Genomic DNA, 61,564 nt, shown 5'->3' with positions numbered 1-61,564 from the left:
CCTGTGACCCCAGTCAAGCAGGACTGCATCTGGAAGTATTCCACAGTTCCATGGGACAACTTCCTTAGTCCTCTATCTCCCAACAATCTGCAATCCACTCTATTGAAACGCTTGCCAAATGACAGCAGCTCAGGTCCGCGTTAACCTCTTCTGTTCCAATCGCTGATCTGCAAGCACGCTTACAACAGAGCCTCCTGTGTTTGCAATGGCAAGCAAACTGATCAAGCCTTTTGCAAAGTGAGCTGTTTCCTGGTATTTTGCAGGGTGGGCAGTAAAGTTTTCCCACTGCACCATAAGCTAGAGAAGACACATTGGTGGGCAGGGGGCAGCACTGAGAGGGACTCCGGGTTATGGTTACTTTGACTCAGGTCTGTGCACTATAGTGTGGACACCAGAGCCCGAGGTTTGAACATGGGTCAGAAAATTCTTTACCTAAAGTTACAATAGAGTGTAGATGCTGAAGCCCAGGGTTCCCTAACATGGGTCAGCTAGCTGACTTGAGTCCCACTAACCCTGGACTTATGTTGAAGTGTAGACATACCCTTAAGGACAAGCTAGGAAAGGTTGTGGCTTCACAGGTACCAAGGAAGTGAAACCTGTGAGGAAAGCGATTTTGTAGTGAAATTGTTTCAAAGCTTTGGAGGTTGGTTTTGTTTGTTAAGGAGTTAAACAGCTGAGATAAGAGCTCAAAGGTTTAATGCTCCCCTCCCCATCAAGTGCTGAGAGAGCCTCCCCCCCTTCCCCCACCCCCTCCTTCCCATTTCTCTAGTCCTCCAAGGAAACCTTTAACCAAAACTGGGAAGGTCAGCCTGGCAGCTGTGATATTTCTAAGATGAAAAATGAGCAGAAAACCAAAGAAAAGCTTTCACACCTGTATATATGTTACAAAGAAGCAAGAAGGACAAAAACATTTTTGCCACCCATAAAGGTGGGGAATCATGAGTGCGTCTCTAAATCCAAATAATAATGTCCTTTTGCTAAGTTAATTATTTCCCTGCTCATCTTAACCAGACTTATCCCACTAATGAGCTGGTTCAGTCTGGCTTGGACAGTTGTTCTGAACCTATCCTCTACCCATCACTATGATATTCATGGGTCTTCAGTGATTGACAGAGCCGTTTCTCTTGTCTGTAGATGAAATATTTGAGTATTAAGGCAGTGAGATGATTGGGGTGAAAGATCATTCTCTTACAGGCGGAAAGTGGAGAGAATCAGAACCAATTACTGGATAGGTCTATCAGTGCGGTGTTGCATCAAGTAAAATGGAAGTTCCATGGTGAGGAAGGTGGTTAAGCTTTGAATATACAAAAAATAGAATGGCCTTTGAGTTATTTGGATAATCTAGGATGTGCTATTGTCTTTTTTTTAACAATTATGAAAAGATGTTTACAGGGCCGTTCACTCAAGTGTTGCACAATGCTGTAAGGTTTCTATGAAATTTGATCCAGCAGCAAAGATTGTTCAGTTAATAGTGTTTTTGAACAGCTGACCTTGTGTATTTTGCCTTCCAAGTGGTATGGAGCAGCTTTTGGCTGAATCCCTGCTGGTTTTCATCTGGAGGGATGAGGAAAAGGCAGCTCCAAGAGGAACTTTGCCCCAGTCTGTAGAAGGCTTTGAAGAGCAGGACCAAGATTTTGAATTCAATCCAGAATTCTCTAGGAAGTTTGTCCAGTACCAGCATGCTGCATTTGCATCATCTGGTTATATAGCAGGTAGGCTGCCCTGTTCTGTACCATCACAACCTTAAGTGGTTTTGTTCATTTCTAAGTAAATGTCAGTAAGTGAGGCCGGAGACAGCATGGCCAGGCTTGGAGTCCAATAGCCAAAATAAATGGAAGAGGATTTAATTTCAGAAGACCACCAAGTTTATACCATGAAACAACTACAGACAAATTGAGCAGTTTTGGTTAATCTTAATTGGTTAATTAGACCATGTCTATTGAAAATCAGATTTGACATTGTTACTTCATAGTTAAGGAGTACTTGTGGCACCTTAGAGACTAACCAATTTATTTGAGCATAAGCTTTCATGAGCTACAGCTCACTTCATCGGATGCATACCGTGGAAAGTGTAGAAGATCTTTTTATACATACAAAGCATGAAAAAATACCTCCCCCCACCCCACTCTCCTGCTGGTAATCACTTATCTAAAGTGATCACTCTCCTTACAATGTGTATGATAATCAAGGTGGGCCATTTCCAGCACAAATCCAGGGTTTAACAAGAACGTCTGGGGCGGGGGGTAGGAAAAAACAAGGGAAAATAGGCTACCTTGCATAATGACTTAGCCACTCCCAGTCTCTATTTAAGCCTAAATTAATAGTATCCAATTTGCAAATGAATTCCAATTCAGCAGTTTCTCGCTGGAGTCTGGATTTGAAGTTTTTTTTGTTTTAAGATAGCGACCTTCATGTCTGTGATTGCGTGACCAGAGAGATTGAAGTGTTCTCCGACTGGTTTATGAATGTTATAATTCTTGACATCTGATTTGTGTCCATTTATTCTTTTACGTAGAGACTGTCCAGTTTGACCAATGTACATGGCAGAGGGGCATTGCTGGCACATGATGGCATATATCACATTGGTGGATGTGCAGGTGAACGAGCCTCTGATAGTGTGGCTGATGTTATTAGGCCCTGTGATGGTGTCCCCTGAATAGATATGTGGGCACAGTTGGCATCGGACTTTGTTGCAAGGATAGGTTCCTGGGTTAGTGGTTCTGTTGTATGGTATGTGGTTGCTGGTGAGTATTTGCTTCAGGTTGGGGGGCTGTCTGTAGGCAAGGACTGGCCTGTCTCCCAAGATTTGTGAGAGTGATGGGTCATCCTTCAGGATAGGTTGTAGATCCTTAATAATGCGTTTGGAGGGGTTTTAGTTGGGGGCTGAAGGTGACGGCTAGTGGCGTTCTGTTATTTTCTTTGTTAGGCCTGTCCTGTAGTAGGTGACTTCTGGGAACTCTTCTGGCTCTCTCAATCTGTTTCTTCACTTCCGCAGGTGGGTATTGTACCCTTCTATGATCACTGTAGCGGTAAGAAAATAGATTTTTTTTCTCATTCATGTTGTGCATCTGACAGCACTTTGTGCAGTTAGTTTCATTATTTCCCCATAGTTAATGTTTATAAGGGTCTTCACAAGAAAAATTAACAGGGGAACAGAATTTGTATTTTTAAAAACAATTGGGATATACTATTGAAAGGATTCTCTCTCAGAAAATGGATTTTTTTAAAAATTATTCAACTTAATGTATTCTACTAACTGCTGGCAACATGCAGCATTATCTGTTTATCTACAAGTTTCACAGCCTTGAATGTGAGACATTGACAGAGTGGGAGTGTCATCCAGTGCACCAGTTCTATTGCCTATTTCCTCCTGAAAGCATCCTGGCAGTATGTTAATGGAATTGCAGCTCCGGCCTTTATTAAAACTTGGGGAGAGTTAGAATGCATTCCATTTTTGAACAGGAGCCAACCCTCTCGTGTCTCCTCTGTACAAGAGGAATTTCAAGTGGCAGTTGACATTATCTGCTAATTAAAATACTGATTAGAATTCTGGGACCCACTTGGCAGAACTAGTAGGAAAGATTCATTTGAAAATGATTACACCCAACTTTGTGACACTTCTTCTGTTCAATTTGTTTACTGTAGTGAACTAGTACTAAATAAGCACATGTAAAAGGTAATTAAAGTTACTTAAACTGCTTCTTAATGATGGCTGAAACTGTGCTCCTAAGAAAAAGGGGCATCTTGAGACTTGTATCTTATGGGAAATCATGCCAAAAGCAAGCTACTTGGTGTTCTGTTTAAAATGTTATTTTGAAAAATATCTATTTTGATATTCCTTCTTATCCTGCTAGGGCATGCTGCTTGCCTTGGGGCTGCAAAAAACTTGCTCCCATAATATGTGCCTGTCATCGCCAGTGTTGCTAAGGGCTAGTCTGCACCAGAAGTGCTACATCAGGGCAGCTCTCCTGGCAGCATAATAAATCCACCTCCCAGGGAAGAAGTAGCTATGGTGCCAGCAGAAGCTATACCAAAGTAAGTGGCAGTGGAGACCTAACCTCACCTTGGTGATTTTACTGAGTCTTGTGTGTTTTTTTTTCCCTGAAGCCTGAGCTCCTGGAGTCGTGGGATTAGGTGACTATCTGATTTCCCTCCCCCCAACCCACCCCAGAAAGTATGAGCAGCACCTTCCTTATTCTTATCCGGGCGATGGGTGTAGGAGGGGAAGAGCTGACTCAGGAGCGTGGAAAGGCTGGGCTCAGCGACCCTAGCTCCGCGGGACCCCTCGGCAGCCCTGGGGCCACCCGCTCCCTGGTCGTGGTCTTTGCCTGGGGGTTGGCGCAGCAGCGGGGGACCCTGCGTGGGCCCGGGGGGCAGGAAAGGGGGGGGGGAAGGGTGGCGCTGGGGGCCCGGCCCCGCACGTGACCCTCTCCCCGAGCTCCGGCTCCCCGGGTCCGCGCGCTGTAGCGACACGCACGCGCGCGCGCGCTCCCTCCCCGCCCGGGTCGGGCGTCTCGCGCCGCGCAGCCCCAGCCTCGCGCTCTCATTGGCTCCGCTTCCCCGGCGGCCGCATTGGCTCCGGGCTGGCGCTTGGCGGAAGGGAGTGTTGCCGAGGCGACGGGAGGGCGGGGCGTGGGTAACGGACTCTATGGGGCGGCCTCGCCAGCCCCAGCGAGCGCGGCGGCCCTCGGCAGCCAGGTATGGGGCGGGGGGGGTGGACTGCGCGGCGCCCGCGGCGGGAGGGGCTGATACCCCGGGCCTGGGCCTCCCCCAGGACTGATAGCAGCGGGAGCGTCTCTAACCGGGCGGCAGCCAGTCTGGTTCGTGCAGCGCCGAGCCCACGCCGAGCCCGGGCTCGGCTGGGTGCCCCCGGCCCGCACAGCTCGGAGAGACCCCAGCCCAGCGAGCCCGGGCTCGGCCCCTGCCCCGCACAACCCCGGGACCCCCAGCCCAGCGAGCCCGGGCTCGGCCCCTGCCCCGCACAACCCCGGGACCCCCAGCCCAGCGAGCCCGGGCTCGGCCCCTGCCCCGCACAACCCCGGGACCCCCAGCCCAGCGAGCCCGGGCTCGGCCCCTGCCCCGCACAACCCCGGGACCCCCAGCCCAGCGAGCCCGGGCTCGGCCCCTGCCCCGCACAACCCCGGGACCCCCAGCCCAGCGAGCCCGGGCTCGGCCCCTGCCCCGCACAACCCCGGGACCCCCAGCCCAGCGAGCCCGGGCTCGGCCCCTGCCCCGCACAACCCCGGGACCCCCAGCCCAGCGAGCCCGGGCTCGGCTGGGTCCCCCCTGCGCTTGCCAGGCCCGCCAGGGACAGGAATTGGGTTTGAAAAGACCTCGTCCATTCAGCACCCAGGTATGGCCTGGGGTAGGGCTCGCTGTGTGCTTTGGGGTTCACCAGGCCTGGGGCATCTGCCCAGACCTCAACGCCCTGGATGTATTGAACAGTAAACACGTAAAAACAAGGAGCGTTCCTTATGGCACCTTAGAGACTAACAGACTTATTTGGGCCTGAGCTTTCGTGGGCTAAAAACCCACTTCTTCAGATGCATGGAAAATACAGGAGCAGGTATAAATACATGAAAAGATCGGCGTTGCCTTACCAAGTGGGGGTCAGTGCTAACGAGACAATTCAATTAAAGGGGGCTATTCTCGCTGTCCCCCCCACCCCCAACTTGGTAAGGCAACGCCTATCTTTTCATGTATTTATACCTGCTCCTATATTTTCTATTCCATGCATCTGATGAAGTGGATTTTAGCCCATGAAAGCTAATGCCAAAACAAATATGTTCGTTTCTAAGGTGCCCCAAGGACTCCTCGTTGTTTTTGCTGATACAGCCTAACACGGATACCACTCTGAAACCTGTCAGAATACATGTAGGTACTATCACGGGCTTCTGCTGATATTGTGAGACTTGGCCCTCGGCTGATCTCTGGTGGAATCTACATGAGAACATTGAAATTTCCCGACTGGATCATACCGAAGATCCATCGAGTTCCCATATCCTGGCTTTGACAGTGGCCAGTGGTATATGCTTTGGGTGGAGGTGCCAGGTATCAACTGAAACCATTTTCCTGGGTTAAGCAAATTTCTGTAGGCCTGTTCTCCTATGGTCAGCGAAGGTTACTACAGGATTCAGAGTATTAGAGGAGAAGCAGAGAAGTCAGTAGTCGTGGAAGAATGCCTAAATGAGATCACAAAATCCTACAAGATGCAGGTCTTGTATTTAATGATTGTCTTATGGCTAACTAGTCAATGTTCATAGACAACTTTGAAGATTTACGCTGTATATGTGCTAAAAGTAATCTATTGTTTAAAAAATAAACACATTGCTGATATAGGAAACATTTTAATTCTTATCTAAAAGTTTGTTTGGTGCAACAGGTGATGCAGAAATGATGGAGACTTTAGAAGAGGAAAACTTTGGTGTGTCTATGTAAGTATAATCCAGATTACACATCAGCATTTGAATAACATTTTTACTAGTTAAAAATAGCTCCACTGTAGCCTCTTTTTGGAAAAAGAATAACAGCCCAACTTTAGAGGAATGGTTCAAAAAAATATGGGAGGTTGTGGTTATCAAAAAATTAACATGCCAATTATATGCCTGGCAAAATAGACAGAAGACAGATACATGCTTATATATTTGGTTACCTTTTATTCAAAATTCAAAGTGTATTCACCTGCAAAAAAACCTCAGCATACCTGTTCAGTTTTTTTAATATTCAAATTTGATGGACCAGCCTGGTGTGTACATAAAGATTTCATTCAGTTTAATAAAATCATTAGAAATGACAGAGCGGTTGTAAAGATTCTCACTTTGTAATCTTGTATCACCTTATTAAATAGAAAGATCTGATGACTAAATTCCTGTATAAAGTTTCTTGAAACAAAAGCTAACTGTTTAATGATTGTTTTGTTTCTGATATTTACATGGTAAGGATTTGTAAACTTGTTAAATCTTCCTAAATAAATTAAATAAAAATAGAAAAGGGGGAAAAAACCAAAATGATGTTAGATGATATTGATGAGAAGATAGAGACTCATGTAAGAACAATATGGACTTCAGAACAATACGATGTACTAGAGAGGGAAGAACAACAGGTGAGAGTTTAAGCAATATTGAACTCAAAATTGCTTGAACCTTCCCTTGATACCCAGAAAGCTAACCCCTCCTTGATCATGCTGTTCTCCCAGACATTCCCCTCACTGAAGGACCAAAATAAGCATTGTGGCCCAGATCCACAAAGGCATTTAGGTACCTAACTCCCCATGGATTTCAATGGAAGTTAGAAGCCTAATAACTTTGAGGATCCCTTTAATTGTAGGGATGTCTGTATCTTCAAAATTTCTCTTCCTGACCTTCCCACCATATGTCTCACTTTCTCTACTACCCAGTTTACCGTTGTTAGAAGTTGTATTTGAATGTGTTCCTTGAAAAGCGTGATGTATGTAGAGATGTATTCTTACACAGCACTTCGGGCCCTGGTATTATTAATTGTTGTGTGCTGTGGGTGGAATGAGTAGAAAATACAGATATTATTTTTCTGGACAAAATATTAGAATTCCCCTACTCACTACCACACCAAATCTAAAACTAATGTTTAAACTGTTAGTTTAAATTCAACAATGTTAGAACAAGCTATAAAAAAAAGACAAAGATGTTTCTTCTTTCATCAGTGTAGCCATCACTCGCGTTAAAGAAAAGAATGGGAGTTAGGTCTGAACTGCTCCTGCTTTTGTGCATAAGTGAGAAACAATTACCCCATTGTCTTGAACCATAAATATGATGCTAATGCTTTAGCTACTCTTGTTGTGGCACTCTGCCCTCTGGTGTTGTATCATGTATTCTGCCATTCATTTGTGTTATCTTTGTCTGGGCTGCAAAGGCATAATAATGGCCACTTTTGATCAGTAAATGAGGATGGTAGTATTCTAAATTTTCCTAAAAGAAGATGAATCCCAATGCCCAAATAGTGGAATTACTGGTGGATAAAGTTACTGAACTGTTGCTAAGAGCAATATCATTTTAAAGGCTTTTTTGTAAATAGACAGTCTAAAGCAGAGGTGGGCAAACTACAGCCCACGGGCCACATCCGGCCCACGGGACTGTCCTGCCCAGCCCTTGAGCTCCTGGCCGGGGAGGCTAGCCCCCGGTCCTTCCCCTGCTGTCCCCCCTGTCCCGCAGCTATGCTGCCGTGCGGGCAGCAGGGCTGCAAGCTCCTGCTGCTCTGAGCAGTATGGTAAGAGGGGATGGGGGGTGTTGGATAAGGGGCAGAGGGTCCCGGGGGGCAGTCAGGGAGCAGGGTGGTTGGATGGGGTGGAGGTTTGCGGGGGGGCAGTCAGGGAGCATTGGGGGTTGGATAGGGGGTGGGGTCCCGGGGGGGGGGCGGTTTGGAGCAGGGGATCCTGGGAGAGGGCGGTCAGGGGACAAGGAGCGGGGGGCTTGGATGGGTTGGAGGTTCTGAGGGGAACAGTCAGGGAGTGGGAAGTGGGAGGGGGCAAATAGGGGGCAGAGGCTAAGCTGTTTGGGGAGGCATAGCCTTCCCTATCCAGCCCTCCATACAGTTTCACACCCCAGTGTGGCCCTGGGGCCAAAAAGTTTGCCCACCCCTGGTCTAAAGCAATATCCTTCTTCACATGAGACACACAGAGGGGAATTTGTATATTAATTAAGTGGGGCCTTCATTGAATGGGTGAAGATAAATATGTTGAAGAAAAATGTGCAGCAAGGCTTGCATTCCTGATATTGGAGAAAAGCCTGTTGGGCACTTAATACCCTAGAGAATTTATTTAAGAAAAGTTCATCCCTAAAATGCCAAGGTCAGGGAGACTTCGGTATCTATGAACAAATTGTACAATATAACATTGCCAGAGGGACCCAGATTTTGAAGTGCTACTAATGTGCTTCTCCATTTAAAGGAGTCCATTTGAAAGAGAGCATATGTTTTTGTTATAAAACAGAAGCACCATGTTTTTTAGATTAAGGGATTACAAAATTTAGTTCTAAACCCCCAGTGTGGTACACTGCATTAGAGAAATATTTAACAATTCCTATAAATTACATCATTTACCTTTGCTACACTATATACTCAGCAGGGCCGGTGCAACCACTAGGTGAACTAGGCGCTCGCCTAGGGTGCCAAGTGGTTGGGGGCGGTCAAACGTGCGCTCCGGGGAGGCGGAGGTGAGCTGGGGCAGAGGGGCGCAGGGAGGGCCACCTGCAGCAAGTAACGGGGGTGGGGAGGGTCACACAGGGGAACCACTCCCCGCCCCAGCTCATCTCTGCTCCGCCGCCGCCTCCTCTGAGCGAGCTGCCCTGCTCTGCTTCTTTCCCTCCCAGGCTTGCAGCGCTAAATAGCTGATTGGCGCCGCAAGCCTGGGAGGCGGGGGTGGCATGCTTGGGGAGGAGGCGGAGCAGAGGTGAGCTGGGCCGAGGGGAGCTGCTGCACGGCTCCCCGGGCCGAGGGGAGCTGCTGCACGGCTCCCCGGGCCGAGGGGAGCTGCTGCACGGCTCCCCGGGCCGAGGGGAGCTGCTGCACGGCTCCCCGGGCCGAGGGGGGGTGCAAGGTGGAAGTTTCGCCTAGGGCGCAAAACATCCTTGCAGTGCCCTGATACTCAGTCTGGTAATATATGACTGGGTACTCCAAATGGTCCTCTACAGATGGGTCTTGAACAGTTCCAGTAGAGTTACAACCACCTTTTATGGCTAGATGAGAGGTGGGTACTGAAACTTCGTTGTGACATCGGGTCACGGTATGGAAAAGGTGGAGAACCGTCGCTCTGAACAAACCTTTTAAACATCTTCTGCACCAAGAGGTTAATTACACTATCAAAGATACCCAATAAAACAGTTCTTTCCAATAAGTAACTACCCCCTTTAGTATACAGTGGAGACCGAGTGAGATTAATGTCTGTTACAGGAATAAACTTTTTATTATTAAGTAAAGTTTTCTGTGTGATGACCTTTTTTTTATAATGTGAAGTTGGAAGATAATTCCCTTCTCTGATGTGCAGGCTGGGTTATTGTGCTCATTTGTCTTTCGGCTTTCATTAAAAAATTAATCTTTCCTTTCTTTGTTATCAGCTCCTCTCCTTCAGATGCAGAATTTGATGCGGTTGTTGGGTATTTAGAAGATATTATAATGGGTAAGCTCCTGAATTTAGATGTGCCTATAAATGAGCAGTAAAAATATTGATAGGCAAAATAAGGATTGAACGTCACTGACAGAAGTGTGTGGAGAAACCAGTGCTTCTGCCTTCTCCGTGTGTCCTATGAGTTGGAATTTTTAATTCCTTGCTTTCATTAGTACAAAACTTGCATTACAGTATAAAATCTCCAGCAAACCCTTTTGGTTTCTGTTCTCCCAACAGTGTATTCATGGGTTCGAAACATGTGTCTTTTCCCCTGTGCACTACTGGGAGACTAGAAACCCTCTCTTCATTGATAAAGTTGTGGTAAATAAAGATCCTGATAAATTCTCTCGTGAAAACCAAGGTTTTCCATCCTCTCTGCTGTCTGTCCCTCCATGTCATATGACATCCCACTTATCCTCTGGGTAAACGAATTGGTTTTCCTTTTTGTTGCAAGTAACTTACACACATACACCTAAGGTGACAGGATCTATTGGAAGAAAGAATGCCACAAGCAGTCAACCATTTTTCCCTGTGGGCTTGGGAGGATAAAAGATTCCAAATCGTCAAGTGAGAAATTTGAAGTAAGAGGTCAGGGTTGAATAAAGAGGATTTACAAGATGCCAAGAGAAAGAGAACTCATTGTGTTAACTTGAAGAGGTTGATGACTGGTTAACATCTTCCTCCTTATTCACACACCTTTCTAAGGGATCATAAAGTTTTTTATTCTTTTCACTCTCAGCTGCTCACCTTGTGATATGTATAGCTGAATCTGGAGAAATGGTCACAAGTTCACCAGTTTTCAGTGGGTTAATTAATAAAAGATTAGATTTGTGCAGATTTATTTTAACACTGTCAGTGTGTAATTTATATTTGTACCTGTTATGATACGTTAAGTTCCACTTCCTGCCCTTTTGCCTTCCTCCAATTTCACTCATTGATGACTCAAAAATTGTCCTTTAAGGGTTATAGCTTTCTGCACTCATTTTCAGAGATAAGAAAAATCCATTGTCTTTTAACTAATGGAGGGAAGAAAAATATACTTCTAAAAAAAAAAAAAAAAGTTCACTGATAACTCACATACCTGAACAAAAAACCCGATTGTTTGAAAACTAACAGCCTCTTTATTAAAAGTTAATTTTAAAGAACTGCCTTAATATTGAGAACATGTGAAAATCTTTACTTGAAAATAGAAAAGTAGATTGTTTGAGTATGTGCCCTAGCAGTTTTGCTGCCTTTTGCAAATTCTGTCCTTTTCCATCATTAAATGTACAGCACTCGCAACATAGATCAACATGCTGCTATCCTGGTAATCCCAGCTGACTTGGCTGAAGCAGAATTTGAATCTGTAGCACTCTTTGCTTCACCACCACCTACTCTGCTAGCAGCCTCCATATATTCTCATAGATTGGTCAGAAATTAAAGCTAGCCCAACGAACAGCTTTGCTGTTATTGTGACCAAGTGTGTGTGTGCGGGGTTCCATGCTCCAGCAGTAGGAGCTATTAGAACAGGCCATTAGTGAATGTGATTACTGTCTTGCAATGAGTGGATAAATTGAATGTAACTGTATGCAATTTACTTATTGTGGCTCAGATGACGATTTCCAGTTAATACAAAGAAGCTTTATGGATAAACACTACCAGGAATTTGAAGATACAGAAGAAAACAAGCTCATCTACACTTCTATTTTTAATGAATATGTAAGATTTTTTTTTGGTGGTTTTTCTCATAGAGTGCTTAGCTTTTCTTTTAAGGTCATTGTTAGGTTTTTTCTCCCCTCTGTTTTTAAAATACAAGTTTGATCAGAATCAAATACATGTAAAATATTATCTATGGTGTCTTTGAAGTATAGCAATAGCCTGCAAGCAACCAAAAATATTCTGGAGTTCCAAAATACTTTTTTCTGTTTCGCCAAGGAATCTTCTACAAGTGTCTGAGAACAGTTTAAGCCTTTTGGATGGAAGGTTGGTTTAGGCAGCCACTGTGTGGGATATAGTTGTATTTAGATTAGTACAATAGGAACATAGGAATTGTCGTAATGGATTCAACATCTAGTCCTGTCTCATGTCTCTGGCAGTGCCAAGCCATAGATGCTTCAGAGGAAGGTGCAAGAAGCCCACCAGTAGGCAGATTTGGGAATATCTGTCCCCCATGAAGGTCTCCTCCTAATCTCTATTAGTGACTCTGAAGCATGATACTTTATATCCCCCTCATTTGGGGTCTGGTTGTAGTTTGACTGATACGTTAGCTAGCAATTAAGGGAAAAATTATTTGATACATTCTGCATTCTTCCCTAGTGAATTGGTAGAAGTTCCATTGCATAGAGGTCAGTAAAGGAAGTGGGACAAAACACTATGAAAATTAAGACTTGTGTAGTATTTGTTTCTGCTACTATACAGTATAATCCGAACCAATCATCATTAAAGGGATGCTGTCAAGTTGAAAATCACTTCAGTCTATAATTTTTTGTACCCACTATTGTAAATAACACACAAGATTACTATAACTGAGCTTAAAGGAAAATAATAGCTTCTGGGTTTTTTTTTTCTGTTTGTTTGCTTAATGTATTTGACAGCACCATGTAAAATCAGTTTCACGATTTCCTCTGTATAGTTAGTTTTCTTTGTTGTATGGTTTCTGTACAAACTGGAGAAACAAAATATCTTTAAAAGGGTCAGAAAAAAGTGGTTGAAGGCCACAAATGGGATTTGTGATGCATTTTACCGAATGAAGACAAGCCTATGGAGAATAATATGTAGGAATGTGAGAACACCACACTCCTTTATCAAGTCAGCATGTGGAATTTATGATGATGTCCTCTCTTTTAGATCTGCTTAGTAGAGAAATACATAGAAGAAAAACTACTTGACAGGATTCCTGGTTTTAGTATGGCTGCTTTCACCATGTCATTACAGTAAGTCTTTGGTTTGGGGTATTTTTCTTGTGCTTTTCTCTGTATTAACCATTTTGTACCTGGGACCAAACTAGGATTTGATTTTTTTTATTATTTTTTTCCCCTTTGTGGAAGGGATTCTTGTTTAAAAAAGGAAATGTGAGTTTGTCTATACAATTCTGCTAATTCACCTCCATCCTCACCTCCACCATCCCCTGCTATTCTAGGCCTCTGACTTGAAATGTTGTGCCAAAATGTATGGAAGGTTTGTGATATGCAGAAATGGGGACCAGAACGAGACCATTAAACTTGATTTCTCTTATTCCCCAATTCAGGACTCGAAGCCAGTTCCCTGGGGGTTAAAAGGCCACTTGCATTAAGCCCACTAGGTTTTCTGTACTTAGGCTTTCAGAAACAGCCTCAGTAAATGGCTTTACCCCAATCCCTATTTTATAAAAGAATGCAAAGAGTAATTCAGTTTTGGTGAAAAGTTTCTGTTGACATTGTTGGAGGGTTACTCTCAATTTAAAGTAATTGCTGCTGTTCAGCTTTAGCTTAATTATGTGGAGAATGAAGTTGTTAAAGGAACGTATTTTCTTCTGCTGAATAAGAAAATCAAATGCTATTAGAAATGGACTCCTAAAAAGGACTAAAACTGCTTCAAATATTTGAATAAAGCATCAAGAAATTTGCATGAAAGTACAGTAGTATGGTTAGACCATCCATCAAAGTAAGGAACAGGGCTTTTCAATAATATTAGGAGAATCTTAATTGCTTAGAATAAGTCCTATGAAAGTGGATGTGTACTGACAATCTACTTAAAGTTCAGTTAAAGTGAATAACTCCTTTGTTACTTGCAATGCCTGAAATAATTAAAAGGACTAAAACTCTAAGATTTTTCACTTGTTTTTTTTTTTTTTTAGCATTTCTCTTATTTCAGGCAATGAAAATGACGAATCAAAAACTTGACGAATCAAGTTTTACTCCTTTTAAATTACCAATCTTTCACTGTCTGGTTTCTTTCGACTGGTGCAATACTCAGGTCTCTCTGGATTTAGGGGATAAACTTAACTGTATGAAAACCTTAGGTAGATAAAACGTTGCGATGTTTGTATTGCAGACACTACAGGGGATTGGTTTTGTTTAATAAAGCTGTTTTACATTAGAATTTTAAATACCTTCCTATTGGTCTTGTTTAAATCTTGATTTTGCACTACTTACATTGTGTACTAAATTTGACCTCCAAGTGCCTTTAAAATCTGATGTCATGTCTCACAACTATGTTAAACCTACAAATCTCCCACTTTACAGACAGCACAAAGACGAGATGGCAGGTGATATATTTGACATGCTTCTCACATTTACTGATTTTCTGGCATTCAAAGAAATGTTCTTGGATTACAGAGCTGTAAGTATTTTGGGTTGTTCTATTTTAACTAGCACAGTGGTAACTGCTTTTGTATGGCTCCTGCATTACAGCATTAAAGGCAGTGTTAGCTCGTCGGGTGACCACATGCGTTCAAGAGATAAAGGATCAAAAGGCAAATGGCCCTCATGGTGTAGCTGTTTAATAGGCTTGAAAAGCCGATCTGATAACTCTTGCAGAAAACCTGCATGAAGCGGCTATCTGGTGAAATTCCTCTGATGTACATTTCTGCATTGTTGAATACAGAATCTTTCTAGTACCCTTTCATTGTTTGGGGTTTTTAAAGTCCCATCCATTGGCTCTTGCAGTGGTTGTACTGCAGTTTCCCTTTTTCTCCGTGCTGGTTGCGTCTGGGGGTTTTCTACCCACCTTCCCACCCCCAAAGTGGTAAGTAGGAGAGAGAAGGCATCCTGACTGGGTTTCTTTCCTAGGCCAGACCAGCAGAGAGCACACTGATTTTAGCTGTGCCAAGTCTACCCACAGCTGGGAAAACATCAGCCAAGGTACTTACACAGCAGCAGCCCCCATATTCCCTTGTTAGTTTCTGGATTCATCCACAAATAAGAGTGGGAGAAAAGGGAGGCTCAGCTGTAGATTTTACAGATCCCAGAAGCCAGTTATGTGCACTTGTGGAATTATGCCGCAAGGTGCGGTACTATATTTGGTATGGTAAGCAGAATGCTAATAATACCAATTATAATGTGCCTGCTTAATCTGTTAAGATTGAAAGCCTGCTTGTTTTGAAACTTTACTGAGCTGAGGGTTGTTTTTCCCCCCACTTTTTAGGAAAAAGAAGGTCGAGGTCTGGATTTAAGCAGCGGGTTTGTGGTAACATCTTTAAGCAAGTCCTCAATGTCGTCTTCTCAGAACAGTTTACGACACTAGTTCACAGCTGCAGATGAGGGCTGCTTCTTTCATTTGGACATTCCAAACACTACAGGCAGTGAAGGATTACAGTGGTAATGGAAGCTGATTGCCTCACTACATTTCACTAGGCCTGATCCTCTAAACTGCTCTTGTGAATTACTGTTAGTATTGAAACCTGTTAGTATTGAGTGATCATAAAAGAAAATAACTCCAGCCATTCCAGAATAATGGATTTCAATACACCGATAATATATACACATCGACCAATTTGGATTCTGTACCAAGGAGTTCAGTAAATGGGACTGTATATGTGTTTCCTATTGGTTAAAATTACAACCCAGATATGTCACTCTCCAGAAATGTGAACTTAAAGAGAAAACCCACAAGGCTGTAATAACATGGATGATCATTTAACTTTCTTTTGGGTAGGATGGTTACAGCTCCACCACCTCTGATTTCCCACGCTCACAATACCTTTCATTTTTTGAAAAATAACTTTTCAGTATGCTTGGAAGGTCGTCTATAGGGAAGAATAAGTTGTGACATATGCAGAATATATTTTGCACACATTTTAGCTTGAATTTCTCGGTTCTGTGGTAATTGTTGGGGGGGCAAGGAGAGGATCAACCAATGGGCAGATACCCAGTCTCACTCTGATGAACTTGCAGAGCTCTGATGTTCAGCTTGGCATGTAGGCGCCAACTAAATTAGAGAACTAACCAGGTTAAATATGTCTGTAAAACATAAGCTTTGCCTACATTAGGAACTTTCTTACCTTGTTTTTCCACAGCGGTGCAGCATGGGTGCTACCAAGGTACAAGGTGTCTTGTAGATCAAGCACAGGAATTTTTACTACCACATCATATAACTCCCCAGATGACATGCTGGTTAAAGTGCTTGTGCCCAGTCATACTGGAGCTTTCACCACTGGTAGCAGCTGAGTAGCTGCTCTGACAACTGAAAAACACATTAGAAATTTGCTAGTAGAGATGTACTCGTTAACTGTCTACAATAGACTTCTTTACGAAACCTCCCACTGTTGCACCACTGTGGATGCTGCCACGCTAGCCAGTAGTGTCAAAGGGAGCGCTAATGTAGACAGAGCTCAGGTCCTGATGTTCTTAGCACCATGTCATCTATCTTCTGTGAGCAGTAGGAGAAATCCCATCGTTGGTACCAGTGCAGCCATACCACTAGGAGGCTTCTAAGAAGAGCCTAGTAGACAGACCAAAGCTATGGCAGATCAATGTTGTTATAATGTGCTGGTGTTTCGGCTGTGCCGATGGAAAACTTGTTAATCTCTTTATGTGTTAAATCCTGGCTGTATTACAGTGAATGGGAGTTTTGCCATTAATTACAAAAGGGCTGGGATTTCACCCTGAAGTTAAAACACAGTTTTCTGACATGGTTACAAAAAAATGCCTATCCACACAGGCAAGCATAAACCATGTTTATATGATAATGTGGTCTGGCCACAAACCTTTTCAAACTCCTCTACTTTTGTAGAGTAGACACTTTCAGTACTATGGAACCACTGTAGTGTCTTAGCCTGTTCAAACTCTAAAAATACAGTAGTAAATAACTTCATTGAGCTTAAATTTCCAGTGTGGTGTTATAAGACTGCAGTTCAGCTGTTGGAGGTTGTCCTAGTATTTCTGTTAAAAACCTCCCACACATTCACTTTTTAAAAGCCTTCCCCTTCAGGGTTTTGTAACTCTTCCAATAAACTATTTACTGATCTCAGATTTGATTTGGAAAATCCGCACCCTGAAGCAATCTTAAAATCACAAAAGGAATCCTTTGTTGTTTTCACAGTAGTTTTTACGTAGAAATCTCTGTGATTGTGCCGTAGAGAAGGAACTGCATTAGCCCAAATGCTTCTTTTGAATGCTTTTTTGATTAAAAGTAATTGTATTCGCTTTCTACTTTATTGAACATCAAACAAGCTAAACTTAATTCTCTTTGCAATGAAAGGCTAAATTGAATCACTTTTTAATACTATGCTAGTGTAATGTGTGGACATTTGTTAAAGATATTAGTTGCAGTATAATAGTTTTAAAGATAAATTCCTAATCCTGCAGACAGAGCCCTGTGGTGAAGCTCAATATAATGAAGTCAGTGGGACTGCGTGTAGGCTTGGTGTTTGCCCACGTAGATCCAATTGCAGGATCAAAGTAAAGATGTGAAGGCAGAGCATCATCTGGTGTAAATTGTCATAGCTCCATTGATAACAATGACAGCTTACACCAGCCTACGCTCTGCCTTCAAAAGATGTCTGCGTTTCCCATTTTGTTACAAGGTGTTGCCTTGTACCATCTCTGCCATAAAGATCAGTGTTTTCCCAGCAGTACATAATCCACCACTGAAGACCACACAGGTACTTTGGGAAGAGATGAGAGAGGTTCTTTTAGGTTAAATGTTTGGTCCAGGCTGAATGCAGTTCTCCCAGCTATCCTAAAAATCTATTGGACCAACTGCTGGGAAAGCTTGTTCAGTCTCTAAAGAAAATACTTATCGTCTAAAGACAGTGCTTGTAGAAGATTTGAATCGGACTATTCATTTCAGTGTATGGGCTAGAATTCTTTTGTCACTATCCTCTTTTTACACATGTATTATATTGAAATTGTTTTTGTCCTGGGAGTAGATTTTGTCAAATTTTAAAAGAATCATACTGAAACATTTTTAACAATTCATTGTTCAGTGTTGAATTGAAATAATTGATTAAAGTTACAAATGTGAATGCTCTTGAAGTTGAACTTGGGATGAGGGGGAAAGTATTTATTCCTTTATTGTTACCACTGCTCAGATTATTCGTCATTTGCAATGATGGAAATGAGCATCTCAAAACAATTCTCCAAATATAGTGATTTTATAGCTCGGTAACTTGTAATGTCAGAGTCTATAAGTTACAGCTTAAGGTAGTTATCTGGATATGGAATTTTATAGTGTTCACTGTATGCCAGAGTAGCTAAATTCATTGTCTGTAACGCAACTTGTGTGGGCTTCCTTTCCCTCCTCCTTTCTGGTATATCTGTATTGTGAACTTTACACTCGAATCTCACCCAATCCATTTTTTAGCTAGCCTTTATAATTAGTGCATTGGGTAAAAGGGCAATAGAAAACTAACTAGTGTTTATATCTGCAGTTTTGCTGGTTTAGTTGTATGCAGAGAACTATGGTTGTAGTCATGAGCGCTGATTAGTCTATATGTATTGTGTGCGTATTAGTCTATACGTATTACTTCTGTTGATTTAAACAGTCTTCATGTGGTACTTATATATAAATGCTGAGCTAAACCTATGTTAAAGTTTAGCATGTTTGTGATCCAAGCCTTTTTTATAGTTTTAGCTGTTAAATTCCCAATCCTGTTGTCACATTTTTTAAGGAGAAAACCCCACAGACTTCAGTGGGGGCACCACTGGGATCTAATACTTCTTATTTTTACTCCCTGTTCCCATGAGTACAATTTCTGCCCAGTGTGTTTGCCTGTTTCTGCCCTGCATGTTTCCTACACTCTAGCATCTTCATTATTGTCCATCTCTACAACATGCATGTAACTAGACTTTCTGATTTTATCTCGCATGCAGAGCTTTTTAAAAACAAATTAAATTTTTACATACAAATGCAATATCTCTATGCAAGCCTGATTTACTTTTCAGAGTTTAGAATTTCTTTCCTCAAACAAATGCATAGTTATTTGTCTCTAAAGAGTTTTTATCTTTTTTGAGGGGTTATTTGGTATTTTTATCCTGAAACTTGGAATTAGTTTAGAGCCGGAGTCAACTGCATAAAGAAGAACGACAAGAGCGATTGGTCCAAACAAGTAGGAAAAGAACGTTTAGCTATTTTCCCTGTAAGTGAGAAAGTAGCCCAAACTATATTTAGGCTTTGAACAAGCAAAGTATATCAAAGGAAAGCCAGGATGATGTTTCTATCTGATTGGGTACCAATGCCATTTTCTGGATTTTCTTCTCCCCACCTCCACAAGTCCCTTAAAGATCATAAATTGGACTTGACTGGCCACATCCCCTGCTGGTGTGAATTTTAGCATCAGATCACCCACAATGTTATCTTTTTGGAGATCTCCTGCAGCTGGGGGGGGGACTTAATGATTTGACTCTTCTCCCCCGTTCCGTGGGACCAGGATTTCACCCAAAATATTGAAATCAATGGCAAAACTCCCACTGACTTCATTGGGGCCAGGATTTCATCATCTCTGTCTAAGGTAGGAAGGATGATAAACCTGTGACTTAACTCTAAATATTAAAGCAGCATTGGGCAAACCCAATACATTTGATAGCTATACCTGTGGGACCAGATTCTGTGCGGGTGCGGGGTGGTCTTAGTGGCCTGTCACATACAGGAGGTCAACAAGCTGATCTAGGGGGCCCCTCTGGACTTAAACTCTATGATGTCATTACTCCTGGTGAGTACTACTTTACTGTGCAAGTGAATCTCTGCTTTCTATATGGCATGAAGTTTTACCTTACAATGGCTTTTTCAGGAGGGAAGAAAGTTTCTACTAAAAACTTCCTTGATCAACTGTTGGATTTAGAAAGATTTTTATTTATAACATACAACTTGTACTTCAGATTTTAGAAATCAATAAAATAATGGTTGCAATCTCGTACCATCGCCTAGCTTCCATTCCCACAACTCCGCCATTGCTTCAACCAAAGAGTTAATTTTTCATTATTTACATTAGAGCTGCAAGTGGCTGTGGGAGGAGTCTTGGTTTGATTTTAGTGAATTTAGTGCCAGTGAAATGTGCTGGATTGACCAGTCCTGGTGACTGAAGTCTTGCGCCATAGGCAGGGCACGGATACATTTCCCCTAAGCCAGTGGTTCTCAGCCAGGGGTCTGGAGCCCCATGGGGGGGCTGCGAGCGGATTTCAGGTGGTCTGCCAAGCAGGACTAATGTTACTCACTGGGGTCCAGGGCAGAAAACCAAAGCCCTGCTGTGCAGGGCTGAAGCCCGGGGCCCACCTGGGGCTGAAGCCAAAGCCTGAGCAGCTTAGGGGCCCTGGGCAACTGCCTGGCGTGGGGACCTTGGCAATTGCTGTTTGCTGCCTTCTAATGCCGGCCTGGGCTTTTATATGCAGAAAAACAGTTATTGGGGCACTGGTGGGCCGTGACATTGGTGAGAACCCCTGCCCTAAGCTACTGTGACATGAAGACACCAATTCCAGAGACTTCAGTCTCCCAAGTCAGTCTTTCACCATACAAGGATGCCAGTTGTGGTGGGTTTTGTGCTGTGGACACTTATCCACTGTAAGCTGCATTAAAAGACCACGTGTCAGCCCTCACGTAGGCCACCAAACAGCTATTGGCCAGTAATGATTTTCAGCCACTACTGATTTGAATGAGAGGCTCCCTTGCTCAATGCAAATCCAGCAAGCCCTCCCGCCCCTACCCCGTCAACGGTAAACTGCCTTCAAGAGACCCAGCGCGGCGGGAGGGGGGGTTAGTTAGTCACTTGACTGGTTGCTGCATTGCTGCCAAATCCTTTCCATTCCTGGAAGCTGAAGAAAGTGCTGGCCCCATAGGCTATCATCACAATGCAGGCGAAGAACTGAAAGAGAGAGCAACACAGCAAAGCTCGGTTAGTTTCTCTGCAGCAGAGTGTTGTTAACACTGATGCTAATGCTGCCCAGCACGGTGCTTAGAATCCGTGGCACTCAGTCAGCTAGCAGAGCAGCAGCTGCCCTACTAAATGCCTGGTCTGACGGATGCCTGATTTAGTGCATCTTGCCTCGGCACAAAAGGCAAGGCTGGGCTCTATCAATGGGTCCTATTCCTGCCTCTGCCACTGACTCACTGTAGGAGCCCAGGCAAGTTACTTAACGCTGTGCCAACTCCCCCCTCCCTTCCCCCTCCGCTGTGAAAGGGGGGATCGTGTGTGTCAAATGTCACCTAAAGGAGTCGGTGAGGCTCCATCCATTCCTGTCTGTAAAGTGCAGGGATGCCGTCCAGTTTAAACATGCAAAGAATTTTTAAAAGTCAATCTTATGATGCAAGATCCTTTTAAAGAGCAGGAACCTGTGTCCCTCTACCTGACTTCATCTAGTGGCACCGCCTACGTGCATGGCACAAGTAAGAAACAGGAGCCACTGAGCGTGACTGAAAGCTGCTTATTTTGATACTGGATCCACATGGGGCCCGTCAATGAGAATTAGGCACCTAAATACCTTTGTTGTTCTGGGCCAAAGTTCTCAAACACAAGTGAGACCCCCTTGAGAAATGGCCATTCCTGGAGCTGAGATTTCTAGATGGGTGGGGCTAAAAAGCCCTTCTGAAGAGTGCCTCAGGATGCCCATCTAACCGGCTATAACAGCATGGTTTAAAGCCTTTCATAATATCATGCATGATGGCCAAGCAGGGTCTACCAGCGTTTTGGCTGGCCATGGCAATGAGACCTATCAGTTAGGAGCAGGATGGTCTTTCCCAAGGTGGGGACCTAAACTAGACAGTAGTGTTGCCTAGGCTCTTAACTAGGCTAAAGCCTGATTTTCGATCATGTTTTGGCCCCCTGCATGCTGAGTAACCCCATTTTTTCCTCAAGAGTAAAACGGGGAAGGAGAAAGAGTGGCAGCTGTGGGAGAAGCAGGAGGTCATGAGGCTGAGCCTGGTACAGGAGGACCCAGAGGAGTGACGGGCCAGTTGTGCTGCCTGGCTGCAGCTGGGTGACCCAGTCAAAGAGGTGAGGGCCTGGCAGGCGGGCCTCATTGTTATTATGTAGCAGTAAGTGCCTGCCTGGTGAGCTAGGCATGGTCCAAACACGAGACAACCTGGTCACTGCCCTGAAGAGCTTAGTCTTTAAGACAACAGATGAAGGGTGGGGGAAAGGAAAACCCATAGCAGCATGATGGGGAAGGTGTGTGTTGGGGGGGCTTTGTTTGGATTTATTTTATCATATTTTTTGCATGAACTCTTCCCCAGCTGCTCTCCTAGTGAACCAACATTAGCTGACTAATTTCTTGTAGGTATCACAGCAGAAGTTGGGCTTGAGCAGGAATTTGCAGGAGAGGCTGGCGACCTGGTGTATCAGCCCAAGGAGATGGGCAGCAGAATGCAGGAGAGCCCAGAGACAGCCATGGGAGAATCGGACAAACAGGGCACGAAGGCTGGCATTTTGCAGGGGAGTGGGTGGGGAACAGCATTGTATGAGGAAGCTGTGTTTTCCTAGCAGAGTAGAGGATTGACCAGCAGGAGGAGATGCTGCAGAGCTGGGGTAGAGGGTCATCTCTGTGCTCGGGGGAAACTGAGAGCCTTTGTTCTTTGAGCTGATTCTGAGACCCCACTAAAATGGAACAAAAGGTTTCACCTGGTTCATTAACTCATTGGTGACACCAGCAGCATGGGTGGGGCCTCACGTCCCCACCTGCACCGCACAGATCCTGTGTTGATACTAAAATCGCTCTGAGGAAGCATGTCTTGCTAGAAAAGTGCTAACAGTTTCCCTGGCTTGCCTAGAGGGGATTTTACATGGACTGCTCTCCTTTGCCTTGGCTCTGTACCTTGAAAACAGAGCCTCTCAGTGGGAGAGCCAAGCGTGCTGGCAACAGACTGTGGAGGGAACACACCAGCCAGGTAACACATCACTGAACCGACAGTCCTGTCCACCTGGGTCACTTTCACTCATCTTCCTAAAAGCCTCGCTCCTTTTTCCTGCTTGGTTTGGATCTCGGGTAGGTACAAGTCATTTAGTCTCAAGGGCCAGGTCGACACTCCAGAGTTAGGCCTATGTAAGGCAGCCTACGTCCACCTAACTCTGTGTCTACATTAGGAGTGTTGTTCCTGTCAATGTCAGTCGCACACTACACCGACCTAATAACTCCACCTTCATGAGAGGCGTACATAAGAACGACCCTACTGGGTCAGACCAAGGGTCCATCTAGCCCAGTGTCCTGTCCTCTGCCAGTGCCAGGTGCCCCAGAGGGAATGAACAGAACAGGGAATTATCAAGTGATCCATCCCCTGTCTCCCATTCCCAGCTTCTGGCAAACAGAGGCTAGGGACACCTATCGCTTAGGTCAATGTAGTTAGGGCAACACGGTGTCCCCAGCACCGGGCAGTCGGGCTCCCAGGTGGGAGCTCCCCCCTAATGCCCCTCTTCAGTCGGTGTGAGTGCTCCGGGTGAGGACGCACTCCAGCGGCAGAAGAAAGGCAGTGTGGACATGAGAAAACACAGTAATTACTGCGGTGGCTGCAAGTTGACCTAATGTAGGACGACTTAACTGTGTAGCGCAGACAAGGCCTAGGTGAACACAGCACAGTCCAGAAGGGTCCCATAGCAGAGAGAAATAGGAAAAGCAAGGGCCGCATTTGATACTTACTGATGCAGCTGCTCTTTTATTGTAGTCCCCGGGTAGCCGGATGTGATCCTGAACGGCAGCGGAGCACGTAATAAACGCAGTCACGTACAGGACAGTCGCAGCCGTGTTGAATATCACTAACTAGGGAAAGAAAAGGATGTTTTCTGTCAAAGGGACCACTCTGTTTCCTTTTCTTCCTGTTACTTGTTGATCTATCACGCTGATTTGCCCAGACCTGTCTGAAAACCAGGCCCCTTTCAGATGTCTTAAATGGGGCACCCACCATGACTGGTCACTTCTGAAAATGTAAAACACACACACACAAAAAAAATATATTAATTCACCTGGCTCCACCCCAGCAGTATCCCTTGGCCGAGAGGAGTTTAGCAAAGATCTCTGGTTGGAAAAACCCGCTCTCATGAAGAGGGGCAAGGCCAGGTTTCCCCACCTCTCGCCCCTGTGAATTTGCAAATGGTATCAGAAAACCCATGTCTAGCGCAAGGAGCACTGCGTTATAGCACAGGTAAGTGAGCACTGCTAACGGCTTCACTTCTGATTGCCATACCAGAAACATCCTGTGCATGCTTGAAAGGTGAGGAAGAAGCATTACGTTTTGAATAGGCCCATAGAATAGGCATTAGATAAGTATATCTCCATATTATTATATATTTATTATCTCATAGAACTGTGAGGGACCTTGAAAGGTCAGCGAGTCCAGTCCCCTACCTTCACAGCAGGACCAAGTACTGTCCCTTATTTTTGCCCCAGATCCCTAAATGGCCCCCTCAAGGATTGAACTCACAACCCTGGGTGTAGCAGGCCAATGCACATAAACATCTGAAGTGTGCTGTTTTCTTTGAACAGTAGGTGTCAGGTTGGCTGTATGCACGTGTCAGGTTGGCTGTATGCAACTGCATCCAGCACTTGTGTTCACCCTGCTGATTTGCAACAGCAAATAAAGCATGCACTAAGTCCGCCGTTCTCAACCAGGGGTCCGAGGCCCCCTGGGGGCAGGCCGCCAAGCAGGGCCGGCATTAGACTCACTGGGGCCTAGGGCAGCAAGCCCAAGCCCTGCCCAGCCCGAGCGCCGTCACCTGGAGCTGAAGCCAAAGCCTGAGCAACTTAGCTTCATGGGGGCCCCTGTGGCACGTAGCCCCGGGCAATTGCACTGCTTGCTACCCCCAATACAGGCCCTGACTTTTATATGCAGAAAAACAAGGTGTGGCCCAGGTGGGCCGTGGAGTTTCTGTAGCACGTTGGAGGGGGCTCAGAAAGAAGAAGGTTGAGAACCCCGGCACTAAATCATGCCGAAAGTGTTTGAAAAATCTGCTTGGAGGGTTAAAGTAATATTTACAATCGCGGCTGGACTTTCGCAGTGTGATCTGTGGAATCCCGTAGACATATTGCAGCTTCGGGGGAGTTCTGAAAAGCCCCGTGGCTCAGTGACCCAGACAGAGGAAAACTAAACAGCTAGTGAAGAGAGAAGGTGTGCAGTGACGAATATGCTGCCTTGCTGGTACTAACAGCACCCCTTTGGAGTAAGTAGCGACTATGCAGGTAGTTAACAGGACAGCGTATCTTTCCCACTTCGCTTAGGGACTGGGTGCACTAAAATGGGGGGTTTGTTAAAGAGCAGGAATTGCACTGGACATAAAACCCCCTAGCATTGCCCAGGGAACCAACCTGGCATTCTGAAGAGAGGAGCACTCACTCCATGCAGCCTTATATGGGCCAGTCCAATTCGCTCCCGGGCCTTGAGCCAAAGGGCTCTGCAGCCCTTTGTTTTACTATTGCAAGGCCTTGTTGTTTTGCCTTTGTTATTTCTGGGGCCCAATCCTGCATTCCTTGCAGCATCAAACCTCCCACTCCAACTCAAGGGCGATTTCATTACGCCAGGAATGTAGACGCAAACTGTTAGTGGGTTACTTCCTTTAAAAAGCCTGTCCACATGGACTAAATGCTGTGGAGTCAGGCCCTTCCTGTGTCAGGGCACCACCACCTGTGCCTCCACGCTGGGGTCTAGTTCCCTGGTATACCTGCCTTCAACTCCTGCAACCATAGGCGCCAACTTAGCTCCTTCCATGAGGCCCTGCCTCTTCCAACCCCTTCCCCAAATCCCTGCCCCAACTCCGCCCCCTCCCTGCCCCTATTCCAACTCCTTCCCCAAATCCCTGTGCCGGCCCCGCTTCTTCCCCACCTCCTCCCCTGAGCGCGCCACATTCCCACTCCTCCCCTGACCCTTCCAGAGTGTGCTAATGCTGCCAAACAGCTGTTTGGCGGCAGCCAGGCAGGAAGTGCTGGGAGGTAGGCGGAGGGCGGGGGGTGAGGGGAGCGTGGGTGCAGAGTACCCACTAATTTTTCCCCTCCAGCCCCAGAGCACCCACAGAGTCGGCACCTATGCCTACAACTAAGAGGGCTGCAACACTGAAACAGTCAGGTCCCCTGCTCTCGCCTAGATTCTATAGGTACTGCGACTAGGGGTGCTGGCTTGAAGTGGTTTCCATCATATACAGGGTTTACAGTTTGGGTCAGTGACTCTCAGCCCCCCCCCACTGTACAAATACTTCCAGTACGCCGACTAGATTGAAAGCTGGATGCAGTGTTGGTTGAAGGTTAATCCCTAATATTGCTCTGAGGCCTAAATAAGTACCTATTTAGGCCAAAATTCAAAGAACTGCGGTAACGCTGGTGTAAACCCAGAATCGTCCCCTTAAAACCAGCTGAGTTATTTAATGTTCATTGAAGCATCACCCATCACATCGTGCCCTTTACTTTCAACCGTCAAAGGCTTTTTAGAAGCATAGAGAAATGTGTCTATTCCCTGCAAAATGTTATCCTTTCCTAGGCCTGGTTTACATCTAGAAAATTTGCACTGGTGTAACTGAATTTTCTATAGTTTCACCAGCACAAACCATTAAAGATGCATTTATGTGAGTTGAGCTTAAGCTAAACTGCTACACGTGTGACTTAAACCTCTTTAAGTGCAGCTCCATTTGCGGGTGGAGTGGGGTGACTAAATTGATTTAATTGCACTTGTGTAAGTTTTCTAATATACCCAAGCCCCTGTTTGATAACTTGGTGCCAGATCCCCCTCCGTGGTATAAAGGGATATAAAGCAGGTGTGACTTCAGCACAGTTGCCCCTGATTTCTATTAATGGCATTACACAAGTGTGAAACTGGCATATGAGAGGACAGGGAAGCCTATTGTGTTTTGAAGGAAGCTGAATGTTGCGTTCATTTCAATGCAAGTTAGAGTGCACAGAGGCCAGGTTTATACTCAAAATTTAAGTCAACCCAGCAGTGTCGCTCAGGGGTGTGAAAAATCCACATGGTGAGCGATGTAGTTAAGCTGACCCTCGGTGTAGGCAGCCACAAGTGGACGGGACAATTCTTCCATCAACCTAGCTACCAACTTTTCGGGAGGTGGATTATTGATTACACAGATGGGAGAACTCCTCTCATCTCTGCAGTGAATGGCTAGAGTGGCACTTTTCAGATGGCTTTTTAAAAACAATGTCTCGGTAACTGATGGGTCGAGTTAAAATCAAATAACAGGACAAGATACAGGTATGTTGGATGCAGATGACGTTCTGTCGGAATCAATCTTAGGGTACATCTAATCATCAGCCCCATAAAACCATTTAACGTGGAATGATTTCCCCTGTAAAATACACCATTTATCTGCAGCTCCAGAGGCTTACCACAACAGGCCAGGGGATCATGTAGAGCTTCATCTGAAGCTGCAGTAGATACATCGCAAACAGAATGATTGTTACCAGCCAGAAAAAGATGGCTACAAACATCACCCAGCCGTATGCTGGAATGGGTTGGTAAAACGTACTGGCAATGAGAGCCCACACCAGCAAGCCGAGCACCTGTGGAATGGAAAGGAAAAAGTGGTTAAAAGGAAGGAATCAAATAAATCTTTACAATTCTTCTTTCGGGGAGATTTGCCATTGATGTCAATGGGAGCAGGATCCAGCTCTCAGTTAGTGAGCTCTGTCATTCATTGTTTGCAAGTGCTTCCTGCTTAAGTTTTGTAGATATATATATCTGGAATGTCAAGCCTCCACTTTCCCTGGCTTTGCTGGAAAACTCTTTCGAGACCTCAGATGTGGCTTGTGAGCTTTCTTAAGGCTTATTTGATAGGGTGGGGATGTTGACTCTTTAACAAAGAGATCTTTTCTCCCAACTGTTTAAGCATTTGAGTTAAATGACATGTTAACAAAAAACAAACTAGACCAATGGCTTTCAGCAGTCTGAATGTAAATCCCTTCTTTTCTCAATTAATCAGGTTTAATTGCCTGGTAACTGTGATATCATAATCCTACAAGTTGTCCATAGAGTTTTTCAGGAAGACCTCAATTTCTAATGTAAAAATCAAGCACGAAAGAAAACCATTTGAGCCCTTATTCAAATATCACAATGAAGCTAAAATGGCACAAAACTCACAATTTATCCCCCTTTCCAGGTTACTGTTAACATTTCTTTCAGGGGGATGGAATCTGTTGTTAGTCCTGTGGCTTGTTTTAGAGAGGATGAAATCTCCGGTGACATGCATTGGGTTGATCTGACCCCAGGGAAGGTAGGTGGCACGATCAGGGTGTGAAATCAAGCCCTGTAATCGGCATGGCACTTTCCCATACGGTCTTCCCCACTTGGGTTTCTCATAACTATTTATAAACAGTGACCGTGATTACTTTAAACCTGTGGGCGTTGGCTGGTTCTTTAATGAAACGAGTTCCCTCCACCCCTGTAGGGCTGGCCTCTCTGGTTTTTTTTCTGTCAATGACCTTGAGATTCCCTGGTGTGTGTTACTGATCACTGTTAATCAGCAGAATAATGACTAGGTCAATATCAGCCCTTATGATTAACACTTCATAGCCAGTGATCTCAACCTACCCTCACCAAGCTGGTCCCACGTAATCATGCCTTACCTGCTCTCATTTTCCCCTCTCAATCCCTCTGCTCTTCCCAATCCTGTCCTGGCTCTTTCCCCCAGTCTCAGCTTCACGTTGTCCCATGAGGCCTAGAACAGTCCCTCTCCCCCCTCCTCCAAATTCCTCCTTAACACCAGCTTCTCCTCCATATCCTTCTTTTGTCTCATCATGAGGAATCCCCACCTCCTCCCTCTCCTTGTCCGGCTGTCTTGTAGCTTGTCTGACTTGGCTTGGAAGCTCCTTGGGGCAGGGGGTGTATCTTACACTATCGCACCATGTAAACACAGGACGCATCGGCACTGGGGCGGGGAAGGGTGAGCCAAAGGCACTGTAGGAATCCCCTCTGAAGTGCCAGGAGGCAGGCCGGATCTTGTCTGAGAGCCTTGCACAGTAAACGGTGTGGACGTCGTTAAATGGGGGAAAGGGCTCGGAAGACTATGAAAACGCTGGCTGTATAAGGAAAGGGCCCTGAGGTGGGGTGAGCTCCTCCCACTAGCCCTGCAAGGGCTGGGTGGGGCCAAACAGCTAAATAGGCCGCAAACAGGGGAGCGTTAGACCAGAGGCAGCTGGTTGGAGAGAGGCTCACCTGTGCAGGAAGAGGCCGGACCTATAAAGCCAAGGAATAGGCCCCAGCCAGGGCTGCTGAGAAAGGGCAGTTGCTCCCTGGGAAGAGGGAGGATGTTTGAATGCTGCAAGGCGCTAGTCTACAGTTCCTCCTAGGAGGAGGATTTGGAGCTGGAGTATCCAGACAGAGCAGGGGAACCAGAGTGTAGGACACAGTCCAGAGAAGGGGCCCGTGAAGGCAGAGAGAGGAAAGCTCAGAACTGCTGAGCTGAGGGTCTCTGGACTGGAACCCGGAAAAGGGGGCAGACCCGGTTTCCCCTACCAGCTACCGAGGAGGTGGCATAGCCTGGAGGCAGCGAATGGCAAGACTGCCTAGGACTGCTGATGGACTGTACCCTGGAAGGGGGCACGCTGAGTGACCTGGCTGGAGGGCTACGTCATGGAGGAGACGCTGAGGGTCCTGGAGTCAGAGAGGCGCTGCAGACCAGAGGATGAGACAGAGGGATGGCGTGCAAATCGCAGAAGGGGGTGTCTACCTTGAGAGCTACCCCCCCGAGTGACCAGGAGGAGGCGCCAGACCAGCAGTGAGCGGAGCACCCCGTGACAGGCCCTCAAACAAATCACTCTTTACATGGGCCTTCCCCACATCCTGCCTCCCCACAGTAAGAGAGCAGGCCAGGATCCTGCCCCTGGGAGCGGAGAGGGATGAGACCGTACCTGTGTGAGGCAGTAATTTACTGGCTGAATCTGCATTGTTTATAAGCAAAGGCTGAACTGGCTTAAACGCGTCTCTGGCCGGGGGCTACACCTGTCCAACTAGAGCTGATGTTGAAGTCAATTTTAGTTAAAATTGGTGCAAATTTTTCTGAGACTGGCTCTGCTGGGGAAGTGGCCTCATACGAGGAAGGGGGCGGGAGATCTCCGCTCAGCCTTTATGCCCAGAGTGATGTCTCCTGCCTCCTCGCCGCAGTGAAAGGCGTGTTAGAAATGCAGAAGGGAAGGAATCGTGGGTCTTTGGCAGAAAGCTGGGGGTTGGGTGAGGGGCTGAGGGGGACGCTGGCTGAGAAAACACCCCCGGCTGCAGTTTCCCACATCTTGGGAGAAACCGACTCTTTCCTTACCTAGCGATGCTGCAGCCCGTGGCAGGAGCCATTGGCACAGCATCGCTGTGTTCAGCCAGCGGGGCCCTAGGGGTTTCCATCACACTACCGGGAACGTTGTATTTGTCATTTTGTCTGTGCCTGCAGCCGTCGCTTATTGCAGCCCGGTTCCCTTCTAGATCTTTTCTCTCCTCATGGCTGCTGCTTTCCCTTGGCCGGGGCCCCGTGCCCCACGGTCCCTGCAGACCCTTTGCCACCCTTTGGTTGTGGCGGGTGGGGGGTGTGGGGGAGGAGCTGGAAAGATGTACCAAAATCAGGTTACAGACACATTTAGAAGGGGGATGAAAGGATGAATCTGCCGGGCCTTTGCAAACGCATCTCTCAACCCCAAAGGTGCAACCCCATGGGGAAGGTTGGGGAGAGGGGTCAGGGGAGGGACCACAGACAAAAATGCATCTGTCCTGTAGCTGGGCTGGTGGAAAGATCAACAAGAGGGTAAAATGCACGGGTGGGGGGGAGGCAGGGGGGATGTTCTCTTAACCCCCAAATGCCTGGTGATTAGTTACCATTAATAGTCACTCCAGGCCCCAGTGAAACCGTAGGAAGGGGCAGCCAAAATTTTGTGTCGCTGGGCACTAAGCGATCGATTTGCCAGAAGCCTGAGGGCCTCCCCTCTCTTACTGACTTCAGCAAGACACGGGGTTGGCCCAGTGTGCAGCTAAGATGACACCGGTTTAGCCCAAATAACGAATACCCGAGAGTCTGCCTAATGGAAATCACTGCTTGGCCGAGAGTGTCAGCACTCGACATCCTGCAGGGGCATGGAAGACGGGCGTGGGCCATGTAACTTGAGTTGCCAACTTTCTAATCGCACAAAAATGAACACCCTAACTCCGCCCCTTCCCTGAGGCCATGCCCCCTGCTCCGCCCCTTCCCCGAGGCCATGCCCCCTGCTCGCTACATTCCCCCACCCACACTCCCTTTCCCAGGGCTGGGGCAAGGGTGCGGGAGGGGGTGCAGGCTCCAGCTGGGGGTGAGTCCAGAAATGAGGGGTTCAGGGTGCAGGAGGGGGCTCCAGGCTGGGGGATGGGGCAGAGGGAATCAAGGTGTGGGAGGGGGCTTTGGGCTGGGGTAAGGGGGTAGGGTGCAGGGAGGGTGAGGGCTCTCTCTGGGGGTGCAGGCTCTGGGGATGAGGGGTTTGGGATGCAGGAGGGGGCTCCAGGCTGGGGGGGGGCAGAGGGGTTCAGGGTGTAGGAGGGGTCTTTGGGCTGGGGCAGGGGGTTGGGGTGTGGAAGGTATGAGGGCTCTGGGGTGGGGCTGGGGATGAGGGGTTTGGGGGGGGCTTAGGGTTGGGGCACGGGTTTACCTCCGGTCGCTCCCGGTCAGCGGCGCAGTGGGGGGGCTAAGGCAGGCTCCCCGCCTGTCCTGACTCCGTGCTGTACCCCGGAAGCGGCCAGCAGCAGGTCCAGCTCCTGGGTGGAGGCGTGGCAGGCAGCTCTGTGCGCTGCTCTCAGCCACAGGCACCGCCCCTGCAGCTCCCATTGGCCGCAGTTCCCTGCCAATGGGAGTGCGGAGCCGGTGCTCAGGGCAGGGCAGCGCATGGACCCGTGGGGGCCTCCCACCCTCAGCCTAGGAACCGGACCTGCTGGCCCCTTCCGGGGCGCAGCGCGGAGCCAGGACAGGTAGGAACTAGCCTGGCTTAGCTCCACAGCACTGCCGATCGGACTTCTAACGGCCCGGCCCGTGGTGCTGACCGGAGCCGCCGAGGTCCCTTTTCGACCGGGTGTTCCAGTCGAAAACCGGACACCTGGTCCCCCTCCATGTACTCAGACCTGCCTTGGTGAGTAACCAGAGCAGGAATGAGCAATACAGACAGCAAAGCCCATGACAATAAAACAGCCTGTTGGAAGCCAGAGGTACAACAGAGCGGGGGGCTGGAGAGTGTGCCCAGGATAGGGAGATCGTGTTGTCTAGCGGTGAGGGCATCAGCCTAGGCCTCAGGAGACTAGGGTTCTTCTCCCATCTCTGCCACTGACTCAAAGGGACCCTAACAAGTCAGTCACTTCACTTCTCTGTGCCTCAATTTCCCCCTCCCCGTAAAATGGAGCTAGTCGGGCTGGGTCACCCTGAGATCTATGGGTGCCGAGTGCTCAGAATTGTTTTGATTTCATTAGAACCATGGGGACCTGCCTTCCCACCAACTTCGCTCTTCTATCTCGGGGAAGGCAGCCGCTCTGCTCCAGCTGAGCTCAGTGACAGGACACAGGGCAGAAGCTGTTTCCCCCCACACACACACACTTTTATTTCAGGCTTTATACACTAAACTGCACTACACCTTGCAACATATTTTGTTTAAATGACACTCTTGAGACCCCCGTAAATCTAGTCATGAAGCAATGAACGGCAGGTAGGACACAAAGGAGCTATCATCGTCAGTCAAATATTAGTCATGCTCGTTGCCCCCTGAACAACAAAGCAAATAAAGAAGAAGGAACAGAAGGGGGAGGGGGGAGAATAAGAGCTGGGTTGAAGAAGAGGTGAGTAAAACATACATGGTAGAGGACCAGCCCTCCATGCAGAATTAAAAGCTCTTCATTAGCTTATAGCCTAGACACACCTGCCTGAGAGGCTGTTTCACTGACGGGCCTGATCCAAGCTTTCATGCGAGACTGTGAATCTACTTGCCAGTGAGTTATGATTCTGTCTGCAGTCGCCATTCTTCCTGGGTTCTATTCCTGGCTCTGCCACCGACCTGCTGAGGGACCTTGGGTGAGTCATGTTGCAGCTCAGTGCCTCAGTTTCCCCTTCCACTTTTTTTTTAATTTAGATGGCAACCTCTGTGGGACAGGGACTGTCTCTTATGTATGTACAGCACCTTGCACTATTATGATTATCTGTATTACCACAGTGCTTAAGAGCCCTAATCATGGACCAAGAGCCCATTGTGCAAGGTGCTGTACAAATAGAACAAAAACCAATGGATTCTCTAGGCATTACCATAAAACAAATAATAGCTTCTACTTATCCACCTTTGCCATGCCTTGGCGAGCCCTCATTTACCTCCCTCCCGTAACATACAGGGCTGAGCACCTCTACCTGTTGGTCAGTGTGCTGACAGCCTCCTAATTGTTTAATTGATCACGGCCTCTCTGTGCACTGCCTTCCTCTGCGAAGCTGTAAGTTGTACTCACTCACTCTGCTCGCAGCCCCCTCTGTAGTGTGGGCAACCCCAGCTCTCAAGGATGAAAGTAAGTTACGCAGGACATTTGCTTTCTGGCCTTACTGAGCAACTCAGTCGAAATCGAAGTAGTAAGAGAATTAGAGCCCTGATTCTCTTCTCACACCAGTTTTACACCGTTCAGCTTCAGTGGAGTTACTCTCAGTTTACACCAGCGTGGGAGACAGGAGAATCAGGCTTTGTGTTGGCAGAGGAAATCCTGGTTGATTTTACTCAATTTCTGAATTAAAACTCCAAATTTGTAAAACAAAGCGGAGTTGTACCAGCCCAGTGCTTGGCCAGGAGACCTCCTTGGGGGGTGGGTGGAGACAGTCCTAGAGATGGCATGCTTCCCTCTGCACCAGGACTGAACCAATGCCCCAGCATGGGGCGGTAGGGCTCTGCTTCTGGAGTGCCCTACCGCCCCATGCTGGGGTACTGGTTCCGTACCAACCAGTCTTCAGGGGAAATGCCAAACCAAGGTCCTGGATCTTCAATGAGCACAAGCAGGCCACAGCACTCTTTCTGCAAGAGTAGGGGGTGCCAATCATGGTGCCCTAGCTAAGTCACAGTGTGAAGAAATCAATGATGTTCCCTCTTTCTAAATTCCAACGCTCCCCCATCTCTGCTGTTTCACACAGAGAAATTATTTAGCCCTTCTCCTTCCTCTAAACTTATAAAATCCACTGTCCTGACTCAAACCGGTTGCTGTGTTTCCACCCCAGAAGTAGCTGCCTTTCTTACTTGCACCATCTGTAAAGCTCATGGGATTCCTCCAGGAGGATGGGCAATATGGAGATCTAAGGAATATGTTTGAAGGAAATGCTGTTGATAATCTAATGACCCAGCAGGTCCCCGACGGGATGGTGAGCTATTCTACACCCTTGATGTCACTGGGAGCGTTGCAGCTGGGAGCCAAATCAGGCCCTATAGCTCTTTGCTGTGAGACCTGACACTTGACAGATGAGCCCAAACTGCAGATCTGAACTCTCCTAAACTCTAGGATGGCTCTGCCCTTCCCTGGGAGGCTCGCCGTTAAGACATTATGCCTAATAGTCAGCCTAAAATTTCCTTTTCACAGTTTCATCCCATGGCTTGCCCTAATTACAGCCCCAGACATCAGCCTGAAGAATCCCCCCTCCCGCAGCAGGCCTGTGACTCTGTTATGATGGTGAAGTTGCGGTTGCCATGCCCCAGTATCTGCCTTGTCACTGGGGAACATCTCAGTGCATCAGCCCCAGCTGCAGTGATTTCTGTCCTTATTTCCCTGCAGGGCTCTGGCCTGTGCACCGGACTGAGCAATACCCCACCAGCCACCTTGGGACCCGCAGCCTGGGCCCTGCAGCCTGGGCCCAGCTGTTTCCAGGGTTATCCCTGCGCCAGCTGGCTCTGCCCCTCCCCTGCCAAACCCTCCCCGGGGACTCAGGTCCCATTGTCTTCCCCCTGCCCTGGAGAAGCAGCAGGAGCTGCCTGGGAGCTGCCTGTCTCCTGCTCCTTCGTCCAAGTCCCATTGTGCCTTCCTCCAGCTTTCTAAAGAGCGAGTGAGCGAGCAAGAGAGAGCTCCCAACCCCCCCTGCCTTACTGGAGAACCCCACCGCTTATCCTCACACCCAGCTCTTGCATGCATGTCCACGTCCCTCCAGGTGTGTTCATGCACAGACAGGAACTCATACATATGTTCACTTGCACCCACACTCACTCGCAGCTCGGCAGGTGCTGGAGCTATTTATGAGGGCGGAGGACCCCAAAAGCGGAGGCTCGGGAGCAGTAAAGTAGCGGGCCCCTCTTTTCTCCTTCCCCTCTTCTTTGCAGAAGGCTCTCAGGGAGATGTAGCGTCGCAGAGACCAGGGGGTGGTAGGGGGGAGAAGAGACCAGCAGCTTCGCCTCCCTTCCAGCGGCTAGAGATGGGAGCGGAGCTCCCTGCTTATCTGACCTCTGCTAGCCAGGAGCTAATCCTGAAGCTGGTGCCCCAAAGCAAAGCGGTGGAATTTCCAGCACGCTCCCTGCTCTCCGCTCCAGGCACTGGTTGGGCCATTGGGCATCCAACCTGGCCATTGTTCCCGGGTCTCCCTGATGGCAGCTAGGGTTGCCAGTCCTCCAGGATTGTCCGGGAGACTCCAGGAATTAAAGATTAATTTTAAAGATTGCATCATGGGATGAAACCTCCAGGAATATGTCCAACCAAAACCTTCCCAGCATTAGGCCCGGCAGGGTCCTGATTCAGGCTCGTCTCTGGTTCGGAGATAAATGGGTCTGACGGACAACTCTACGTCCATTAAGCCTCCATTGACATAGAGGAGAATGAGCCTTTGAAAGCAGCTGGCTGGGGCCTTGATTTGCCACCACGGACTTTACGTAAGTCTTCATTGCTTATTGTCAGCAAAGAAACACTAGAACACACAAGTCATTGTCCTTCTGGAGTACAAAGGCCCTGGTTCCCAGAGGCCCTGCTCTCGCCTCAGTCTAGACAATGCCTTCTTTTTTTCACATCAATTTCCAACCCTCGTGATTGCAAAATACGCATTAGAAAAAATTCCTAACAAGGAGCTCAGCGAGCAGGAGACGCTACAGAACAGTTGCCTTGATTCATCTAACCTACCTTCTTCACAACGGCTCAGTGCCATGGCCCCTGTGGCTGCTGCCTTCTAAACACTGGCCGCTGGAACCAAGCCGCAATTGGCACATTTGTGTTGCAGCATCTTGGCACAGTGCCGATGTGATGTCACTGCAGGATGACGTTCCGTGGGCACCAAGATGGGTTTGGGGACCTGACGTTCTAAAGCATGTCTGTGCAATTGGCATGGAAAAAGAACGGCATGAAGCAAGCGCCTGATTTAACAGAGGAGCACCAGGACTGGGCCTGCACGCTGAATGTTGGCATATACAGTTTCTGGGATTGCACACATTAGACCTGGGAGTAACCTGCGGTTTGTGTGTGATCCTTCTTCCTGATTTTGTCCGAGCTTCACTTTGAGATCAGGGGTGAGGAGAACAAATCCCCCATGGATACAATACAAATAAAATACTCCTGAATATAAGCCTTGTGGTACTTACGGCCCAGTCATGCTCCCGCTGACTTCACTGGGGCAGGATCTGACCTTTGTTTCTTAATCACATGCTGGTCGGGGTGTTGGTGCTTAGTACAATCTTTGTATCTCGGTTCTGGTTTTGTTTGGGCCTCCCTTGAATGTTTTCCATGGCTAAAGGGCTTGTATCCTACACTGGTCACTCCTCCACCTTGGGCTGGGATCATAAACTAAGCAGCATGGGACACGGTGAGTGGTTTGATAGGAGACTGACAAGGAAAGCAGGGAGAGGTGTTAATAGGTTGGCAAATCTCTTCCCCTCTAATACAGCACTGAAGCAATGCCTCTAACTGGTGCGAAGGGCTGGGTGCTTCTGAAGGTGGTGTTTTGTGACGTAGCCCTGGTCCACACTACGGGGTTAGGTCGAATTTAGCCACGTTAGGTCAATTTTAAAATTAATGCGTCTACACAACCAACCCCGTTCCGTCGACCTAAAGGGCTCTTAAAATCGACTTCTGTACTCCTCCCCGGTGAGGCGAGTAGCGCTAAAATCAACCTTGCTGGGTCGAATTTGGGGTCGTGCAGATGCAATTCGACAGTATTGGCCTCCGGGAGCTAACCCAGAGTGCTCCAATGTGACCTCTCTGGACAGCACTTTGAACTCCGATGCACTAGCCAGGTACACAGGAAAAGCCCCGGGAAATTCTGAATTTCATTTCCTGTTTGGTCAGCGTGGCGAACTCGGCAGCACAGGTGACCATGCAGCCCCCCCCAGAATCACAAACGAGCCCCAGCATGGAGCGAACGGGAGACGCTGGATCCGATTGCTGTATGGGGAGAAGCCTCTGTGCAGGCCGAACGCCGATCAAAAAGAAGAAATGCTAATATATATGCCAAAATCGCCCAGGGCATGGTGGAGAGAGGCTACAACAGGGACACACAGCAGTGCTGTGTGAAAGGTAAGGAGCTCAGGCAAGCCGACCAAAAGACAGAGGCGGCAAACAGTCACTCCGGGTCAGAGCCCCATACATGCCGCTTCTATGATCAGCTGCATGCCATTCTAGGGAAGGGACCCTACCACTACCCCACCACTGTCCGTGGACGCCTGCAAGGGGGGAATCTCACACAACAGGGAGGAGGATTTTGTAGATGAGGAAGAGAAGAAGAATGCACAGCAGGAAAGCCGTGAATCCATTCTCCCCGGCAGCCAGACCTTTTCATCACCCTGGAGCCAATACCCTCCCAAGGCGGGATCCCCGACCCTGAAGCCGGAGAAGGCAGCTCTGGTGAGTGCACATTTGTAACTACTGTACAGGGTTTAAAAGCAATAGTGTTTAATGTTTGATTTGCCCTGACGAATTGGGGTGCATTCACGGCCAGTACAGCTACTGGAAAAGTCTGTTAACGTGTCCGGGGATGGAACGAGAATCCTCCAGAGATATCTCATGAAGCTCTCCTGGGGGTACTCTTTGCAGAAGGTTTCTGGGGAGGGCTGCCTTATTTCATCCTCCACAGTAGGACACTTTACCATGCCAAACCAGTAGCAAGTAGTCTGGAATCATTGCAGCACAAAGCATGGCAGCGAATGGTCCTAGGTTTTGGTTGCATTCAAGCAACATTTGGTCTATATCTTTCTGTGTTAGCCTCAGGAGAGTGATATCGTTCATGGTCACCTGGTTGAAATAGGGGAATTTCTGTAAGGGACCAGTAAAAGGACCCCGTTCGTGCTGGGTTGTTTGTGCTTGGCTAAAAGGGATTATACCGGAGAATAGCCACGCAGTGGGGCGAGGGGTGGTGTGTGCTGCACATCCACCCAAAAACCACAGCCCCTCCTTCTAAATGTGAAACCCAACCGGCATTGCTTGCTATGGGAAAGGATGGTGCTGCAGTTTGAAACCATTCTCACGTGTTATGAAGGTGTAAGAGGCCAACCCCGCATACCAAAAGGCTTACTATGACTGCCTGGAAACTTAATTCTGTTGTCCAGCCGTTTGTGATGTGTCACCATACCGGCAGGCGCTCAATATAAAAGGCAAAACGCGACCTTGTACCTAAAGCACATGTGCTGTCTGCTATGAATTGCTTGATTCACTGTGAAAGAGTCTCCCTTTTGTTCTCAGAAATGTATCATCTTAAATTTTACTCTTCCTTTTTATCTCTCTCCAGGTGCAAATGTTTCTATGCTCCCCCTATCATCTCCGTCCCCGAGATTATCGCAGATTAGAAGGTGAAAAAACGCACTCGCGATGACATGTTTTCCGAGCTCATGCAGTCCTCTCACGCTGATAGGGCACAGCTGAATGCATGGAGGCATTCAGTGGCAGAGGCCAGGAAAGCATTAAGTGAGCGCGAAGAGCAGAGGCAGGAGGCAATGCTGAGGCTAATGTGGGAGCAAACGGACATGATGAAGCGTCTGTTGGAGCCGCAGGAAAGCCAACAAGAGCACAGACCCCCGCTACATCCATTGTATAACCGCCTGCCCTCCTCCCCAAGTTCCATATCCTCCTCACCCAGATGCCCAAGAACGTGGGTGGGGAGGCTCCGGCCACCCAGCCACTCCACTCCAGAGGATGGCCCAAGCAACGGAAGGCTGGCATTCAAACAGTTTTGATTTGTAGTGTGGCTACAATAAGCAATGTGGCCTTGTCCTTCCCTCCTCCTGCACTCCACCCCACCCGGGCTACCTTGTCAGTTATCTCACTTTTTTTTTTAATTAATAAAGAAAGATTGCATGGTTTCAAAACAATAGTGACTTTATTTCCTTTGCCAGCAGTGATCGAAGGGGGGAGGGTGGTTGGCTTAGAGGGAACTAACATCAACAAAGGGGGTGGGTTTGCAGCAAGGAGAAATACACACAACTGTCACACTGTAGCCTGGCCAGTCATGAAACTGGTTTTCAAAGCCTCTTTGATGTGCAGTGCACCTAGCTGTGCTCTTCTAATTGCCCTGGCATCTGGCTGCTCAAAATCAGCCAGCAGGCAATTTGCCTTAACCTTCCACCCTGCCATAAATGTCTCCCCCTTACTCTCACAGATATTATGGAGCACACAGCAAGCAGCGATAACAATGGGAATGTTGGTTGTGCTGAGGTCTAACCTAGTCAGCAAACAGCACCAGCGAGCTTTTAAATGTCCAAAGGCACATTCCACCACCATTCTGCACTTGCTCACCTATAGTTGAACTGCTCCTTACTACTATCCAGGCTGCTGGTGTATGGCTTCATGAGCCGTGGGAGCAAGGGGTAGGCTGGGTCCCCAAGGCTAACTATTGGCATTTCAACATCCCCAACAGTAATTTTTTGGTCTTGGAAGCAAGTCCCTTCTTGCAACTGCTCGAACAGCCGGAGTTCCTAAAGATGCGAGCGTCATGCACCTTTCCCGGCCATCCCACGTTGATGTCAGTGAAACGTCCCTTGTGATCCACCAGTGCTTGCAGCACCATTGAGAAGTACCCCTTATGGTTTACGTACTGGTTGGCAAGGTGGTCCGGTGCCAACATAGGGATATGTGTTCCGTCTATCCCCCCACCACAGTTAGGGAAACCCATTGCAGCAAAGCCATCCACTATGACCTGCACATTTCCCAGAGTCACTACCCTTGATAACAGAACGTCAGTGATTGTATTGGCTACTTGGATCAGAGCAGTCCCCATAGTAGACTTGCCCACTCCAAACTGATTCCTGACTGACCGGTAGCAGTCAGGCGTTGCAAGCTTCCACAGGGCTATCGCCACTTGCTTCTCAACTGTCAGAGCAGCTCTCATCTTGGTATTTCTGAGCTTCAGGGCGGGGGAAAGCAATTCACAACGTTCAAGGAAAGTGGCCATACACATGCGAAAGTTTCGCAGCCACTGGGAATCATCCCATACCTGCAACACTATGCAGTCCCACAAGCCTGTGCTTGTTTGCCAGGCCCAGAATTGGCGTTCCACTGTATCAACCAGCCCCACTGCCGCCATGATGTCCCAATTGCCACAGCCCGTGCTTTCAGGAACGTCTGTGTCCTTGTCCTCATCAAAATCATCTTCGTGCCGGCATCTCTTAGTCTGGTTCTGCACATACCCCAGGATAATGCGCGAGGTGTTTACAATGCTCACAACAGCAGTGGTGAGCTGAGCGGGCTCCATGCTTGCCATGGTACGGCGTCTGCACAGGTAACCCAGGAAAAAGGGCGCGAAATGATTGTCTGCCGTTGCTTTCATGGCGGGAAGGAAGGAGGGAGGGGCGACTGACAACATGTACCCAAAACCACCTGCAACAATGTTTTTGCCCCATCAGGCACTGGGAGCTTAACCCAGAATTCCAATGGGCAGCAGAGACTGCAGGAACTGTGGGATAGCTACCTACAGTGCAACGCTCCGTAAGTCGATGCTAGCCACGGTATTGAGGACACACTCCGCCGACTTAATGAGCTTATTGGGGACATACACAATCGACAGTATAAAATTGATTTCTAAAAATCAAATTCTATAAAATTGACCTAATTTCCTAGTGTAGACATACCCTGAGATAGAAGACTGAGACCCTGACCGCTTGTGCTGATTAAAGATCACGTGGCATTTTTGTTACTCTAATGGGGCTATGTGACGATGTGACGCAGCAGGGAGGGGGGAGTGTTGACCTGGGAATGTGCCCTGGGGATGGGAGACCTGAGAGCCTGTCACCTGAGCCAGGAGGGGGAGGAGGAGGTAACACCTCTGCCAAGGAATGTGAAGACAGGCTGGAGGAGAGAGCCTGCTGGGGGGAGTTTAGTTTCAGTTTGGGGCTGGGTGGAGGAACACAGGGAACCCCAGGGCTGGTGTCTAAGCTCCCTGCTCCCCCAGAAGGACTTGACTGAGGGGTCCTGGGTGTATCCACAGGCTCTGTTTTGGACTGTGTTCCTGTTGTCCAATAAACCTTCTGTTTTACTGGCTGGCTGAGAGTCTCAGTGAATCCCAGGAAGAGGGGTGCAGGGCCTGGACTCCCCCACACTCCGTGACAGGCTAATGACAGAAACACCTAGATTTGATGAAAGTCCGAGCCAACTTCCAGTTTACCTAATTTCATTTTGCCTACTTAAAATTCCCCTTCTCCTATCAATTGGATAACCACTGCTTCTTTACTTCCTATCCCATACTACTGTGTAGAGTTCCTGCAGACTATTACACAGCTGCCACATTCCATTGCAGAGGTGGTTGCATTTTGTTGGTGAGCAAATAGTTCCTGGCTGGGGACTGCAAAGCACTTTGGAATCCTCCTGTCTGAAAAGTTCTGAGGAAGCAGGGCAGCTTCAGTTTGCTCTGTATTCCAGACACCCCTCTTAGTTTTCAGAGTAACAGCCGTGTTAGTCTGTATTCGCAAAAAGAAAAGGAGTACTTGTGGCACCTTAGAGACTAACCAATTTATTTGAGCATGAGCTTTCGTGAGCTACACTTCCGATGAAGTGAGCTGTAGCTCACAAAAGCTTATGCTCAAATAAATTGGTTAGTCTCTAAGGTGCCACAAGTATCCCTCTTAGTTTGGTTTCATTGGTACCACTCAAGAAGGAGATCTTGGCGTCATTGTGGACAGTTCTCTGAAAACATCCACTCAACGTGCAGCAGTCGTCGAAAAAGCGAACAGAATGTTGGGAATCATTAGGGACGGGATAGCTAAAGAGAGAGAAAATATCATATTGCTCCTCTATAAATCCATGGCACACCCACATCTTGAATACTGCGTGCAGATGTGTTCTCCCCATCTCAAAAAAGATATATTCGAATTGGAAAAGGGCAACAAAAATGATGAGGGGGCTAGAACAGCTTTCATATGAGGAGAGATTAATAAGACTGGGACTTTTCAGCTTGGAAAAGAGAACAAAGGGGGGAGAGAATAGAGGTCTATAAAATCATGACTGGAGAAAGTAAATAAGGAAGTGTTATTTACTCCTCATAACACAAGAACTAGGGGTTATCAAATGAAATTGACAGGCAGCAGGTTTAAAACAAACAAAAGGAAATATTTATTCACACAACGCACAGTTGACCTGTGGACTTGTTTGCCACAGGATGTTGTGAAGGCCAAGACTATAACAGAGTTCAAAAAAGAAATAAGTTCATGGAGGACAGATCCATCAATGGCTGTTAGCCAGGATGGGCAGGGATGGTGTCCCTCGCCTCTGTTTGCTGGGAGGGATCACTTGATAATTACCTGTTCTGTTCATTCCCTCTGGGGCACCTGGCATTGGCCACTGTTGGAAGACAGGATAGTGGGCTAGATGGACCTTTGGGCTGACCCCGGATGGCTGTTTTATGTTCTTATGGGGATATGGCACAGACAGTCTGGCTATGGCTGACTGTGAGAGATGATCTCCTAGCTATGGAGACAGGTAAGGAGTCCAGGCTTGTTATCGCAATCTATCAGTACCCTGCAATGGCCTGGACCATGACATTTTGTTGCCTCCCCTCTGGCACCAGGGTGGTCTGAGAGCAATGGCTTTACAACGGGCTTGCACTGCCCTCTCGGTGGGAACTCTCACTCCATGCTGGCCCCAGTCCCGTTCCATGTGTATGTATGTATGTACACCCCCTGGGAGCCGTACTGTTTGGCAGGGCATGGGTGATCCCTTTTCACTGAATCCCAGCACTGCGGGCTCTGTTTTCCCCAGCATGGGGATGAGGATGAGAGCAAAGTGGCTGCAGCTCAATCCACTCAGGATGAAAGTGATGCTGATAGGCATGGGCAAGCGCTTCAGGGAACGTGGGTGGGCTGAGCCCGCACCCGCTTTTGGCAGTCTACAGCCTTCCCTTTTCCGATACAGCCCACAGCCTAAGGCACTTACTCAGTCCATCATTGCTCAGACACTCCCAGGCATTGGCAAGGAATGATCTAAGGTTGGTTAGGAATCTGCGGACCCTCCTCTGGGCGACGGACCTTGTCCCAGAAGCCCTCGCCCCTATCCCTCCTCACGAGAGTCTTGACACTCCCTCTACTTGGTGTTGCCTTTGAAGACCATTCAGAAGTTGCTGCTGAAGGTATATATGGGTACTTCGTTACACTGTACTCAGCTCAACATTCCACACTGGCTACCCACTCACTCCTGGGTGCCAATCAAGGTGCTGGTTTTGATCTTCCAAGCCCTGAATGGCCAGGATCCAGCTTAGTAAAATAAAAACCAGCAGCATCTGCTAATGCCAGGGAACTGGGAAGTAAAAGGGACCAATGTAGTTACCTTTGGGGCTGGGGTGTGCGTGGTGGAATAGACCCCCGTAGATGAGCAAGTAATAAAAGGAATCATCTGATCCAATAAAAGGAATCATTTTAATAGATGGGTTTTTATCCTGACAATTTCCCCTGACATTTAAAGAGTCCTAGGCTACCAGATCCCAGGAAAGGGAACCGATTCACACATCTGAGTGGGTAGAAAGACAGGGAGGAAGGGGCATTGGCAGAGGTATTCGAATGAATGGGGGTGTAATGTGACCTCTAAACATTACAGCCCTCTTTCAAATTAAGAGAAGCTCATACTTCCTCTCACAAAGATCTTCCAAAGGTGTTTCTTGATCTAACTCCATGTCAGATTGTCAAGGGACTGAGTGTAATTTCGCACCTGTTTTAGGGAGTTTCTTATGCCATTTAGAGTGATCTTCATGGCTATAGGAGGTGAATATTATCCGCATGAAATCTCTTTAAAGCTTTACCTTTTATTCCTCATGATATGCTTTTCTTCCGCCTGCTGATCTTTCAGTACAAAATGCACGAATGATTTGGTGATGATGTAGGGAGCAAACACGCTCTTTTGTCTTATCATATTATGAGATTGTACACTTTTTTAAAAGCGTCCTTCTTGTTTGTCTCTAATTTGGTCACAGTGGCTGGTATTTTATAAAGACTCCAGTGTCTATTTTCCATGGGAAGCCAACCGGAGCAATTCTCTGTTCCAAGGTTCTCCAACTACCACCATATTCTGGCTACAGCTCTCCCCATGAAGAGACTCTGAACACTGAAATGTGCTTTGAAGCACGGGGCAGTTGAAAGTCCGATTGGAGGTGCTGTTACCCTTTCCCCCTCCTCCACGACAAAGGTTGCAGAGTGTGTTACTAGGGTAACTGTTCCACTGCTTTGCAACAGGCCATGTGTGGTTAATTTTGGCCAATCAAGTGACCTGATTGACTAAACAACCCTTCATGCTTTACAATCAGAATGCAAACCAGAGGCGGTGCATGAAAATAACCAGTTCATAGCACAGTGGATCACTACGTAACACAATGATAATATGCGGCCAAGTTTTCCTCCGTTACACTGTTGCAACTCTGGCCTGGAGCAGTGGAATCTTGGTTCCGTTTCACTTGCACTGGGTGTAAACCAGCTGTAACTTGCTGAAGTCAGTGGAGTTACGTTAGGGTAAAACAAGCAGGGATTAGATCTGCATCAGGCCCACAATTTTTCTGTGGCATTCAGATGTCCTCACTTTGGTTTTGCTACAGTGCAATGCCACTGACTTCGCTGGACTTACTCCGGATTCACACCATGAGCTGAGAATCAAGCCATTAAAACGTTTATAGACTTTTCTCCCGTAATTACGTGTCAAACCATACATCTAATTCTGTCAAGCTTTAAAAATATCCTTATTACACTGCCCTCTAACTAGTTATTACCTATTTAAAAAACAGGATAATGGCCCAGCCTGTGCACTGACCTTGCTGTAACTCAGGGGTTCTCAAACAGGGGGTCAGGACCCCTCAGGGGGTCACAAGGTTCTTACATGGGGGGTTGCAAGCTGCCATCCTCCACCCCAAACCCCCCTTTGCCTCCAGCTTTTATAATGGTGTTAAATATATAAAAAGGGTTTTTAATTTATAAGGAGGGGTGTCACTCAGAGGCTTTCTATGTGAAAGGGGTCATCAGTACAAAAGTTTGAGAACCACTCCTGGAACTGGTAGTGGCTGGGGCCATTATTGTGGACTAGGCAGGGAAACCTGCCTTGGATCATTTCCCTAATGCAACCATGGAGCGCTGTAAAATTCTCCAGTGCTCAGAATTTGTGCCCTCACCTCCAGGCGTTTGTTCCAACTTTGTTGTGAAATTAGGGCACCGGCAGAAAAGGTCAATTTTTAGAATGCTCGCCAGAAAAGGGGAATCTGTGTAAAGTGACACCCCGGGGGGTTGGTGCCCCCTGGGACCCCCCGAGTCACAAAGGCTGCAGCCCGGAGAGGGGCAGAGGCTCTCTGGTGAACTTCACCACCGAAACCCTGGCTGCGGGCAAAGGGGGAGGACGCGGTGAAAGTGTCCCAGGGGGGCTGAGAGAGACGCCTGGGCCAGGCGCCCGTGTGCGCCGCGTCTCTTCCAGCGGGGAGGGGGAGGCCCCGGTTATAATCGGAGCCCCCCAGCCACGGTAACCACCCGCAGGTGCCTGGGATCTGTTTACAGCCCCGGCTCCCTGCACACCACTCGAGCTGGAAGGGGGCCGCTCCGGGCGTTTGCACAAAGGTTGGAGGGAAAGAGGTGGGGTTTGGCCCCCAAACACCAGGTGCCTCTTACCTGTGTCTGGCGGGGGGGCTCAGAGCCGCTGAGCGAGCCTGCTGCAGCTCCTACCTGTCCCCCTCCTTGCCAGCCCCTGCCCAGCCCGGTGCCGGGAGCTTGTACTCACCAGCTCCGCGATCATGAGCAGCCCGAGGAAGGAGCGGAGGAAGCCGAGATCCAGGCCGAGGGAGCGCAGCACCGGGAACGAGCCCCCGGCCGGGCCGTGCGCCCCAGCCGGGGTGCTGGTCTGGGTGCGGACTTTGGCCGGGAACTCGGACATGGCGCTGGGGGCAGGAGGGGCGGCCCCGATCCGCGGAGAGCCGCCGGCTCAGGCTCGCTCCATGGTGCCGGGCGGGCAGGGCGCCCCCTCGCCGGCCGCGGGCAGACACCCGGGGACAGGAGCCAAGCAGCCGGCTCGCTGCGGGCCCAAAGGTCCCGGCGCTCCAGGCAATGAGCCTCCCTCCCGCCGGCAGGGCGACGAACCCCTTCGCTGCCGCCGGAGACGGGACTGCCCGGAGGCTTCGCAACCGCAACCCGCGTGTCCGGGCCGGGCTTGTAGGGCGGGCCCCAGCCGTCCCTTCAGGGCGGGGTTGTGCTGGAAATAAGGTAGCAGCTCTAGCTAGCCAAGCTTATCCCTTCAGGTACCTAGTTGCCTGCTCCAGAGGGGTAGCCCTCTTAAACAAGGAGGAGTCCTTGTGGCACCTTCCAGACTAACACATTTATTTGGGCATAAGCTTTCCTGGGCTAAAACCCACTTTATCAGATGCATGCAGTGGAATATACAGTAGGAAGATCTCTCTCTCTCTCTCTATATATATATATGCACATACAGAGAGAGAGAGAGAGAGAGAGTACATGAAAAGATGGGGGTTGCCTTACCAATCCTAAGGAGACAATTCAATGAAAGTGGGCTATTATCAGCAGGAAGAAAAACCACTTTTGTAGTGACAGGTTTCAGAGTAGCAGCCGTGTTAGTCTGTATTCGCAAAAAGAAAAGGAGGACTTGTGGCACCTTAGAGACTAACCAATTTATTAGAGCATAAGCTTTCGTGAGCTACAGCTCACTTCCTCAGATGCATATCCTGGAAACTGCAGCAGGCTTTATATATACACAGAGAATATGAAACAATACCTATTCCCACCCCACTGTCCTGCTGGTAATAGCTTATCTAAAGTGATTTCCAGCACAAATCCAGGTTTTCTCACCCTCCACCCCCCCACACAAATTCACTCTCCTGCTGGTGATAGCCCATCCAAAGTGACAACTCTTTACACAATGTGCATGACAATCAAGCTGGGCTATTTCCTGCATAAATCCAGGTTCTCACATCCCCCCACCCCCATACACACACAAACTCACTCTCCTGCTGGTAATAGCTCATCCAAACTGACCACTCTTCAAGTTAAAATCCAAGTTAAACCAGAACATCTGGGGGGGGGGGGGGTAGGAAAAAACAAGAGGAAACAGGCTACCTTGCATAATGACTTAGCCACTCCAAGTCTCTATTTAAGCCTAAATTAATAGTATCCAATTTGCAAATGAATTCCAATTCAGCAGTTTCTCGCTGGAGTCTGGATTTGAAGTTTTTTTGTTTTAAGATAGCGACCTTCATGTCTGTGATCGCGTGACCAGAGAGATTGAAGTGTTCTCCGACTGGTTTATGAATGTTACAATTCTTGACATCTGATTTGTGTCCATTTATTCTTTTACGTAGAGACTGTCCAGTTTGACCAATGTACATGGCAGAGGGGCATTGCTGGCACATGATGGCATATATCACATTGGTGGATGTGCAGGTGAACGAGCCTCTGATAGTGTGGCTGATGTTATTAGGCCCTGTGATGGTGTCCCCTGAATAGATATGTGGGCACAGTTGGCAACGGGCTTTGTTGCAAGGATAAGTTCCTGGGTTAGTGGTTCTGTTGTGTGGTATGTGGTTGTTGGTGAGTATTTGTAGTGGTGATCAGGGTGGCCCATTTCAAACAGTTGACAAGAAGGGGTGAGTAACGCTAGGGGGGGAAATTAGCATGGGGAAATAGTTTTTAGTTTGTGTAATGACCATTCCACTCCTAGTCTTAACTCAGGCCTAATTTCATTGAATATCAGGGTTGGAAGGGACCTCAGGAGGTCATCTAGTCCAACCCCCTGCTCAAAGCAGGATTAATCCCCAGTTTTTGCCCCAGATCCCTAAATGGTCAAGGATTGAACTCTCAACCCTGGGTTTAGCTGGCCAATGCTCAAACCACTGAGCATCCCTCCTGTCCAATTTGCAAATTAATTCCAGTTCTGTAGTTTCTCCTTGCAATCTGTTTTTGAAGTTCTTTTGTTGAAGAATTGCCACTTTTAAGTCTGTAATTGAGTGTCCAGGGAGGCTGAAGTGTTCTCCGACTGGTTTTTGAATGTTATAATTCTTGACATCTGATTTGTGTCCATTTATTCTTTTGCATAGCGACTGTCCGGTTTGGCCAGTGTACATGGCAGAGGGGCATTGCTGGCACATGACGGCATATATCACATTGGTAGATGTGCAGGTGAATAAGCCCCTGATGGTGTGGCTGATGTGGTTGGTTCCTATGATGATGCCCCTTGAATAGATATGTGGACAGAGTTGGCAACGGGCTTTGTTGCAAGGATAGGTTCCTGGGTTAGTGTTTTTGTTGTGTGGTGTGTAGTTGCTGGTGAGTATTTGCTTCAGGTTCGGGGGCTGTCTGTAAGCAAGGACTGGCTTGTCTCCCAAGGTCTGTGAGAGTGAGGGATCATCCTTCAGGAGGGGTTGTAGATCCTTGATGATGTGCTGGAGAGGTTTTAGTTGGGGGTTGAAGGCGATGGCTAGTGGCGTTCTGTTACTTTCTTTGTTGGGCCTGTCCTGTAGTAAGTGACTTCTGGGTACTCTTCTGGCTCTATCAATCTGGTTCTGCCTCTCTAAATGGATCCAGTAGGCTTGTCTATCTAATCTATCTATCTCTCTATCCTCATCCACCCTATCTCTCTATCTATCCCTCCATCTCTCTACCCCTCCCTTCCAGCCATTCTCTCCTGTTGCACTCTAATCCCCTGTTTTATTCCAATCCCTGTTCATGGTGATTGTTTTTGTCAGTGTCACAAGTTCCTGTTCTGTCTGGAGTGACTTAGAGCAGCGGCTCTCAACCTTTCCAGACAGCTGTACCCCTTTCAGGAGTCTGATTTGTCTTGCGTACCCCCAAGTTTCACCTCACTTCAAAACTACTTGCTTACAAAATCAGACCTAAAAATACAGAAGTGTCATAACACACGATTAGTGACAAATTGCTGACTTTCCCATTGTTGCCATATAATGGTAACATAAATCAATTGGAATATAACTATTGTACTTACATCTCAGTGTATTGCGTATAGCTCAGTATAAACAAGTCATCGTCTTTATGAAATTTTTAGTTTGTACTGTCTTTGCTGGTGCTTTTTATGTAGCCTGTTGTAAAGCTAGGCAAATTTCTAGATGAACTGATGTACCCCCGGAAGAGTTCTGTGTACCCCCAGGGGTATGTGTGCTCCTGGTTGAGAACCACTGTCTGACTCAGAGGAGGAGTAAAGGGCCTGTGAGAAAGCAGGAATCCTTATTAAAGCCCAGAGCTGCTGACACTGAAGTGGCTGGCAGTTTTTTCATTGACTTCAATGGGCGCAGGATCAGGCCCATCAATACTTGGCACGATAGTGTAATTAACAAGTAGCATGAAGAACTTTTGGGGGGGGGAGAAGCATATGCAAGGCAGTTGCAGTTTACACCATATTTACAAAGTTTTCCTGGGTATCAGAATCCTTCTCTGGTCAATGTGAAATGACAATTTTCAGATATGGGGGTCTGCTTCTGATTTCAGGCATGCTGGTGTAAATTGGGAGTCACTGGGGTAAATCAGTGGAGTCACACCAGTCTCCAACTGGCTTAAGCAAGAGCAGAATAAGGGTGTTTGTATAAAGCCCACTGGCACCATATCTAAGCAGGGTTTGCAAGAGAGCTGCGCACTGCAAGAGAGATGGATAGTACTGATAAGAGAGGAAGAAATCGTTTTGCCTCCTGTTCCGAAGGCACAGGTACATTTAAACATCTCATTCCAAACGTTTTCCCGGGAGCACTGGGAAGTCAAAGCATGTACGGGGACGGTGTCATCGAGATGTTCTTGAAGGGCCCCATGCTGCTTCCACTAAAGTCAATGGAAGAATTCCCACTGGCCTCCCTTGACTGCTATAAAACTGTGAAAAGGTTTGCTCCAAATTAGCAGTTTGCTGGTGCCAGCTACAAACGGCAACATTGACAGGCAATCGCTGCAAAATTACAGAGCACATGGTGTTAGTTAATTAGTTATATGGTGTCCAAAGTGTGCTACAAAGAATAGAACAATCCACCAGTTACCAGTTGTTTGTTTCCAGTTGAAATCATCATACCTCATGCTTACTTGGTGTAAAACTATGTAGTTCCCTGTAAATCAATTATAACAATATGTACCAGCTGGCACAGTGGGACTTCAGAGTGGCAAGGTCATTGCAAGTCTTCACGTTGCTTCTTATATGGAAATATTTGAATTGCTTACCTATTGCTAGCCAGTTAGCTGTCTCTGTCTCTAATGTACGCAATCCTAGTATCTGTGTACAACATATCACCATCTGTCATTTCTGCAGAGATACAGATATGATTGCAGCTGACAGTGTCTTTGGTGCCAGGCTGTGCCACCGACTCACAACAGAAAGGCCAGTGGGTTGGGGTTATCACTGTTTGCAGTATCCTTCTGTCCTTCCACTTGCTTAACTCAACAGGGTAGGAGTCCATAAGGCACCCTTAGGCCTTACAGCCTTTTTAACGACTGTGGCCGGAAGGGTGCTATATGTTATAGACTTGCAAAATATTATTATTATTATTATTATTACTTTGTTAATTATTTTGTTAATAATTATTGGGACCCAAATCCAGCTCTCTTTACACAACCCTGTAGGCAATCAATGCTCCTACTAACTCCTACAGGAGTATTGTTTAATTAAGAACAGAATCAATACAATGGGGTTTGGTCATAGAATCATAGAATATCAGAGTTGGACGGGACCTCAGGAGGTCATCTAGTCCAACCCCCTGCTCAAAGCAGGACCAATTGTTGGTCCATTGTTATCCGGGGCACTCCTTAGGAGGACATACCTGCATCTCCAACTCCGGCTTCAAGCCCCGCTGCCCACGGTCTCTATTTTCCCTTGGCAAGCTCACCCTGGAGAGCCAGCTCCCGAAGTCTTTACTCAGCCAGAACTCCTGTTGAAGTCAGCCTCAAGAAACCTACAGGAACTATATTGTTAGTGAAGACGCTTCTGTGCTGATGGGAGAGTGCGAGAAGCTCTCCTGCCGACATGGTGCCGTCAGCACTGGGGGTAAAACACAACAGGTGCAGGGCCGCTGTAGCGTTGTATGTGAAAACAAGCCCTTACAAATCCAGGGTAGCAGAAGTCTTTGCTGCATGGGGAAGGCCAGAAAGAAGACAAGGTGCCCTTTGATGTGGCATTCTCCTCACGGGCCTGACCCCAACCTCTCCCTCCCCAGGGCTCTTCTTCCCTTCCCCTCCCCATGGAGGATTCTTAGATCCTAATCTAGAAAAGAGAAAACTTCTCTAAAGCCAAATGCTCAGGACACTGTAGGCCAAGGTGTGGCTTGTATCATCAAGCTTCCTGATGGCTCTGTTGTTGATCTTGCTGATGAGCTCCCAGGAGGCGAGAGGTAATGGATTCCTCTGCCTTTCTGTCCATTAAGGGGTTTGCTGATTAATGGTTCTCAGTTCTCTGCTTAATAAAGTCACTGGGTCTGATTCTGCTTTGACACCAGTTGTAATTCCATGGGATTCAGTGGCATTACTCCTTAACACCCAGTGACAGCACAATCCGGTCCATTGTCTTTCTGTGTCCGTGCCCGGGGATCTGATAGGGTAAATCTAACATGGCAATGGTAGGCCTGCTCACAGGTAGAAACACGGAGACTGGTCCCCCTGCTACTTACAAGTTGGCAAAACAGGAATAATTCCATTGAAGTCACTGATGGAGAAGTGCAAGTGAATTCAGAGTCATACCCATGCATTCCAATCACAGAGACTTGAACCCTCGCTGCAAAGTTCAGATCTGTATCCAAGTTGGAGGGATTTTGATCTGGGGTTCTTGTCCAAACCTATCATTATTTATACCCGTTAGCACAGCCCAGTGACGAGTGCAAAGGCAGAAAGCATTTAGCCCAAAGGTTGTTTGACCTGAGCACCTGTCTGTTCTCCGCACTGCTCACTGCTCTGTGGGCTCAGGCCCTCCAGCCCCTGGGATCCTGGACTCGATGGAAGCCATTTCAGCCCTGGATGGAATTTACAACAGCTTCAGAGGCTGCAAAGGTCAAGAATCTGGTGGTGCACTCTGCCCACCCCCCTCCTGAGGGAGGGCGTGGGAAACTGGTGTCGTAGAGTCAGTTATGCTGGTTTTGCACCACTTGAGGATTCCCCTGAGTGAGGGGGAGTCCTTGGCTGCCCCTTTAGGGCAGCTTTCCTGCTCCTGGTGATGCTGCTGTGGTGCAAAGCAGATGACACAATGGCTGAGGATTGGACCCTGTGGGCTCAAATCTCTTCTGATTTACACCAGTGTGACTCGGGAGTAACTCCACTGCAGTCCGTGGAGTGACATCACAGTGTTAATCCTGTGTGAATGAGGCCTGAACCAAGTACCAGGGGCCAGCACTTTATCCCACTGGGAGCAGGCTGGGGATGTGTAAGAGCAGAAAACCCATTTCCCAGAGAAGTGAGTTCAGTCAAGTGTGTCAGTTACCAAGCATTCGTTACCAAGGCTGAACAATCCCAGCAAGTAAGGGAGGTAAAGGCAGAACGAAATATTGGTTATGGGCTCGAGTCTCTAAATGCTGCTCCTGTGGAAACAAACAGGCATTTAGCCCTTGATTCAAAGGGAGCAAGATTGGACCCTTTCACTGGGGTCAAGCTGCTGTGACTCCATCCATGGCAGGTCACACTGGGGTCAAGTTGCAGTGACTCCATTGATCTCAGGGGGAGGTCACACTGGGGTCAAGCTGCAGTGACTCCATTGATCTCAGGGGGAGGTCACACTGGGGTCAAGCTGCAGTGACTCCATTGATCTCAGGGGGAGGTCACACTGGGGTCAAGCTGCAGTGACTTCATTGATCTGAATAGCAGGTCACACTGAGGTCAAACTGCAGTGTCTCCATTGACCTCAGGGGGAGGTCACACTGGGATCTAGCTGCAGTGACTCCATTGATCTGAATGGCAGGTCACACTGGGGTCAAGTGGGAGTAAGTGGCAGGGGAATTAGGCCCAACGGCAACTATAGGGCCAAAGTAAGATTTTTTTTAAAAGTGGTTGGGAGAAATGTTGATCCACAGGATGCAGGCTCTCTTCCTGCCTTGTATTCTAGCCATGCCCTCCCAAACAGGCCCCATTAGAACAGAAATGTGTTTAAAAGCAAAATACGCATCATTTTTGATATCCGTAACTTCCTGTAGCCCCTTCCACTTTCCTCGATCTGATTTTTTTAAAGCCTTTACATCCAGTATTGTTACTCTCCACCATTTCTTGTTGGCTGTCGCTGCGAAGGTAGCTCTTACTTGGCAGCTTGACGGGCTAGCATGAGCAAGGAAATTGCTTGTTCTGAGCCTGGCTTTATTGGGTGAGGTTCCTTCCCCATCCCCCCCGCTGAGAGATTGATATTGGCTCCCTGGTATTCATGTGTTTACATTCCTAACTCAGTTCTTTTCTCACGGAAGGGCGAGGCGAGTGGCCCCGGGGTTCTGCATTGTTCATATCACCGTGACAGAGAGCTTGCTGTAGTGCACAGGTCCATGAGGTTGCTGCAGGAAGACTGCACATCTGAGTGAAGTTAATTAATCTGTTTCTGTTGAGGGGATTACTGATACCTGGATGACCGGTTTCAGAGGGGCAGCCGTGTTAGTCTGTGTCAGCAAAAACAACGAGGCGTCCTCGTGGCACCTTAGAGACTAACATGTTTATTTGGGCATAAGCTTTCGTGGGCTAAAACCCACTTCATCAGATGCAGTGGGTTTTAGCCCACAGAAGCTTATGCCCAAATACATTTGTTATTCTCAAAGGTGCCACAAGGACTCCTTGTTGTTTTTGCTGATACCTGGATGGTAATTGCTGGGTTCATGAGACAATTGGCTCAGTAACTGGGAGGGTATGTCATTGGGACTAGGAACAGGAAGCAAAGGGAGGAGAGAAATCTGAGGAAGGCTCCTCCTCCTGCTGTGTGCCTGTATTGTGTCCTGCCCTGCTTGGATACCGAGGGATTAAAGGTACCTGTGGTGAAAAAGAAACAGACTGTGTGTGTTTGTGAGTAGGAGACCACGTAAACAGGCTAGGCAGTGCTGCTTAGTGGGTAGCTGCAGATGCACCCACGTGACAAGCACCAACGACGGGAAATTGGAAGGGGTCTTTAATAGTGATTGTGCAAATAGAGAGGCTTCTTTGTTCACAGAAATAAAATGGCAAGACACACTCCTGAAGTCCTTTTTTAGGTAAACATCCCAATGACTTCAAGGGGAGGTTTGCCTGAAGAAGGACTAAGTAAAGTCTAAAGAAGGACCTTAGGATTGGGTCCTCAGGCCTCAAGGCAACTGTAGCTATGGTTGTTTTCTTATTTGATTACACATTTTCAGATGAAGATAATGAATATCCACACCCACAAAACTCCTAGACTATAGGGTGTAACTGCCCAAAGAGCAACTAAGTCTGCTTCAGTCTGGCAACTTGTTAATAAAGGATCTTATCTTGCAAATGTTACTCACATGAGTAGGATTGTTCATGCCACAAAACCAGCCAAATTAAAATGAGGAATTAGATGCGCATTTTTAACCCGGAGTGTGATTAATCATTGGAACACACTGCCTCGGGAAGTGGTGGATTCTCCAGCACTTGATGTCCTCAGAGATAGAATGGTGTCTTTCTGGAAGAACTGCTTTAGCTAAAGACAAGTTACTGAGCTCAATGCAGGGGTAAGTGGGTGAAAGTTAATGGTCGGTGATAGGAGCTCAGACTAGGTGGTCTAAAAGTTGCTTCTGGCCTTAAATCCAATCAATCTGTGACAGTATCTCCTGGCTGGCTCCCCATTAAGTATTGAGCCCAGTTCAAGGTCTCTGTCCTGATATTCAAAACCTTCCATTGGATTGACCCCAGAAGCCTGTGAGATCACCTCCCCCTCCACAGCCATGACCTCCCTCAGGAGCTCCATTCTACTAGAACAATGAAAGTATCAGCCAGTAGCTGAAGGCTCATGAGTATGTCAGACTGTGGAAATTCCTTCCTGTGAGAGAGGAGTACGATCACGGGCTTGACCATTTTCAGAACAAATTGCAACCCCTTTCCCCACCTTCAACATAGCTTTCCCTAAGTAGCTCTTCACACGCTTAGGGCTTGGTCTGAACCATACTGAAGTCAATGGAAAGACTCCCAGAGATACCAGTGGGCTTTGGATCAATCTTTTACTCACGCCTGGTTTACGGCTTAAAAGTTCAGTCGATGTAGCTACGGTGCTCAGTGGTGTGAAAAATTCACACCACCGAGCGCCGTAGTTATGCTGACCTCGCTCCCCGTGTAAACGGGGCTAGGTCTGTGGAAGAATTCTGCTGTCGGCCTCGCTAACGTTGCTCAGGGAGGTGGATTATCTACAGTGATGGAAAACCCCCTTCCATCATTGTAGGAAGTGTCTACACTACAGCATCGTAGCCATGCTGCTGTAGCACCGGTTGTATAGACGTGGTCTTAGTCAATCTCACCCTCTGAAATTCACTCCTAACAAAACATTTCTGGCTAATTAGATTTTCTCCCACATGATAAAGCTGGTTGAGATACAAGCAAATCTTCACTGTACGTGATATAACGGTGTTTCTAATATCCATGGCCACAAGGAGGCCTAAAAAGCACCAGGTCCGTTTGATGCTTGAATGGGCCTTAAGTAAATGTTATACAAAACTATGGCGAATGGCCAAATTCTGTCCTGTGGGAGCCTCGCATGCCTTGTGTTCCGAAGATCCTGTCACCCGGGGCAGGAGTTCAGGTGGCAGCTAGAGGTACAGCACGCAGAAGTGCTTATATTGGGAGGAGCAGGCTGGCCATGTCCCTAGCCAGCAGACCGTGATCCACTGTAGCCATGGTGCACCAGCCAGCATGGAAGAAGCTGTTCCCCTTCTCTAGTGCCCTACAGGGAGCTGTTCTACGGCTGTGTGAAGAGAGAAGTATCCCCTCACCCTCTTCCCCCTCCACCTCACCCAGGCAGCACATGGGATTGCACCCTAAAATTCACCTTGGGGTGCTGGTGGCTTGCGTGTCACTCTGGAGGGGACATGCTGGCCATGGGACCCCTCAGTGGAATTGCAGTCCTTTAACGGATTGACGGATGACATGTTCTGGACATTTTGGATCACGCTTTTCCCTCCTCTTTAGAATTGTCTTGGAATCATCGAGCACCCCAAAAGGTTCCTTCCACCCTTTGGAGAGAGGTGTTTACTTGTAAAATCCCTAAAGGAAGAGAGAAGCCACACAAAGGTCTTGCTGCTGTAGCTAAAGAGCATACGGTATAGAGTTAGCAAATACCATATTGCAAAGCACAGGAACATATCCTAGAGGAGAGGGGGAAATACCCCTTGGCTGGGGTGTTGCTGAATGTTTAGAGTTGGGGATCAGACAGTGAAGAGTGGGATGGATGGGATTTTCCCTGCTAACTTCGCCAAAACAAATAAATGACTGCTTGGGGACGAGTGATGTGTCATAATCCAGAGCCAATTGGCTTGTGTTCAGAGTGGGTAGCCTGGCTCTCTCGTTTCTACAGTCTCCACTTTCTGATCCTGCCAGCCTTCTGTGCACACGTCGCCATGGAGTTACTCCTGGTTTAACTCACTGGCCCTGATGAGGTCCCACCAGCATGAAGCGGGAGTAAGTGAGCTAAGAACCAGGCTCACTGTTTGTACAGCACTCCGTGAGCCAGGTCCTGCTGAACCTCAGACCACAAAGCCAGCCTGTTGGTGACCTAGTTGTGGCATTATGCCTCCATATTCTTCATAGAGGTATGATTATGGCAGAACAATGATGTATTTTATGCAAGATAAGGCATGTGAGAGGTCATTGGAAAGGTTAAAAGAATGAGGAGTCCTTGTGGCACTTTAGAGACTAACAAATTTATTTTGGCATAAGCTTTCGTGGGCTAAACCCACTTACTCAGATGCATGGAGTGGAAAATACAGTAGGAAGATTATATATACACAGAGAACAAGAAAAAAATGGGGGTTGCCATACCAACTCTAATGAGACTAATCAATTAAGGTGGGCTATTATCAGCAGGAGAAAAATATTGGAAAGGTTATGATTTATGGAATATGATTATCCTATTTGTATGCTTGTATCATTTTTGTATCTGAAGTTAGGAATATTGTCTATGCATCTATTACAAATGGGTTTACACCTGGGGAATGCCCACTAGAAGAATGCAATTAGTTTAGACGGCTCACTGGGAAGGGTCATTAAGGAGAACAATAGACCTTAGATTAGAAGATGCTAATCTCCCACCAGGAAGCCTTCCTGGGGACTCTGCAAACAGGCTTTGTGGTATGGCTGCAGAGACATGTGACCAAGACACTTGGTACGGGACTCCATGATAATACTGGTGTTTTCCCACTTACCAGGGTGGGAATCACACTGGGAGACAAAGGATTCCCGCCGTATGCAAAGACTATTTAAGGCAGGGGAGTGACATCATCGTGGTTCGTTCTTTATTGACTCCCCGCCCAAGAAAGAGGAAACACCTTAGAACAAAAAAGACTGGACTAGCGGAGAAGGGCTGAGCCCAGGCTAGAAGGTTGTCTGGCCTCTGAAAGGAATATCTGGAGTTTTAAGCTGCAAGTAAGTGCAGTTTGCCTTCAAGAATCTCTGCAATCTGCCTAAACCATCATTTAGGGTGAGAATTTGCTACTTATAGCCAGTTTCTTTAGTATATTAAGTTCAGCTTGCATTTTTGTTTATTTGCTAGGTAATCTGCTTTGATCTGTTTGCTATCCCTTATAATCACTTAAAATCAATCTTTTGTAGTTAATAAATTTTTTTTGTTTTGTCTAAAACCAGCGTGTGTGAAAATCGTAACTTGGGGCAGAAAGCTGTGTATATCCCTCTCCACATTGATGGAGGGGGCGAATTTCATGAGCTTACGCTGTACCATTCTCTGTGCAGTGCAAGATGGTACAATTTGGGGTTTACCCTCTAGAGGGTGGTGTGCACTTGTGTGCTAGGCAATTCCTTAGCTGAGCCTTCCCATGCAGAGCTGATCTCAGTGTCTGTGTGTCCCTACCTGTGTGCTGGTGAAAGTGTGAGACTGGGAGCATGTCTACAGCTTGTCATAGCATTACAGGTTGAAAAGAACCCAGGCTGGTGGGTCAGGCGGGCTCAGTGGTACCCTAGTTCCAGGCGGCTCTCCAAAGTGTGTGGGGAACCTAGTCTAATAGGATTCACTGGTGGTTTGGCTCCTGTGCCATCCACAATACTGGCTGCTGGTGCCGGGCAGGTGGCTGGGAATAAGCAGTGTGGCTGGGACTCCCTTATGCCCATTGATCTTGCGGCATTAGGATGGCTGCTGGGGGCTGTTGGCAGCTGGCAAAGATTAGAGCAGCTGTCGGGTGTCCCACAATTAGGGGCTTGCAAAGGTGTCAGAGAAAAAGGCATGCAGTCCCTTTCTTTGCAGCTCTGCATGCTCCCCAGCCGCAAGCTGGGGGTCTGGGCCACACTGAGCATGGCAAGAGAATCCAAGACGAGGAGTTCCTTCCCAAATCAGCTCTGACACAGGTCAAACTCTGACCCTGAGCGGGGAGGAATTCCCTCCCCCTTGCTCATGTTCCCAGAATTATCACCTCCAAGCATCCAGACATCTGGGAACGGTTAACAATGGCCCACTGTGACCCAGCACCCCAGAGCCTGGCAATCCTGTGAACTGCCTCCAGTCTACTAACTCACTGAGGAACAATATCCCTGAGTGTAGTGTGAGTATCATGCAAGTTCTTTGCCTCACACGTCTTTAAGTTCAGAAGGCCAGATCCTCAGCCGGTGTAACTTGATTGACTTCAGTGGGGCTGACTGATGCCAGCTGAGGGTGTGGCCCAGGGTCTTTTCAATGCTTAGATCATGTGGTGGGCTAGGAGCTGTGCCAGGCTTGTGTCTGTGAGTAGAAACACCTTTGTCTGCGTTTTATCCCTCACAAGTGCATGTTTCCAGCTCCGTGTTCCATTGTCTGAGTCAGTCGACGCCTTTGACTACAGACACCTAGGCATTTGCTGCAGCCTCTCCGCTTCCCAGTACTCCATGAATTTTATGATCAGTGCTGGAATTATTATTAGCATTGTGGTAACTCATAAGAGTGCTGGTTACGGGCCAGGACCCCAGGGCGCTAGGCATGGTACAAACACAGGACAACAGGCCAGTTCCTGCTCTAAGGAGCTTGCAGTCTAAGGCCAGGTCTACCCTACAGACCTATATTGGTATTGCCAAGTCGCTCAAGGGTGTGAAAAATCCACACGCCTGAGCAACCTAACCCCCACGTAGACAGCACCAGGGCTGGATGAACCTTTTGTAGGCCCTAGTGCCCGGACCATGGCCCTACACTCCACTGCAAGGTCCCGCCCATGCCTCTTTCCCCCTCAACCCCCCGAGGCCCCACCTGGTGCTTGCATGTGGGAGGGAGGGGGCGGATAGCAGGGGGCGGAGAGGAGTGAGTGGCAGGTGGGGCCTCAGGGGGTGCAGGCCGAGCAGGGGCAGAGCCTCGGGAGGGGGTGGGGGGACGGTCTGGGCGCCATGGCCCCTCCTGAGCATGGGCCCAGGGCCACGGTGCCATTGTAAACTCAGTACTGAACGGCACTATATTGGTGGGAGAGCTTCTCCTGTCAACATAGCTATGGCCTCTCGGGGAGGTGGAGTAACTAGGCCGAAGGGAGAAACTCTGCCGTTGGTGTAGGAGTGTGTTCACTAAAGTGCTAAGTATGAGACAAAAGACCGCAGGTGGATATAGACAGCTGGGGGAAAGCCAAGGAAACAATGAGGGAATACTGGTCAGCATGACAGCACACTGGCTGCCCAACATGGATCAGGTGTTTTGTATGCTTCCCAGCAGGGAAGGTTTTAAGGAGGGATGTGAAGGAAGTTGGGGAGTTTTGCAGATGTTTATGGGGAGCTCCGCCCAAGGGACAGCCCAGGAAAAAGCACAAAGGTACTTGTTTGAAAGTTAACAAGTGGGCGACGAAGGCTGGCATCACTGTCAGGGAGGAGGCAGGCGTCATCCATACACCGAGGCATTGCTGAAACATACGCACATCTCTTATCCGTTCCAGACACACTGCAGAAGAACTGAATGGTGACGGCTTCTTTCATTTGCTTTCCCGCTCGGAGACAAAAGGGAAGTTCAGAGGATTGCTAAAATCTGAGGTGCTGGGCTAAGTTCCCTGTAAGCTGCATGGCCAAGCAGCAAGCTATCAAGGGCCATGCAGGCGGGGAGAGGCGACCCAGCCCAGCCCCGCTGGAGCTGTCATGGCCTGGGAGAGGCAGCTCTCACCCAGCCCTGAGATGCTGCGGTGAGAGAGAGCTGGGGGGAGTCCTCTCTCCCCACCATAGCTCCAGGGCAGCCTGCACCCAAAACCTCTCATCCCTGGCCCCACTGAGAGCCTGCAACCCCCTCCACCCCAACTCTCTTCCCCAGCCCTGAACCCCCTCCTACATCCCACACCCCAAACTGCTCATCCTCAGCCCCTGCTCAGAGCCCTCACCCCCCTGCACCCCAACCCTCTGCCCCAGCCATGAGCCCCCCTCCCACATTCCGAACCCCTTGGCCCCACCCCCACCATACATCACCTCCATATTGGTGCACATAGCAAAATTCATTCCACCTGTGGATGTGAAAAAAGAGAGGGGACACTGGGCTGTTGGGTCACAGATGGCCTATTTCTAATTGCTCATCAACACAGTCCAAAAGGTGAGGCAAAACCTAATTGTCAACAAACTCTTTCCCACCATTTGTTCTTTCAACCACAGTGGGTGCGGGTCTGCTCCAGGGGAAACCCCCAGTCTCAAACTGCAAACTCTTTAGGGCAGGAACTGTCTTTTTATCCTTTGTTTGCACAGTGCCTGGTCTGTGACTAGTGCTCCTATGAATTAGCATAATACTGCTATCCACAGCCCGCTGCTCCTTATAAGCAAAGTCCTGTACACATAAATGATTGTCAGCTGGTTTGGATTTGCTGAAATTGCGCATTATGGCCCTGGTGCAACAAAATACTTTAGCAAGTACATAATGTTAAGCAGATGAGTAGTCCCTTTAACTTTAGTAGGATCACTCAGTCCCGCACTTGTTTAAGTACCTTCCTGAATCAGGGCCTCATTACATTCAAGTGGTACTAGATGGCCATACCTCTCCATCCCATCCCAAATGTCTGTGCTCTTCCATACAGCATATGCACATCTGACCCTCTCCCATATAGTCTTTGTTGTCTGATCTTTGTCTTCTCCGACACATAGATAGCCAACATGTTCCACATACGCTCTGTGCAGCCTT

At 47.8% G+C, this 61,564-nt stretch overlaps 2 protein-coding genes across 2 annotated transcripts; one reads left to right on the top strand and one right to left on the bottom strand.

Annotated features, from left to right (window-relative positions):
- Positions 1-4,558: 4,558 nt before the first annotated feature.
- Positions 4,559-19,946, top strand: ARL2BP (ARF like GTPase 2 binding protein). Its single transcript, XM_084644663.1, has 7 exons — positions 4,559-4,698; positions 6,383-6,434; positions 10,086-10,147; positions 11,727-11,833; positions 12,962-13,047; positions 14,338-14,434; positions 15,239-19,946. Exons 2-7 carry the CDS (start codon positions 6,394-6,396, stop codon positions 15,335-15,337), a joined length of 492 nt encoding a protein of 163 aa, XP_084500789.1. The 5' UTR covers positions 4,559-4,698; positions 6,383-6,393; the 3' UTR covers positions 15,338-19,946.
- Positions 19,865-46,500, bottom strand: PLLP (plasmolipin). The gene is made up of 4 exons (XM_084644662.1): positions 46,088-46,500; positions 27,337-27,510; positions 23,656-23,775; positions 19,865-20,891 (listed from the first exon to the last, which is right to left on the bottom strand). Exons 1-4 carry the CDS (start codon positions 46,238-46,240, stop codon positions 20,784-20,786), a joined length of 555 nt encoding a protein of 184 aa, XP_084500788.1. The 5' UTR covers positions 46,241-46,500; the 3' UTR covers positions 19,865-20,783.
- Between the last annotated feature and the right edge of the window lie 15,064 nt (positions 46,501-61,564).

Source organism: Lepidochelys olivacea, assembly GCF_965140295.1.
Source record: "Lepidochelys olivacea isolate rLepOli2 genome assembly, chromosome: 12".
Lineage (NCBI taxonomy): Eukaryota > Metazoa > Chordata > Testudines > Cheloniidae > Lepidochelys > Lepidochelys olivacea.
This window is presented reverse-complemented; position numbering and strand designations above follow the sequence as displayed.

Coding starts and splice junctions, on each gene's coding strand:
- ARL2BP (XM_084644663.1), top strand. CDS start 6,394: ATGATGGAGACTTTAGAAGAGGAAAACTTTGGTGTGTCTAT. Junction 6,435..10,085: donor GAAAACTTTGGTGTGTCTAT/GTAAGTATAATC, acceptor CTTTGTTATCAG/CTCCTCTCCTTCAGATGCAG. Junction 11,834..12,961: donor CTTCTATTTTTAATGAATAT/GTAAGATTTTTT, acceptor CCTCTCTTTTAG/ATCTGCTTAGTAGAGAAATA.
- PLLP (XM_084644662.1), bottom strand. CDS start 46,240: ATGTCCGAGTTCCCGGCCAAAGTCCGCACCCAGACCAGCACCCCGGCT. Junction 27,511..46,087: donor TGCTCATGATCGCGGAGCTG/GTGAGTACAAGC, acceptor TCCATTCCACAG/GTGCTCGGCTTGCTGGTGTG. Junction 20,892..23,655: donor ATAAAAGAGCAGCTGCATCA/GTAAGTATCAAA, acceptor TCTCTCTTTCAG/TTCTTCGCCTGCATTGTGAT.